The sequence below is a fragment of the Lactuca virosa genome, chromosome 2, assembly GCF_052849685.1.
Source record: "Lactuca virosa cultivar CGN04683 chromosome 2, Lactuca_virosa_CGN04683_v6, whole genome shotgun sequence".
Classification (NCBI taxonomy): Eukaryota; Viridiplantae; Streptophyta; class Magnoliopsida; order Asterales; family Asteraceae; genus Lactuca; species Lactuca virosa.
In genome coordinates, this window is record NC_136427.1 from 118,442,410 (window position 1) to 118,514,498 (window position 72,089).

At 37.0% G+C, this 72,089-nt stretch overlaps 3 protein-coding genes and 1 non-coding gene across 8 annotated transcripts; 2 read left to right on the forward strand and 2 right to left on the reverse strand.

The window, feature by feature from the left end:
* The first annotated feature begins 16,011 nt into the window (after nt 1-16,011).
* EMB3111 (Tetratricopeptide repeat (TPR)-like superfamily protein) lies at nt 16,012-18,211 on the forward strand. 2 transcript variants are annotated; one of them, XM_079078379.1, is made up of 3 exons: nt 16,012-16,135; nt 16,418-17,060; nt 17,178-18,211. In XM_079078379.1, exons 2-3 carry the CDS (start codon nt 16,508-16,510, stop codon nt 18,170-18,172), a joined length of 1,548 nt encoding a protein of 515 aa, XP_078934505.1. In that variant the 5' UTR covers nt 16,012-16,135; nt 16,418-16,507; the 3' UTR covers nt 18,173-18,211. The 2 variants fall into 2 exon arrangements, with proteins under 2 accessions (XP_078934505.1, XP_078934504.1); XM_079078378.1 differs by having other exon boundaries at nt 16,018-17,060.
* A 939-nt stretch (nt 18,212-19,150) lies between these two features.
* Nucleotides 19,151-23,880, forward strand: LOC145159404 (U3 containing 90S pre-ribosomal complex subunit). 4 transcript variants are annotated; one of them, XM_079078384.1, is made up of 7 exons: nt 19,151-19,500; nt 19,768-19,957; nt 20,715-20,787; nt 20,874-20,923; nt 21,163-21,276; nt 21,708-21,865; nt 23,732-23,880. In XM_079078384.1, exons 1-6 carry the CDS (start codon nt 19,221-19,223, stop codon nt 21,859-21,861), a joined length of 861 nt encoding a protein of 286 aa, XP_078934510.1. In that variant the 5' UTR covers nt 19,151-19,220; the 3' UTR covers nt 21,862-21,865; nt 23,732-23,880. The 4 variants fall into 4 exon arrangements, with proteins under 4 accessions (XP_078934510.1, XP_078934507.1, XP_078934509.1 ...); XM_079078381.1 differs by lacking the exon at nt 23,732-23,880 and adding an exon at nt 22,011-22,294; XM_079078383.1 differs by lacking the exon at nt 23,732-23,880 and adding an exon at nt 22,022-22,294.
* On the reverse strand, nt 22,717-30,858 carry LOC145159403 (cold-responsive protein kinase 1-like). The gene is made up of 8 exons (XM_079078380.1): nt 30,479-30,858; nt 24,851-25,266; nt 24,402-24,518; nt 24,196-24,311; nt 23,876-24,086; nt 23,574-23,805; nt 23,332-23,485; nt 22,717-23,164 (listed from the first exon to the last, which is right to left on the reverse strand). Exons 1-8 carry the CDS (start codon nt 30,856-30,858, stop codon nt 22,895-22,897), a joined length of 1,896 nt encoding a protein of 631 aa, XP_078934506.1. The 3' UTR covers nt 22,717-22,894.
* A 19,267-nt stretch (nt 30,859-50,125) lies between these two features.
* Nucleotides 50,126-50,232, reverse strand: LOC145162000 (small nucleolar RNA R71). Its single transcript, XR_013738854.1, has one exon. It is a non-coding gene; the product is annotated as a small nucleolar RNA R71 (small nucleolar RNA).
* Nucleotides 50,233-72,089: the final 21,857 nt, after the last annotated feature.

Sequence of the window (72,089 nt, forward strand, 5' to 3'; positions counted from 1 at the left end):
TAGGCCCCTTCCTACTGAATGTACTAGACTCGATTGTTTTATTTGTCGCTTGTAAGTTTTCCCTAGTTTATAACTATATTAACTCGAAAATAGTTTGCATTACCTTTCAAGTGAGAATATCACAATATGAAAGTAATGGGAAAATGTAAGTACACAGTTGCCTTTTAGATTGACACACTGAAGTACTAATTACCTTAAAACTAGATTGTTTTATTAAGGTCATAATGTGATGAGTAGTACCCATACTATACGCTCTCCCTGCAAGAGATTCTGGTTACCAAATGCGACTTCAGCAAACGAATTGCTAAGCCGTGTAAATATCACATTAAAGTTATATGATCATGTATAACCAATTTATTATCACCTTTTGTTTAGAACAATGAGTTAGTGATCATTGGTATAATTCGATCCTGGATTGTTCTTCTGTTATAGTATCTTAGTATGTTCTTTCTGTTATCGTGTATTGCATCTTCCTCCCTGTTTCTCTTTATAGTATGTTCTCTATGTTATCGTGTATTGTATCTACGTCCCTGTTTCTCTTTATAGTATGTGTTAGTATGAACTGAACCCCTAAACTATACCTATTATAGTTTACTAGTATCTTTACTTGAACTGTTACTGACTTGAAGAAAAGACTCATTTTATCTACTAAGTTATGATTGTAATTTAAAAACGGAGTTTTGTAAACTATAAAGTAACATAACTTTAAAAGAGTTTTTGAAATGTTTTGATCACTTATATAAATACATAAGCAATCCTTTAAAAGATGTTTATAGCAAAACATTTACACAATTATCTTTGTGTTCAACTTGTATCCCCCCTAAAAGCATTTAAAACAGTTAAAAGATTGATTATAGGGGTATGAACTCACCTTATGTGGGTGATTCAATCGAATATGCGCGTAAGGATGAGAAGTTCCACGAATGAATTCCCGAGACACAAATGAGTCCTAATGACATATAATGGCATATATTGGCATGAATTTAGTGTTTAAAGCAACTAACATGCAAGGAAACACCCTTAGGGACTAAGAAACACTTGGACCAAGTGTTAGAATCACATGTGATTCATCAAAGGGGTAAACAAAATTTGGTTAACAACCACAAAATTAAATATAATGAATAAATATAATAAATATGTTTAACAAAAAAAATCACTTGTAATATATGGTCTAGGATGTGTATTATCAGAACAATTATTATAATATGAAACTATTTTAAGTTTGTAAAATCAGTTTATTTAAATTTCAGTTTATTGTAGCAGGTTGTAGACATTAAAAAACAAACATACTTGTTATTATAGGTTGCAGCCGTTTGGTCCACCTCTTTTGCAACATAGGCTTGCAGATGTGGTCCACAGACTTCAGACGTTTTCATTTCGAAAAAACAAACAACACCTAAGTCATTTTCACTAAACTCAAATATAAAATGAAGGGTAAAAAACATTTTAATAAAACCTAGAAAATTCAGATTAATGGTGCTAAGCCGTAGAAAAAAAATTAAATTACAGTCTTGGTTCCTGTTGTTTACATGAAATAACAGTTTTGGTCCTGTTTTTGGAAAAGTAACGCCACGGGTCCTTATGAAGGGTTTTAGTAACACCGGTGGTCCTCCCCTCTAACAGCCCTAACAGAGGGGCTGTTAAACATTTCAAAATGATGAAAATTCCCTTCTACCATTTCTTCCACCACCACCACCACCCACCTGTCACCATCAACTCCACCACCGCCAATCACCATCAACAACACCACAATCACCTGCATCACCAATAACCATCATCTCTAACCAACACACCACAACACCACAATTGTTGTCACCACCCTCACAACCACCATGCCAATCATAACTCTCAAACACAAATACATATTTAAAACATACCAGTTGTGCTGAAAATCAAACATGAAGGCACATTGAAAGAACAATCAAGCACTAAAATACACAACAAGAATGAAAAATATAAGTAATTAATTTCAAATTGATAGATAGAACTAGTAATTAGAGACACCAACAATCTCCCAATGAAACAAGTTCCAAAATGACAAAATATATACTATGACCAAACGTTTCCACTAATATATATATATATATATATATATATATATATATATATCAAAACTAACAAAATTTATAATAAACTAGTTAATTACCCCTCTCACTCACTGATGGAAATATTTTGTTGTTGTGACCTTCTTGCCCTTCTCGTGTTTTGTCTTTTATGCCCTTTGTTGTGTACATGAACTTGAGTGGAGGTTTAGCAATTTGCAGCTAGCAGGACTCCATTGTGACAACCCGATATTCCAAGTCAATGTATTGTTCAAAAAGTCAAATGTTATAATCTATTTTGGAATCAATAAAAATAGCATAAAAAATAAAGTGTTCTAAAGTCTCAATTGGGATACATAAAATGTTAGATATTGTGTCAAGGTTTTCAGAAATATAAACAACACTCAAATCCGAGTTATAACGAAGAAGTTATGACCAATCGAAAATCCGCGACACAACCGGTAAAACACTGTTAAGCGTAAAAAGTGAAATTTCAATAAAATAATTTTTAGCCTTAAGTATCTAAACGAAAGTCGTAGATAATAACAAACCGTGAGCGTACATAAAAAGAACGTCCAAATCCGACTTCGTATGAGGAAGATGATTTTTCTAAGTTTCAGAACAACAGTAGACAGCTAAAAATTCGAAATAAAGATCGAACGATTTTTAGCCGACGCAACCTAAACGAGAATTGAAGATCTCGACAATAGTAGTACAACGGTAAAAAGACAGACGAAAACGGACATCGGATAAAGAAGTTATGAATTTTTAACGGATTTATCCTGTCCCGACCTATTAAATATTATATAATTAAAAATAAAGTCAAAATTTTCCGATGAAGTCTAAACGAGAGTTGTAGAGTATATTCTCACCTACGCGTGGATATAAAGAACGTCGAAAGCGGAGCTTGTATGCGAAAGTTACGGATTTTCAAAGATTTGGGCACACACTTCGAAGCTTATCCGAAGGGTTACCCCCCCCCCCCCCCCCGCGTACTTCGGAGTACGCCCAGCGTACCCAATGCACGGCCTCGGAACGGCCACATCGCCCCTATACCCTCTACTCCCGTCCCATCCGAAGACCGGCGATCGGTGACGTCATCGCTGACGTACGCCCCGCGTACGAGGGTATGCCCAGCGTACGAGGTACGCCCCGCGTACTTCGGAGTACGCCCAGCGTACGAGGCCAGCTTCCACCCCTATAAATAGGATGTGAGGGTTCCGACTTTTAGTTGCAAATTTACCACCCTCTCTCCCAAATTTCATACTTCTACCCCCTCGAGACTCCCCCGACGCCCCGCATCCGTATCCAAGTCCCGACGAAGGTCCGAAGCCCCGAGATTCCCGAGGAATATACCACTTTCCGGTCGAAGTACTGCCTGAGAAAATCTCGTTTTCTTCAAATCACCACACTTTCCAGGTGAGTTCATACCCCTACATTTTCACGTCTTTTTCATGTTTTAGGGGGGGAAATATAAGTGAAACACGAGAAAAACTTATGTTTAAATACGCATCGTTACATATGGTTTCAAATACTTTCCCTACATTTTGTTTATAAATGTTAAACAACATTACTACCAATGTTACACTTTACATGCAAAGTTGGTATTACACCGAATTTTATCACCAAACGGAACACACTTTCGAAAAACTATAATGGGTATAGTTTACAAGTTATTCATGACATCTTTACGTAAACATTCTAAAAAGGAAATACTTTCATTTACAAGAAATGTGGACTTTTCATTTCGTAAATCTATTGATACTGAGTTTTGTGAGACATCCGGCTTCACCGTACTCTCAAGTACGCATTTCAAGTCCCGTATTATAAACCAAAATCTCTTGTAGGGAGAGCGTGATACTTGTGTATAGATATATACGGGATTGACAATCTCGCACCTAAACTGTTAGCTACAGTTAGACCGGCAGGTCTGGGGTGACAAACGTCATAACACTGCAACGCCTGAAGAACATTGTTACAGGCAGTCTGGGTCAATAACATGGTTATAAAACTCACATGGAGTATCGAAATATCTTGATTTACGAGACTATTAAATGCGTTCAGTAATTACATTATATATGTCTAAATCCACTTACACCATTTTTAGCATGAAAGATACTATTGCATTTCAGTCTTTGGAACTTTTTCAAACTACTACACATACATGGAAAATATTGGATTTTCTGGAAACATGTTCAGTTATTTTTACCGAAAGACATACAAATTTTAGTACAACAACGCTTATGAACTCACCAACTTAATAGTTGACACTTTTTCAAAACTACTTGTATTTCTTAGGGAATCAGTAATACAGGTAAAACATCAACTTTTGGAGAAGGGACGCTAAGGCGTCAGTTTTCAAAACTTATTTAATCATCATATTTGTAATATTCTTTTGGAGACATGTATCACATGAAACAATCTAACTTTTGATTTATATTTATGATGGTTGTGTTTACTTTCTTTACAAATATTCAACTGTTATGATAATACGTGAAGTCATCCACCCCCGAATGTTTCCTCCATTCTGGTTTGGGGGTGTGACAGATTGGTATCAGAGCATTGTTTATAGTGAGCTAATTATATCGAACCACATAAGATATACAAAATATAAATGCAAAGGGACTAAAACCCTCTGACAAAACGTTTTCACAAACTCTACTTTTAATAAATTAAAATGATATATATTTTTATTTTTTTTATAAAAGTATAAGTACATGCATGCATCGGTCTAGTATCATAGTCAAAACTATACAAAAGTATTAAGGCAAGTTGCGACACTACGATTAGGCCTCGGGGTATGTAATCAGATCGAGAATAAATATAGTCTGATCAACTATATTTATCCTAGATGTGACCAACGTATGTCGAGGAATGGTCGTAGTGAGCAACAAGTCAAAAACTTACCAAAGAAAATGCTAGAATCAAATTTACAAATTTGATATCATATAGGAGTATTTTATAAAACTATAAGAACTATAATAATCGTGCGAACCTCGATATTTAGTTAAAATTAGGAATCGTCAAATAAATAATTTACTTATCAAAAATTACCTTTTTACTCCCAAGTTTTATATATAATTCTCTTACCTCTATTCTCGACCAGACGAAATGGCAGGATTTCACATTCCCGGGGATCCCTACTACCCTAACCAGGGTAATGGAGGCTGGATTGAGGAGGACCCAGAGGAAGATCCCGAGGAAGAGCCAGAAGAGGATTCCGAAGAGGATCCCGAGGAAGACTCAGATGAAGATTCAGAAGAGGAAGGAGATGGTGGGAGCACTGACTCGGAACCTGAGATCTACAATCCTCCTCGAGAAGCAGCAATTCTCCGACGAAACTTTCAGGGCTCGGCGCCCCGCTGGGCTATGGACCTGAAACGATGGAGCAAGGAACAAGGACAACGACCACCTTACGGCATGGGACGAGGCTTTTATAACCTCAACAACGGGGGTTCGGCTGACAGGGCACTCCCTGTCATGGTTCATCGCATTGCCAACCAAGGCGAGCAAGCAAGAGTGAATGCCAGCCAACTCTTGGACATTGGGGCCACCGCTGTTGTCACTGCGGTACGTCTTCGTCGTCTGGACGAAGAACATGAGCGAACAATAGAGCACACCTTTTCCCTTCAGAAGGACATTACTGCTGCTAGAGCCGAAGTGAGGGAGTTCCGTAAAAGCCAAGCCGCATTGGAAAGACGCGTCATCGAGGCTGAACGTCAAGTAGCCCGAGCTCAGACTTCCACAACCACATACCATGGTCCGTAGCATGCCACCCGCTCGGACTAGAGCGCGTACTTCTGGCGCTATGTATATACTTATCGACTAAGCATTGGTGTTACTCTTTCTTTTTAAATGTAAACCCGACGGATTGTGAGTGCACAATTCGGGGGTCCGAATGCTGTCAAAATTTTCCCGCTTTCATTGATGTACTCTAGACCTATGTAAGGTCAAATTTTCCTGATCGTTGTATCAAATATTAATATCAATGAGATTGACACGCATTTATTATTTCTTTGAGTATTCCATTAAGTTATTAAAATACTAAGGAAATCATACACTTATTATTGAAAGTTTCCATTAACTTACAAATTCGGTAATGTTCGGAACGCAAAACATATAATACTAAGACTTTCCATAATCATTTATGAAGACTTATCAAGAATTCGTCTCTTAACTTATGGCAGAATCATGCCGCCAAGAAGGAATCCTCGACGCTTCAATACTACAGGAGCACTAACACCACCTCCACCACCACCTCCATCGATGGATGCTGCCACCTTTCAGGCTGCTGTAACGGCTACCGTAACCGCAACAATGGCACAAATGAGTAACAACGGATCAGGAGGAGGAATAAATAGCTCTACTAATGGCCAAAACCAGGGTCGTTCCGGGGAATGTACTTACAAGGACTTCTCCAACAGCAAACCCATCCCCTTTAATGGAACCGGGGGAGTAATGGCTCTATCCCAATGGATAGAGAAAATAGAAGCCGTATTCGAAATCTGCTCATGCCCCGAATAGAGCAAAGTAAAGTTTGCTGCATGTACTTTCTCCGAACGAGCCCTAACATGGTGGAATGGCCACGTCAAGTCACTAACTCTGGTGGTGGCAAACTACATGGGTTGGGAGAACCTGAAGCAAATGCTACTGCGAGAGTACTGCCCAAGGGGCGAGATTCAGAAGCTTGAACAGGAGCTTTGGGGCCTTTCTATGGTGGGCTCGGACATCACAACCTATACGATAGGTTCAGTGACTTGACAATACTTTGCCCAGGGATGATGGCCCTAGAAAGCAAGAAGGTGGAAAGGTATATCTGGGGGCTGTCGCCCCAGCTTCGAGGAAGTGTACTAGCTTCCAAACCCACGACGTTCGACAGCGCCAAATAGCTGGCACAGTCCCTCGTTGATCATGGGGTCTGCCAAGATGTCACGACCGTCGTCCCAGAACCAACCAAAGGAAGCAACAACAATAACAACAATGCCAACAACAACAACAAGAAGAAGTTTTGGAACAAGAGGAAAGGTCAAACTTCGCAAGAACCTTCAAAGAAACAAATAGTGGCGGTCCATGCCGCTACTGCCCCCACTGCTGTCCCTGTTACCCCTACGCCAGTGAAACAATATGCTGGGAACCTACCAAAGTGCAACAAATGCAATTACCATCACAACGGGAATTGCCGGGAGATGCACTGTAAAAACTGCGACAGGAAAGGGCACACTGCCCGTTTCTGTAAGGCACCGGTGCGACCAATCACCCAAGTTCCTGGTGCTGGAGTGAGCCATGCATGTTATGGGTGTGGGGAAACTGGGCACTACAAGAGGGATTGCCCTAAGGCAAAGAATGTTGGCGGCGTAGGAAGAGTGCTGGCAATAGGGCAGAACGAGGCAATAGCCGATCCCACAGTGGTTACGGGTACGTTTCTCCTCAACGATATTTATGCATGCATACTCTTTGACTGTGGTGCGGAGAGAAGTTTCGTGAGTCATAAATTCAAACACTTACTTAATCAAAAACCCCAAGCACTCAAAAAGATATTTACAGTAGAAATGGCAAACGGTAAAACAGAAAGCACAAACGATTTGTATATAGGCTGCACACTAGCTCTAAATGAACACTTTTTCCGAATCGATCTAATTCCGATCACTATAAGAAGCTTTGATGTCATCATCGATATGGATTGGTTAAGCCTTCACCATGCCGATATACTGTGTCACGAAAGGGCCGTTCGCCTTAATCTGCCAAGTGGCGAAACTCTTGTCATTTATGGTGACAAACCCGATACCAATTTACAAATCATCTCTTGCGTCAAAGCCCGAAAATACCTGCGCAAAGAATATCATGCCTTCCTAGCCCACGTGGTAGACAAGAAACGAGAAGTGAAAGACATTAAAGACATTCCGGAAGTCTGCAATTTCCCCGACATTTTCCCTGAAGATCTTCCAGGAGTCCCACCAGAACGTCAAGTCGAGTTCAGAATCGACTTGATTCCCGGAGCTACCCCTGTAGCAAAATCGCCGTACCGTCTAGCACCGGCAGAAATGCAGGAATTATCCAGCCAGTTGAACGAGCTTCTAAGCAAAGGATTTATCAGACTGAGCTTCTCACCTTGGGGAGCATCGGTTCTGTTCGTAAAGAAAAAGTATGGATCTTTTTGCATGTGCATCGATTACCGGGAACTAAACAAACTCACGATCAAGAATCGATATCCCTTACCCCGCATAGACGATCTGTTCGAACAACTACAAGGAGCGAGCTACTTCTCAAAGATCGATTTAAGATCTGGGTATCACCAGATGCGAGTCCTGGAAGGAGACGTTCCCAAAACGGCATTCCGAACTCGCTATGGTCACTACGAGTTTGTAGTAATGCCCTTCGGATTGACAAATGCACCGGCGGTGTTCATGGACTTGATGAACCGAGTATGTCGTCCTTTCCTGGACAAATTTGTGATCGTGTTCATTGATGATATACTCATTTATTCAAGGAGTAAAGAGGAGCATAACCAACACCTCCGACAGGTCTTGGAAACATTAAGGACAGAGAAGCTATACGCGAAATTCTCAAAGTGCGAATTTTGGATACGGAAAGTAGATTTCCTAGGTCACGTGGTCAGCAAGGAAGGGATACACGTGGACCCTTCCAAAATCAAGGCAATCGAGAACTGGACAACTCCAAGGACTCCAACGGAAATCCGACAATTCTTGGGCCTCGCTGGGTATTACCGGAGGTTCATACAAAACTTCTCGAAGATTGCTAAGCCACTTACCACCCTGACTTAGAAGGGTGTAACCTTCAGCTGGGGAGAAAAACAAGACGTTGCATTCCAAACACTAAAGCGAGCCCTATGCAGCACACCTATATTATCTTTGCCAGAAGGAACAGAAGACTTTGTGGTCTACTGTGATGCGTCAAACCATGGACTTGGATGTGTCCTAATGCAACGAGGGAAGGTCATCGCATACGCCTCGAGACAGCTCAAGACGCACGAGGTCAATTATACCACACACGATCTCGAACTAGGAGCAGTCATCTTCGCTCTAAAGATCTGGAGAAACTATCTCTACGGCACGAAATGTACAATCTTCACCGACCATAAGAGCCTCCAGCACATCCTCAATCAAAAGGAACTCAACATGAGGCAAAGACGATGGGTAGAACTACTAAACGATTACGAATGTAAAATATGTTATCATCCTGGAAAAGCTAATGTAGTAGCTGATGCCCTCAGCCGAAAGGAATACTCGGGCCGCCGAGTGAAATCCTTAACCATGACGATCCATTCACACCTGTCCACACAAATCAAGGAAGCTCAAATAGAAGCCTTGAAATCCGAAAATGTGGCGAGTGAAGCCTTAAGAGGAATGGATAAGAATCTTGAAGTCAAGGATGACGGAGTTCGTTACTTCATGAATCGGATCTGGACGCCGAAGTTTGGCGGATTCAGAGATGTTGTCATGAATGAAGCCCATAAGACTCGATACTCTGTATATCCCGGTTCAGACAAGATGTATCTGGATCTCAAGAAACTGTATTGGTGGCCAAACATGAAAGCGGAAATCGCTACCTATGTAGACAAATGTCTGACTTGCGCCAAAGTCAAGGTAGAGTACCAAAAGCCCTCGGGATTGTTGCAACAACCGGAAATACCCGAGTGGAAGTGGGAGCGGATAACCATGGATTTCATAACCAAGTTACCCAAGACAGCAAGCGGACTTGACACCATCTGGGTGATCGTCGACAGGCTAACCAAATCCGCGCACTTCCTACCAATAAAGGAAACAGATAAGCTGGAGAAACTAACTAGAACATACATCAGGGAGATTGTACGACTGCATGGTGTACCAATATCCATTATCTTGGACCGAGATAGTAAATTCACCTCGAGGTTCTGGCAGTCACTACAAAAATCTCTAGGAACGAGGCTAGACATGAGTACCGCCTACCACCCACAAACCGACGGTCAGAGTGAGAGAACCATTCAAACTTTGGAAGATATGCTAAGAGCTTGTGTGATCGATTTTGGTAAGGCTTGGGATACCCATTTACCATTGGTTGAGTTCTCGTACAACAATAACTATCACACTAGCATCAAGGTTGCTCCATTCGAAGCCCTCTACGGCCGTAAGTGCAGATCACCTCTGTGTTGGGCTGAAGTGGGTGACACGCAACTAGCTAGAGGTCAAGTACCGGACAACACTCTCACTGGCCCAAAAATCATAAGGGAAACTACCTAGAAGATTGTCTAAATCCGAGAACGATTAAAAGCTTCAAGAGACAGACAAAAGAGTTATGCGGACAAAAGATGGAAACCCTTGGAATTTCAGATTGGGGACCGGGTACTATTGAAAGTCTCACCCTGGAAGGGATTAATACGTTTCGGAAAGCGTGGGAAACTAAACCCAAGGTATATCGGACCATTCGAGATCCTTGCTAGGATCGGCCCGGTAGCATACAAACTACGACTACCGCAGGAACTCAATAACGTACACCCTACCTTTCACGTGTCGAACCTAAAGAAATGCCTGTCCGATGAGACTCTCGTCATCCCTCTGGACGAAATTAAAATCAACGAGAGTCTCCACTTCGTGGAAGAGCCTGTAGAAATCATGGATCGGGAAATTAAAAGAACAAAACAAAGTCGCATACCCATTGTGAAGGTCCGTTGGAATGCCAAGCGAGGACCTGAATACACCTGGGAGCGCGAAGATCAAATGAGACAAAAGTACTCGCATCTTTTTCCTAGTCCATGAACTCTATCTTAGATTAAATTTCGGGACGAAATTCCCTCTAACGGGGGGATGATGTGACAACCCGATATTCCAAGTCAATGTATTGTTCAAAAAGTCAAATGTTATAATCTATTTTGGAATCAATAAAAATAGCATAAAAATAAAGTGTTCTAAAGTCTCAATTGGGATACATAAAATGTTAGATATTGTGTCAAGGTTTTCAGAAATATAAACAACACTCAAATCCGAGTTATAACGAAGAAGTTATGACCAATCGAAAATCCGCGACACAACCGGTAAAACACTGTTAAGCGTAAAAAGTGCAATTTCAATAAAATAATTTTTAGCCTTAAGTATCTAAACGAAAGTCGTAGATAATAACAAACCGTGAGCGTACATAAAAAGAACGTCCAAATCCGACTTCGTATGAGGAAGTTATGATTTTTCTAAGTTTCAGAACAACAGTAGACAGCTAAAAATTCGAAATAAAGATCGAACGATTTTTAGCCGACGCAACCTAAACGAGAATTGAAGATCTCGACAATAGTAGTACAACGGTAAAAAGACAGACGAAAGCGGACATCGGATGAAGAAGTTATGAATTTTTAACGGATTTATCCTGTCCCGACCTATTAAATATTATATAATTAAAAATAAAGTCAAAATTTGCCGATGAAGTCTAAACGAGAGTTGTAGAGTATATTCTCACCTACGCGTGGATATAAAGAACGTCGAAAGCGGAGCTCGTATGCGAAAGTTACGGATTTTCAAAGATTTGGGCACACACTTCGAAGCTTATCCGAAGGGTTACCCCCCCCCCCCCCGCGTACTTCGGAGTACGCCCAGCGTACCCAATGCACGGCCTCGGATCGGCCACATCGCCCATATACCCTCTACTCCCGTCCCATCCAAAGACCGGCGATCGGTGACGTCATCGCTGACGTACGCCCCGCGTACGAGGGTACGCCCAGCGTACGAGGCCAGCTTCCACCCCTATAAATAGGATGCGAGGGTTCCGACTTTTAGTGGCAAATTTACCACCCTCTCTCTCAAATTTCATACTTCTACCCCCTCGAGACTCCCCCGACGCCCCGGTTCCATATCCAAGTCCCGTCGAAGGTCCGAAGCCCCGAGATTCCTGAGGAATATACCACTTTCCGGTCGAAGTACTGCCTGAGAAAATCTCGTTTTCTTCAAATCACCACACTTTCCAGGTGAGTTCATACCCCTACATTTTCACGTCTTTTTCATGTTTTAGGGGGGGAAATATAAGTGAAACACGAGAAAAACTTATGTTTAAATACGCATCGTTACATATGGTTTCAAATACTTTCCCTACATTTTGTTTATAAATGTTAAACAACATTACTACCAATGTTACACTTTACATGCAAAGTTGGTATTACACCGAATTTTATCACCAAACGGAACACACTTTCGAAAAACTATAATGGGTATAGTTTACAAGTTATTCATGACATCTTTACGTAAACATTCTAAAAAGGAAATACTTTCATTTACAAGAAATGTGGACTTTTCATTTCGTAAATCTATTGATACTGAGTTTTGTGAGACATCCGGCTTCACCGTACTCTCAAGTACGCATTTCAAGTCCCGTATTATAAACCAAAATCTCTTGTAGGGAGAGCGTGATACTTGTGTATAGATATATACGGGATTGACAATCTCGCACCTAAACTGTTAGCTACAGTTAGACCGGCAGGTCTGGGGTGACAAACGTCATAACACTGCAACGCCTGAAGAACATTGTTACAGGCAGTCTGGGTCAATAACATGGTTATAAAACTCACATGGAGTATCGAAATATCTTGATTTACGAGACTATTAAATGCGTTCAGTAATTACATTATATATGTATAAATCCACTTACACCATTTTTAGCATGAAAGATACTATTGCATTTCAGTCTTTGGAACTTTTTCAAACTACTACACATACATGGAAAATATTGGATTTTCTGGAAACATGTTCAATTATTTTTACCGAAAGACATACACATTTTAGTACAAAAACGCTTATGAACGCACCAACTTAATTGTTGACACTTTTTCAAAACTACTTGTATTTCTCAGGAAATCAGTAATACAGGTAAAACATCAGCTTTTGGAGAAGGGACGCTAAGGCTTCAGTTTTCAAAACTTATTTAATCATCATATTTGTAATATTCTTTTGGAGACATGTATCACATGCAACAATCTAACTTTTGATTTATATTTATGATGGTTGTGTTTACTTTCTTTACAAATATTCAACTGTTATGATACTACGTGAAGTCATCCACCCCCGAATGTTTCCGCCATTCTGGTTTGGGGGTGTGACATCCATCACCTCTAGGATGGTCTTCTGTAAATGGTGTTACATCATAAACCCAATGCAGTTTAGTCTCATCGTTTCGAGCCAATCAATCAAGTGATTAATTGATTAACCATGCCACATGGAAATCAAATATCAATTGATCGTATTCAACGCCAAATCCCATCGTATTGGTAGTAACTAGAAACACATCAAAAGTTCATTCCAAATAAACTATGAAACGAAAATCATTCGATTAGAAATAAATTTATCTACCTGGGACTTCAATAGATACATACATATATAGAAGGTAACATCTTCTTGGGCCTTTAACAATTAAACATGAGGTGGAGAACGAGATGGCAACGGAGGAGTACATTAGGTTAATCACCACCACCAATCGCGAAAAGGGTTAATGATGTCACAATGAGAGCGACAATTGAAGCTTGTTCCGTGAGTTTGCAAAACAAAAAACTCATTAGAGTTGCCAAGAAGGGAGATGACAATGGGATGTGGATTTCCTAGTAGCATAGATGGCGATAAGGTGTGTGTGCAATAATGACAAGAGGTGGTCATCGGAAGACATGGTGGAATGCTCTTTGCGACGACACCAATGACTGCACCGATGGTGAACAATTTCCATTTATTATAGGCAGAGAGATCAGGATGGTGGTGTGTGAGCAGCAGTGAAGAGGGAAGAGGCGAAAATGTTGTCTACTAGTAAAGAGAAAAGAGGCATGTGAAGCATTTTTAGGTTCAAAAACAAAGTAGTGGTATTTTTGTTATTTCACATAGGTCACTTTTGTCTTTTCAACATGGGTATTAACTGTTGTTAACAAGGGTTAACAATCCCAAGGAGCAAGTTTGTTACCAAAACCCTCTAGTGTTACTTTTTCAAAAGTTGGACCAAAACTGTTATTTCATATAAACCACAGGGACCAATATTGTAATTTACTAAAAAAAACATAAGCATAGTTTAGGGACTAGCGTGTGACGGAACCGGTACCGATGAATACCGTTCCCGATTTCCCAAAAACCGAATTTAATAAAAAAATCAATCCCGAATACCGAACCAAATTAACATTACCGGTATTGGTACCGATTTTCGGTACTAGTACCGATATGGACGGTACCGAATCCTGAATTTCATAATTTCGAAGTACCAAGAATCGTCTCATATTTTTAAATTCCGTACCGGATCAGGATTTGGTAGAAACTGCTAATTCGTGTCATAGTTTACCTATAACGTATGTAATCGTAATCTCAAGTAAGGGTGTGTTTGGCTAAGCTTTTTTACTTCAAAAGTCCTTTTCAGAAAAAAGCCTTATTGACTTGTTACTTTTGTCAAAAGATGTTTTTAAAATGTGTTTGGAATAGCTTTTAGCTTTTTACCTTTTAAAAACCTAAAAGTTATCAAAAGAGAGCATTTTGTGACTTTTAAAAAGGGTATGTTTTCTTCTTACCGATTCCCAAACATCTTATTAAGGGGGTGTTTGGTATTGCTTTTCAAGGTGAAAAGTTTTTTTTAAAAGAACTTTTTGATTTTAACTTTTAAGGGAGTAAAAAGTCAAAAGTTAGTTTTAAAAAAGTGTTTGCCAAATATTTTTTGACTTTTAAAGGTAATTTACCTTGTAAGAAGGCAAAAGTGACAAAAAGTCATGATTTCTTGTCTTTTGAAAAACCACAAATACCTTCTTGTCAAAAAGTTATTTCCAAAAGTTCTTTTGCAAATACCCAAGGGAAAATGACTTAAAAAGGTAATGAAGTTTCAAAAATATACAAAAAATACCATTGTTCTTTTTTTAGTACACAAAATACATTTAAAATATATTTTTTATACACAAAATACCAATGAAATACACATGTGTTCAAATAAAACCTTGTGGGTAACCGGTTACCGCAGGTAATGGAAAAATGTCTTAAAAAGGTAATAAAATTTCAAAAATGTTCAAAATATACCATTATTGTTTTAGTATAAAAAATACCATTGAAATTTCCAAAATGTTCAAAAAAAACCATTGTTGTTTTTTCAAAGCACCTTTTGTTAACTTCGTTGTTTCCGGATTATATAGAACATAGTCATTGGAGATTAGTCACCGTCGTACCAATTCACACCAGTTGTGTACTATCTTTCATTCCATCACTCGATCAGTTTGTATCTAAATCCATATTTAGGAATTCTCATGACATAACGTCACACTCGTTTCTCCTTTGTGTCTCTCTTGTGCCGCAACACTAATGAACGACTAATCTTGATGTATAATATGTGCATCTATATAATATGTTTTAGGTTTGAGACATATAATGTGATCGGGAAGCAAGAATGTTTAACTAATGTTACTACCCACTTACTTCTCCTGTTACCATAAGAACGATCGAGTGAAAGAATGAAAGAGATTTGCAAAATTGTTGTGAACTGATATGACGGTTCGTGATCTTCGGTGATTGTGTTCTACATAATCCGACAACAACACAATTAACAAAAAGTGTGGTATGTTTTAAACATTTTGGAAACTTCATTACACTTTTAAGTCATTTTTCCATTTACCTGAAGTACCTGGTTACCACAATTTTTTAGTTGAACACATGTGTACTTCGTTGGTATTCTGTGTACGAATAGTAACATTAATGATATTTTTTGTACTAAAAAAACAACAATGATATTTTTTGAACATTTGGAAACCAGGTAACCTACAATAGCCGGTAAAATTGTATTTTGTGTACTAAAAAAACAATGATCTTTTTTGTACATTTTTAAAACTTCGTTACCTTTTAAAGTCATTTTCCCAATACCAAACATCTTTTAAAATTTTTGGCTATTTATAAAAACCAAAAATCACACTTTTTAAGCGATCCCAAACACCCCTAAACTTTTAACTTTTTCAAAAAGAAAAAGACAAAAATTCTTTTGAAAAGTAAAGCCAAACACTCTCTAAAAACTGGAACGCCACTTGACTATGCTTTCCTCTGCTCGCCGCCGGCCACACGAGAATTTAATCATCGCCGCTGGTTCTATACTTCACTCTATCCGGTCCTCTTTAATTCCAGGTACTCCTTTTCCCCCACATCCTAAAACCTTTCCTCCTTGTACTATTGTACTAGTACCCAGAAGATTTCCCTCTGATATTTAGGTGTCGTGACTCTAACTTGACAAAACCTTAGGAAAATTCTAGTTGTTTGTCTGTGCTTCGTATATTCATGGTTGCTTCTTATTTTTCCTTTCGGTTTCTCAGAAACCACAAACCCCTTTTGCGTTTTCGTGTTGATCGGTTTTCTTGCTATGCAAACACCAGCGCTAATTGTTTTCATTCACAACCCCAATTGAAACAGAACAAACCCATTAAGAAAATCGCCAGAAAGTTCAAGAAAACTATCAAACCAAACATCAAAAAAGAGAATGTAGTAAATCCAAGAGTGTACATGAAAGATACAATCAGAACCATATCAAACATACTTAGGTATTCGACTTGGGATTCTGCTCAAAAACAGTTGGAAACCCTTGGCATTAAATGGGATTCTTACACAATCAATCAAGTTCTCAAAACCCACCCTCCAATGGAAAAAGCTTGGCTGTTCTTCAATTGGGCATCTGGATTGAAAAATTTCAAGCATGATCAGTTTACGTACACTACTATGATGGATATATTTGGGGAAGCAAGGAGAATATCGTCAATGAGGTTTGTTTTCCAGCAAATGGAGGAGAAAGGGATTAAAATTGATGTGGTTACTTATACTTCGATGTTGCATTGGCTATCGAATGATGGGGATATTGATGGGTCTGTGAAGTTATGGGAAGAGATGAAAGAAAAGGGCTTTTATCCAACTGTTGTTTCTTACACTGCTTATATGAAGGTTCTTTTTCATCATGGTAGAGTCAAAGAGGCCACTAAAATTTACAGGGAGATGATTCAGTCTGGTTGCCCTCCAAATTGTTTTACTTACACCGTCTTAATGGAGCATCTTGCTGGTTGTGGTATGTGTTATTTAATCTATATGTTTGTATCATGATCTCATCATTTTTTTCTTTTTTTGTTTTTTGTAATCATATCCTCGTCTTACATCAATTATAGTACACTGAAATCAATTGCAGGAAAATTCAACGAGGTCTTAGATATCTTTATTAAGATGCAAGAAGCAGGAGTGCAACCCGATAAAGCTACATGCAACATTCTAGTTGAAAATTGTTGCAAAGCTGGTGAAACATCGGTTATGATGAAGATTCTTCTTTATATGAAAGAAAACTCACTTGTACTTCGCCAACCCGTGTATGCAAAAGCTCTTGAAACTTTAACAAGTGCAGGGAAAAGTGATGTTCTTCTCAAGGAATCAAATCGCCATTTATCAATTCAGCACACTAAAGTGGAACCTTTAGAAAGTACAATTTCAGACACAAGCTCCATAGATGAACACCTTGTGTTAAATCTTTTGACCAGAAAACACTTCGTTGGGGTTGACTTTTTACTAAAAGATATGATGGAGAAGACCGTTTCGTTGACTTCCGGGATTCTTTCATCGGTTATCGAAGCATACGTTGCTCATGATAGACCTCATGGTGCGGTTTTGGCCTATGAATTTGGTAAGAAAATGGGGATAAAATTTGAGAAAATTTTGTATCTTTCTTTGGTGGGTTTGTTTATTAGGACGAATTCTTTCCCGAAAATTGTGGATATTGTTGAAGAAATGGTTAAAAACGGAATCTTTCTTGGAATTAATCAAAGTGCCTTGTTGATATACAAGCTTGGGTGTGCTAAAAAGCATGTTTCGGCTTCAAAAGTGTTTGATTTGTTGCCTGATTATGAGAAGAACACGACAACTTACACTGCTTTAATGGCAGCTTACTTTGCTTCAAGAAACACATCTAAAGGACTCCAGACGTTTAAAAATATGAAGGAGGCAGGGATTCCAGTTGTTCTTGGAACTTATAATGTGTTGCTGGCTGGTCTTGAAAAAAGTGGTAGAGTTGTTGAGTTTGAGGTTTATAGAAAGGAGAAAAAACAGATGGAAAAATGTAGATTTTCTGAAAATCAAGAATCTATAGAAGAAATGACTTGTAACTTCTTGTTTGCTAGGGATTATGTATCTTGAAACTTGAATCTATTTTTAGTTAAAAGTTTTTTTTGGTTATCTTAAACATGTTGAGTCACTTTTATGAGCTCCACTACTACATGATTACATGTCGTTTTATGCATCCCTTGTGGCATGATTGGTTTAGGGGTGTTATCTTTCACATTTTTATCAAAGATTTGGATGATGGATGATGAAGGGGGATTAAGATCGATTGTATATGGGGATTACATATGTCTTTTAAAACTTTGTTCTTTAATAATTTTGGGTTGTAAGTATGGTTTAATGTTGCAGAATAACAACATACTTTTTTTCATTTGTCTTATCTTGAACATCAAACTTTCTTTTTTTACATTTTAAGTCATTATACTCATAAAAAACTCTTTTCCATTACCTGATTTCCGATGACTCAACATTTTTCCATGATTGTTATTTTTCACCAACTTATTTATACCTAACATTGATTGTTGGAACTTGTAACAATAAGTTTAAATGGGACAACTCGTTTCATAAAAAATAGGAAATTTTATCATTTTTTTTTAAACGGCAAATCTACTCTACTCCTAAACTACTTCTAATTCCACATATGTCTCCGATGAGACTTGAACCCTCAACCTCTATGAGGAAGGGCAACACCCGCTACCTGCTGGCTAGAAGCCCTTTGTAACACTTAATGCAACTTCGGGTGATATTTACATGTTAGCTATTTGTAATTTATAATAGAAATCTAAGACAAGAAAATAAGAAGGGAAACCAATACATGTGTGAAAATTTGAAGATTGTTTTTCTTACACATTATATCCTTTTAAATTCGTTTTGCTATATCTTGTTATTTAATTTTGATTATTCCAAAATATACATGATCCATTTCGAATTCTAATCCCAATCACCCCTAAAACATCCCATTAGAATTAAAAAAAAAAAAAAAAAAGTAAAATACAAAACATATGAAATGACTATATTAGCCCTAGATATAAAAAGGAACATTTGGTCTGTCGTTCCCTCCTACGTGATTGTAAACCTAGTCGCCAGCCAGCCAACGGCATTGACAGGGTGAGCAGAAGAAGGCATGGCAAAACCACAGAAAAATTCAAAACCCCATGGATCTTCAAAGCGACCAGGAAAACATGGCAGTAATAATCTCAAACCGAAGACCAAATCGTCAAAAAAAGTTAAAAAAACCAAGCCCAAAGCACCGACGCAGCCTCAGCCGCAGAAGTCGCAGCCACAGCCACCTCCGCCACCTGAATTGTTGACAACAGCTTCGCAGCAGCTGGATTTTTTCATCCAGCAGTATCAATCAGCAAATGGCATACAACTTTCGTCTCTCGAACTTGAATCATTTACAGGTATGCTTTCTGATATGTAGTTTCCAGTATATACTATTAATCTTTAGGGTTTAATTGTCGAACGTTTATTTTTACAACATTGTATGTTAAAATAACCTGTTTGCTTGTTGTGGCTATTACAAATCCACCCTCTCTTTGTATTCCCCCCCAAATTATTTCTTTCTTATTGCTTCTTATATGCACAATTGTAATAACTTTCTAACTGAAAACACATATTTCATTTATTTTCTCTTAATAACATGCTTGTTGGTTTTGATGATGCTGCAGATGCGTGTATTGTGAAACTATCTGAAAGTCTACCTCAGGATGTCAGTAATTTAAGTGAACATATGAAGGCTTCCTTTGGACCATCTTGGAAAGAAGTCTTATGTAAAAAAGAGCTCAAACATTCTGAACCTGGGAGTCCTGCACTACTTACAATTAGTTTATCTGCCTTAAGATCACTGGAACTACTCAGGTAATTAGTTCATGTCATAAAGTATATCTCCCTTTTGATACTCTCCATGTTTCTGTTGCACTAAAAGATATGATTCTTGTACTTTGTAAAAAGAAGTTTGATTAAGGCCCTATTTCTTTCTTTTTCTTCATCAAGTGCTCACTAGATAAATGATGTCCGACTCAGGAGTAAGTGTTGTATGAACAAATGTTGTTTTGGGGTTGAATGAACAATTTGAATCAGCCAATATGAGTAAATGACCAATCAGTTAAAAATTCTTCATATAAATAACGAATTAACGATATAGATTGTTAAATATTTGATATAAGTAATAATATAGATTCATAAATATTTGATATGAATAATAGATTGACTTGGCAAATTCTAAGTTTTGAATACTACCCTGATAAAATTATCAATACATTAAGTCAAGTTAATTAATAGGAATAATGGACTATATAAGACTATTGTGACATTTAGCAAATCAAAAAGAAACATCCATATATAGCTAATTTGGATTATGTTATTTCTGTATTAAGACCCTTGAGTCAGAAAGAAACAGCACTTGCTTATTGTTGCTACCTATTTGATGTTATGACTTATGTGATTTAAAACAATGTATAATTTGTTTAAATTGGTTAAAAATTGTATATTAATATTGTAATTATTTGAAAAGATCAAGTGTAAACATTCCAGAAGCATGACCAAAACTGTATCCAAAAATTTCTCAAGTTATCTAAGCATTTACACATTAATTATTTTTGTCACAAACCTTCAGGAGTTTGAAGCCTTTTACTAAAGATTGCCATGCTGCAAAACTTTTTGCAAAGCATTTGAAGATTGAAGAACAGGTAATATTGCTTTCTTCACACATGATTATTTTGTTTGTTTTGATATTTATCATGGGCTTCATACATTTGTTCTTTCTCGCCTCCAGGCTTCCTGTTTAAAGAATCATGTCAATGTTGGTTGTGGCACACCAAGCAGGTAGGCTCCACTACACATGATTATCAATCCATCTACTTAGGAATTGGAATTCTAGATTCCATTCCATCGTGTGTTTGGTTGTCAATATTACGTTGGAATGTGAAGAATTGATAATTGATTTGGGGGTTGGATGGAATGTGAAGATACGCATAAACAATACATTCATTAAAATCATAAATTTTTATAAGGTTTTTATTTCTTATATATTGATTAACAAATCAATGCATAATTTTTTTCAGGATCAAAAAGTTAATTGACATGGAAGCATTGGGTCTATCACGGCTATCAGTTGTTGTGCTTGATATGCAGACAGATGTCAAGGGATATTCTCTTTTTAGCATCCCCCAGATCAGGTTAAACTTGTCAACTACTTTAATTCAATGTTACTTATTTACTACTATTTATTGTTCTTTCTTACAAATTACAATTAAAATAAAAATGGGTGATATTTGAAGCTATAATGTTGAACAAGAAAAGCTCTTATTTTTTATATCATAAAAAGAAAAACAATCTAATAATTTTGATAGAGATACAAAGTTAGTATAATTGGTTAAAATGTTTAAAGTAATAAGAATTATTTTTGGAAGTATGGTGTTGTAATAAAAAAGAAATCGAAGTAGGATTCTTTAAAAAGCACATGAGTGAAAGTTTGTTGCTATTTCTTGCATTTAGCCCCATTTGGAGTAGATAATCATTTTAATCATGTGTACAATTTGCCAAGAAATCCTATTTGAATTCCATGGATTCTGAAGAATTGATGGAATTATATATTTGTTTTCAACAGGGATGAGTTTTGGGAATTGTACACAACACACTTTCACCAGAGACTCCTAGATGGCAGTCTCAGAATCTGTCTTTATGGTACCGTTGATGCTAACAACTTCAAAAAAAAGAAGGGAACAACAACAGAGATACCAATGAGTGAGAAATCGTCTTAATCTGGTAAGCTATATATGGTTGTTTCTTTTCATGTTAAGTCATAATTTTTTTTAAAAAAAATTGCCCTTATTTATTTATTTATTTATTTTCTTCCCGCTTCCAAGTATGCCATCGTTTTCTTAGATATTTTTTAAACATCATTTTTTAGTGGATTTTTAGAGGTGAGGATTGATGATCATGAATGTTACAAGGAATGCGAGGAAGAAATTATACAAAGAGGTTCGATGTAGATCAAAAGTCTTGAAAATAGAGGCCAAATCCGAAAACTAAAAAAGAAGTTGAAGGGCATTTCTATTAGGTTATGCAATTAGTTACCCTAATATATGGTTTGTAATGTGTCGTATTCACTACCAACCCTCGATTAAAATTGTGATAATTTTTTTATTCCATGGTATCCTATAAACACTAGTGGACTATTTCCTTATATTATTATTTTTTTCTTTTAGCTAAAATGGTCTACGTTTTGTTATCCATACAAATAATCAATTGTGTTATCCTTTACAAACGAAACCGGCTTAAAAGAAAACCAGATTTAGCTTGGGTAAAGAAGTTCTCCATTTGAATTGTGCTCGTTTTTATACACTTAAATTCCTATTGATACCATTTTTATTTTCATATATCATTTGTGTTGTTATAGATCCTGCATAGTTTTTTTCCAGAAATGTGTTGTTAAATTGAAACGAATAAAATCAATTCATCACTGGCTGATTTGGTTGAAGTTGAACCAAGAAAGGTTAAAATAGGAGGATGTTCAGTTGGACTTTTTTGTTTATTTGTATTAATTTATAAAAATAATTAGAACACCAAATAGTTTATATGTGACATTAAATATCAAAATATTTTATAAAACTTAATTTCTAAATATCATATTTAACATATTTAGCATTCGTAAACTTTAAAATAAAAATCATATTTGTTCTTTACAGATTTCCAATAAGTCAATTAGAGTCAATCATATTTGTTCTAGAAACTTGGTAACCCTGTTTCAGTCGTGGCTTAATATAATTGATAAATATATATGTACAAAAAACTTTACATCTTCTGTAATCCTTTAGCATCTACATGAATCCTCCTATTATGATGAATGACAGTAGGCCTGGTCATCTGTAATCGTCTAAATGATCCCCCACTGGACAACATTAAAACAACTTCTGACATGATTGGTCTTAGATTAGCAGGTGACTGAGTGCACAATAAAGCAATCTCTATCATATTCATCATATCCTCTTCTTCATACTCATTTGGATCTAATGCCTTATCAACCAGCTCAATATGCATCCCACTCTCATACAGCTCCCATGCCTGTTCCCCAAGTTATAATTATTGCAAACTCAAAACTTACAACTTATGATTGACTAGTCCAATATGTGCAAAAGCCATAACAAGTGCACATATGTAAAATATGATTTTTAATTAAAACTATTAATCAAGTGTGAGCTGGAAAGGAGTTAGGAAGTTTGTATATTTACATGTTCAAGGAGGTAATTATTTCCATGTGGATCTAAGTTGACAGCAGTCCCCCTCCGACCACTGATGATTTCAAGGGCCACAATGCCAAAGCTGTAAGTGTCAACTTTCTCTGATAACTGTCCGTGGGTTGCATACTCTGGTGCAGTATAGCCTCTATAATGCATTTTGTTATTTAATCTTAAAAAAATATCCAAATCTAGAAAAATTAAGAATGGAGCTATATGTAATGAACAATACTTACAGTGTCCCAGCAAACAGGGTGCTAACGTGACTTTGATCCTCGGGTTGATCCCTAGCCAACCCGAAATCTGCAATTTTTGGTTGAAAATTATCATCAAGGAGAATGTTGTTTGACTTTATATCTCTATGAATGATTTTAACATGAATTTCTTCGTGTAGATGCACAAGACCCCTAGCAATTCCAACCATAATGTCAAAGCGTTGTCTCCAATTCAGAGTTCCTCTCTTTTCACCTGTCCATGGATAATTTGTAATTAAGAATATTTCAAGACGAGTTCTTGTAATGTGATTTTAAAATCTTACCCCATAAGAATTTGTCAAGGCTGCCTTGTGGCATGTATTCTAGGACAAGAAGTACTTGGGGTCCATCACTAGACCATCCAAGTAATTGCATAAGATTTCGGTGACGTATGTTGCTTATAAGCTTAACTTCATTGTTGAATTCCAATTTTGATTTACCATACCCATCATGGAGCTTCTTCACTGCCACTACATTCTCATTGTCTAGAACAGCCTGTTAATGGATAAACTCTTATTTATTATTATTATTATTTTTTAAGATAGAATTCAGGGTCTAACTATATTTGACAATAAAATATAAAAGCATTTATTTAAATGACTACCTTGAATACTTCACCGTATCCTCCTTTTCCTATTTTATATTCTTCCTTGAAATTATGAGTTGCCGACCGCAAATCTGTATATTTGTAAGCTTTTACCCTTTCCAACTCATGCTTACCTAAGGTGTATCAGATAATAAACATACATACAATACATGACATGGAAAAAGAAATTAATGTAACTTTTTAAATATCACATGTATTATCACCTTCATCAATTTTTGGCTTCTTCCGTAGTTTATACCACAAGGACGAAGCAATGATAAGCAAAATGATACCTACACCAACACTTGCTCCAATTATCATACCTAATTTTCTTGAACTCCCTGTCACAAAAAAAAAGGAACTTTTTACATAAATTTTTTGGAAAAGCTATATATAGAATAATATATGTAATTTTGCTTTAATGATCAGCTAAGCTTTTCCAAGTAGTGGGAGTTCCTTTTGGATAACTTTAAGATCTATCAAAAGGTTTCTCTATATATCAATATACAAAAAAATATAACATTTGACTTATCATATAGTTCGGTAAAAGTTTTTCATTAATATTCTGTAGTGGTTGCTAACGAGGAAATATACAAATAAAGATAAAAAGTTTTTGCATATTTTGGATTGGGGGGAGAAAGATAAGAGGAAGAAAGAGAAAAAGAGGCCTAACCTTTACTTAGGAAATGTACGATGTTGGTTGTCTGGTTATCTTGAAAAAATGGAGTCTGAGAATACCTCAGAAAGCACCCAAAGTCAAGCGTCCTTCCTTCTTTACTTGGTGGACAACTGTTGAGATTGTTATATGATATATTCATGCATTGTTCGCAAATGGGCTGAGTCACGCTTTCAACACACTGTGCAATTGCATATATTGTTGTATTGCCACTTGGGAGTCGCTTTGTGGATGCTACATAGAAATTTGAGGTTCTCGGAGTAGCAACCTGAATGTCTGACAACAGCTCTCCCACTATTTGGTTAAAAATTGTTGTCTGAGATGCTAATTGATTGCCACATATCAGGGTTGGAGCTATCTTAACATCCATCTTTGCTTGGGGATCTTCGTAAAATTCAGGATAGTTTTCGAACCTTAACCGAAAAGATGCATGCATTTTAGTATGAACATGCACACATATTCCATATCAATCAAGGTAACTCAAAATGATAAAATCCAAATTTGGCTTCAACTTGATATAAGATTGAAATACATCTTGAGGTCAATATCATTGCAGATTGTGTATATCACAAGTTAGTGAGAGTAAATGTATCTTCATGGCATTATAGGTTGATGATATATTATAGGTATTCTTATTTTTAGAGATAGCTTTCAAGGTTTACTTGGGTTGTCTAAAAAGAACTTTTATATCAATAAATCTTTGAGTTGATTAAGAATTAACCTTTGTACAACCACATGCGATACTCCATAGCCGCAAGAGATAAATTTAGTCTCAAAAGGTGCTCTAAGAATGATTTTAAAATAAATAAAATGAAAATGATTCCCTATCTTTTATAGTGGGAGTTTTAGGCTAGTGGTGGAGCTTCGATCTTTCATTTGGGGCCGAAAATATAATTTGTATAAAATTGGTAAATAAGGGGGGTCATGGTCAAAATTTTATATTTTTAGGTCTAATATATATAAAATTAAAATGTAGAGACTACTTCTGTCAAAAAAATCAGGGGGGGGGGTCATAACCCCCCTAGCCCTATATAAGATCCGCCCTTGTTAGGCGGATACTTGATTAATTCACTTGAAGACAACAAATAACACATGCATTGTTTATAGAGAAAAAAGATGCGCCAAGGTATCATTAACATCAAGCTTATAGTTAAAGAAAGAGTTCATGATAAACATATTTTCATAGAACATGTAGATGCGCCAAGGTATCATTAAAAGATGCGCTCAACCCCTAAAGTTTATCATGATACACTTGTCATATGGGCAATATTTATGATGTTACACTGGTTTAGTAGGACCATTGTGTATCATTCATTTTACATGTTTGATGTTGAACTTTTTACTTTTTGTACGAGAAAGTTGATAACTTTTGATTCTATTTCTAAATTCACTTATTATGTTCTATGAGTAATGTGTATACTGTATAAAGACTGAATTTTTTTTACAATCAAGGTGGCTTAGTAAAGATTACTTAAATATTATTCGAATCAAACAAGTTCCAATCTTATGTTGGCTTAAAGAACACTATATAAGCTATGAATTTACTTCATTTGAGAATTAAAGTCTGACAATCTAGATTATAATGGTTTAGTTAGGCTAAAAATCAAAATCGAGGAATTGAACTATGAAACCAAAACCAAAATCATAAGCGGGCTTCCGAAACGATAATCATGTTGGTGAATAGTTTTACTAATTGTATTTAAGTGTAATGGATTAACTCGTTGACCGAAATCAATCTTAATGAATATTAAACAAGTAAGGAAGGTGCGAAGTATACACGTGTTTAAGTTTATTCAAGATTCAAAATAGACAATCATTTATGGACGAAACCCTGAACGAACGGGGGTCCGGGGGCAACCCCCTTGGGAGCGGGGTCCAAGGGGCAGAGCCCTTGGCTAGGGTTGAGCTTGAAATTACATCAGAAATCTGAATTTTGGAAAATTGATCCGTTTTGACTTTCATGTTGACTCTTGTCTATTTGTGACAGTTTGAAATTGCTTTGTGACAGTTTAATGTTGGTTTTCAAACATAAAACAATTTGGTGACAATTTTCTATCTAAGAGAGATTAACCGAATTTTGGTCAAAATTCTAGGACTCGCCAAATTTCATAACATTCATCTTCTCTATTCTAGATTTCTCATTTTCCGAGTCTTATCTGATTGAAGATTAGGAAGTATCAACCAAATACTTCAATATGAAAGTGATTACTCGATTATCAGAATTCCTAGTCCTTTTAATCCCTGAGTTTCTAACAAATCAATCACTGGAGCACACTGATTTCAGAAACGATTTCTAGAACACGACTTCACAAACTTCATCGATTTATCGAAAACACGGATTTCATAAATCGATTTCAAACCTTAGGAACCGAACTCTAGTTAATTTTACTTACATGTTCACTTACATCATATGCATAAGTGCTCTCTAATGCAGTTACTTTTATTTTTTATAAATATATATTATTATTTTATAAACAAAAAAGTTTGACATTATTTTAGAATGTTATTTACTTTTATGTTGAATGTTGTAATTTGTTATTAAGATTATATTTATTTTGGACATCTAATAGACTCACATATCTGAATAACTTGTAACTTAAAATATATATAAGTAATATTTTTTAGGGAAAATGACAAATATGCCCTACGAACTTTCTAGGGTTTACCCGTTAAGTCCCTAAAGTTTTTGTTGGGCTTTATAGGTCCCTAAACTAGGATATGACATGTTCTTTTAGTCCCTGTCAACATATAATAGCCGGTTCAGTGACCTTTTAGACCAAAAAAACTCACATTGTGCCCCTATAAAGCAAAAATAATAAGTTCGATGACCTTTTAGACCAAAAAAACTCAATTCGTACCCTCCCAAAAATAGATCGTTACTCTTCTTTACGTCTTCACCCTCGATCGTCACACGTACTCACCGCATATCACAACCCCCTTCCCCTTCTAATTGATTCTCGATCACAACCCCCTTCCACTATTTTCTTTGATTCAATTTCAGCTCTTCAAGGAATTGACCCCCTCATTCCTTCTCTATTCAAAATCGCACAACTACCTCTCATTCTCCCTCCGAGTTGCAAGTTTGATGGATGCGATGTTGAGAAGGATGTGTGGGTTTGATGAGGTTCACGTAGAAAATGAGTTTTAATCTCTTTTTTCTTCGAATTGAGTGTGAATCTGTTTTAGAAGAAATGGAGAGTTTTTTTTGGTACGAATTGATCCTTGAACTTATTTTTTTTGGCTTTATATGGGCATAATGTGAGTTTTTTTTTTGTCTAAAAGGTCACTGAACCGGCTATTACAGGTTGATAAGGACTAAAATAGCAGGTCATATCATAGTTTAGGGATTCATAAAGCCCGAAAAAAACTTTAGGGACTCAACGGATAAACCCTAGAAAGTTCGTAGGGCATTTTTATCATTTTCCCTATTTTTTTAAACATAAGACCATCCTAGCATTAAAACGTGGGTCATCCGAACACGAATTAACTATATTTTAAAGTGCTTAATTTTCAAATGATTACCCTTAAGCTATTTTGCTGGTGGTAAAAAGAAATAAATATTGTTATCTGGGGTTATTGGTTATTTCGTATATTGTCATTTGTAGTAAGAAATTTGCTAATTTAGTGCTTTAGTTTCGTTGCCGGCCAAAGCTCCTAGCCGACGACCGGCTACCCCTTTCGAGCTCAACTGGCCCCTTCTTGCTACCTTGACCATCTTCCGAAGTTCTAAATAATCTACTGATCAAAGGCTGTAAGGGCGGGCTGCTCTACATTCAGCCACATCACAGTGACCCCCGAAGCGATCTTATTCTAGTTGCGGGACGAAATCCGACAACCAATTGCTGGCTCTGAATAACCAGCCCAGCAAGAAGCTCAATTCTTCTATAACATAACGGGGCGGGGTTGCGCGCGAGCCGAGTGACGTACCTTTGATCCGTTGAGCGAGAGCCCTTCCACACGGGACTCCCGGATCACTATGGCCGACTTTCGTCTCTGTTCGACCAGTCGGTCTCACAGTCTTGTTAATTATTTTGCTCAAAATAGCTAAAAAAAAACAAAGCAAAATAGCCATTAGAATATGGCTAGATCCCATCTATGATTTCGGCATTCCATCTACTATTTGGTGTGGTCAACTATTTGTCGAAGGTTATAAAAAGATTATTTTTTCAAAAACCATTCCACCATGTTCTATCTGTGATATGCTCTCATCCCATCTGCGATTTTACGTTGATCTTTTTTTTTAAATACTTAGGTTTAACTACAAATTTAGTAAGATTGACTATGAAATCTAATATTGTTGAATTCATACAAATGGATTGATTTTATATAAAAATTAGAAAAAAAAACTTAGATTATTATTTATTTCTTTAGAAATCTTGTTTAGTTTAAACAGAGAATTTGAGAGAACTTTTCTAGTTGGAAGATGAAAAAATGAAGATTTTCCAAAAAAAATGTATTTATACATGGGAGAGAAAAATCACAGATGAACTTGGTCAAAATCGCAGATGGACGAATGTACAAGTTTTTGATGCACATGCCGTGCATTAATGACTTGTATATTTGCAGATAAACTTCCGATTTCATAGATGATCCTAATTATTTGCGATTTTAATGATTATTTTGCGTAATTTGCTAATTTTTGGTTATTTTTTGTAGAATAATTAGTAAATTTGGCTATATTTATAAATTTCTCTTTATTTATTATACAAGTACTTATTTTTTTAATTAATAATATATAAAAAATTTATTTTATGTTTGTTGGAAGACATATATAATGATTATTTATCTTTATTAAGTAACATGCCAATTTTTTTTTTATAACAAAAGAGAGATATTTGTTATTCTGTATCTTGTTGTTTAAGTCTAAAAATCATTAAAAAAATTTAAACTTTCTAAAAGATCTGTTTAGGATAAAATCGTTAATGTTGTGAATATTCTTGATTCTAACTCCACCCAAGTTAGATTTTACGTCTAATCATACAAAAAAGTGTTAGCTTTGTATGAATCTAATCGTACAATTAATAATATATAATAAAGTAAAAATCTGTTTATATCTCGGAATAATGAATATATAATTTGTAAACTGAAATAAATTCTCACAATATACTTTACACTTCTTTAAATCATAATAATTATAAAATATAATAAAAATCAAATCAAATTAATATGTAACTATAAATGACATTATATAACTATAATAAACACACCAATTATATTTATTTGTATTTTAATATAACAATAATATAGATAAAAACTATATAAAATTTAATAATCGAAAATGGAATCAATTCCGATCAATTTATAATATAGTATTGATTTGAAAATAATGATTTATAAGAAAAACAACCGAAATGGAATCAGTTCCAATATATTAAAGGGGGGTCATCTACATATAATATATTCGTGTAAGTTTTTCAGCCAAGAAAATGCATAAACTCATGTAAGGTGAGTCTTGAATCCAAGACAAATGGTCAAGAACTAGATAACAAGTATACCTGCATATAGCTTTTAAAAAAATCCGAATATAGCCAAATATAGTTGTATATTTTCTTTTTGGCATACACCACAAGTTTCAACTTCAACGGAATAAAATCATATATAATAAACGATAAGGTGAAAACTCACCTGAGAAAGCAGTTGTCGAGAAAAACGTAAGCACCAGTAACAGAAGAGCAGGTTTTGATTGCAGATACTGCGGCATCAAAGCAAGCAACACACTGGGCTGCGGAAAGGTAGTTCCTACACTGGGCTAATCCATACACCAAGTCCAGGCTCCTCAGATCATGTGCTCGAGCAAAATATACATCTTTATTCCACAATTGGCTTCTGAGCTCAGTAATCGTAGAATCAAGGCTACTGAAAATACTTGATGAAGACGTCACAGGGTTAATACCGCAGGATAATCTAATGGGTGTGTTTGTAGTATTCGTACTGTTGTTGTTCGACTGTGAAGTTCCAAGATTAGACATGATTAAGAGGATCACAAGAACCACCAATTCTGTCATCGTCCGCAAGCTAGGGAACTGGCCACCTCCTTGTTCTAATTGATGAAAGTCGATCTATTGATCATAAATAATACAAAAGGAGAAGGAAAGTTTGACCAAAAGTCCTCCACAAAGCCTCACTATGGTCCAAACTCCAAACCCATTCAACCTTATAGAAGGTCCCACATAGAACGGTAGAAGAGAAAATTATTACAAAAAGAGAAAGGTTTGTTTGACTTAGACGGTTTGGTAATGATTAGACTCCAAGTCAAATTTTCAAGTCCCACCTATTAAAGAAACTTGAATTATTATTTTTATTTAGGGAAAATGCACAAAACTTTGAAGTCTATGTAGGAAAAAACCCTTATATTTTATTTTTGTTCAAATAAACCCTTAAGTTATGTATTACCATTTAAATAAATTCAAATAACAGGTTTCACCCCAATTTGACCGGATGATAATGTGACACGGCATATATTTACTTAAAATACAAATACATGGATATTATTGGGCTGAAATCGATTTTTCTTTTTAAGTCTTATGGAGGAGGAAGGATCGACTCAGACATAATCGGGTAAAGAAAGACAACAATCAACTTGGGGTTATTGGCAAACAATCGATCAAATGGAGTGAAATCACTTGTAGGGTTCGTTTTCTTCTATGGAGCCTAACAGCCCTACCATTCTGGTTCGACATTTCACAAAACCAGGTGACTTTTTTTTTTCTTTCTTTTCATTCAAGCCTTTGAGTAATGGAAGGCGATGTGTATAAGAAACAAAGAAAAACATGGACTGATGGACTGGATTTATTTGTACAATTTGGCTATGTGTATAAGAAACAAAAAAAAAACATGGACTGATGGACTGGATTTATTGGTACAATTTGGCTATGTGAAGACTGATATTCATGCTTTTTCAGTGGAGGCTTTGGTGATGTTCTCTACTCAGGTTTTGTTGGTAAATTGAGGTTGTTTTCAGGTATGGTTGGGTGGGATCGTTTGTACTTAAATAATTTCTTGGCATGTCTGACATGAGTTTTTATACTTTGGCATGGGGTGTGTTGGGCGTGTTTGGAATGAGTTTTATCTTTGGCATTTTTTGGTTAGTTTATACAATAGGATTGTTATGATAGTTTTGGTAATTCATTTCTTCATTGGGTTGTGTTTTTCTTTCGTGTTCAAAAGTAATAGTAGGTGTGTTTTATTTTCTTTTGGGGTTACATCAAATACTTTTTAGGCATGATGGTTCTTATTTAGATAGGTATTAGACATGCTTGTACTTTTATAGAGAAGCTGGTTCTCTTTGGTGTTTCTAGAGTTGAAACATTGGTTGTGATTCCAACAATTATGGATTCCTTGAGCAAAATACAGTTGCTGATATAAGAGATATGGGGTGCTGCCTGCGACTTACTTAACCTGCTTTCTGTTGTCATGGTCAATTTGTTAGATTTTGTCAGTTAAGCCCAAGGGCAATTTTGTCTTTTTTTATACAAAGTTTGCTAGAATGTTAGCTAGAAGAAATTTATTTATCTTTGCTTCGTTACCATGTATAAATGTAATCTGTGTGCTCATTTTTGACCTAATGAAGAATGATTTCATCGTTTTCTTCAAGTTTTTTTCATTTCGCTTTAATGGTGGAAGTTAACATAATTGTTGGCATGTTGTTCATGTATTTGTTCGAACTTTGTACTATCGTTCAACTTCATGCCGGCTTTAGTTTATTTATTTTATTATTTTCTTCATTCAAAAAAAATATGTATTGGTTTTTTGGTTTTTCTATTATTTTTAGGTAACTTCTTTATTTTTGTATACGTTTGACCATTTAACTTGTTATATGTATTCACATATAACAATTTAAATGGTTAAATGTATATACAAAAAAAAGAAAGTTGCCTAAATGTGAACAAGACGAATAGTTAATTACTCTCATAAGTCATTTTCCTCACTCTTAATTGCAGTTTTATTTTTCATATTTGTTTGTATTATTTTTTTCAAACGCTATTTTTAAAATATCTTCAATTTCCTAAATATTAATTAAATATTAATCAATTCTAAGCTTTACTTTTTAATTAATAAATATGTTTTTGTTTTGCGAAATATTTTATATAACCTTTTATAATTTTTTTGTTTTTATGCATATACAATATTTTTAAAGTAAATAGTATCTAGCCATAAAATTAAATAAATTAAATATGTACCAATAAGTATGGAGTCTTTTAAAAAAAATAAAAAGAAATCATTACTTAGCAAATAAAAAAATCTATATAATGTAAATGTTTTAAAATTATTACAACTTTTTAATACCTTTTAATTAGAAGTTTATAAACTTTTAACTTTTTTAATACAACGTTTTAAACTAGTATATTTAATGAAAATATTTTAAAATGTTATAAAAAAATATTAAATTGTCATACAAAATCTGTGAAACACTTTAAAAATGTTGTAAAAGAAAGTTTAGAAATGATTGCATGGAAGTTATACAAAAATTGTATGAAAATGTAAAAAAAAAAGTTAAAAACTTGTAAGAAAATTTTAAACATTTATAAAATATTTGGTTTAAAAGTACTTGTACTAAAAATATATGAAAGTATAAAAAAAAGTTTTTAAAAAAAATTACAAAGTTTAAAACATTGTATTAGAAAAACTTATAGTAAAAAAACATCATAAAAAATTATAAAAAGTCTTAAGAAATTTATAAAAACATATTATTCACATTTAGACAACTTTCTTTTTTTGTATACATGGTAATATTATTCACATTTAGACAACTTTCTTTAACTTTAGCTATAACAGGTTGCAATGGTAATATGTGAACATATTTAACAAGTTAAATAGTTAAATATATACAAAAAAATGAAGTTGCCTAAACGTGAATAAGACGAAAAGGTAATTACCCCCACAAATCATTTTCCCTATTACAAAATCTGAATTTAATAGTTGTTTCGGTTAAGAAAATGATTGTTAAAAAAATCTTATGACATGCATTTTGATACACTTCAAAAAAACACTTTTATGCATTTTTTACACTAAAAAAGTGCACTAGCACATAAAAACTGTATATTTCTGCACTTTAAAACAACATATTTTATCCCTTAAAAACTGCATTTTTATGCATTAGAAAACTACACTTAGATGCAACACATTCTAGAATCAAAAAAATGCACTTTTATTCACTTGAAAACTACACTTTTAGCACTTGATAACCACTCTTATGCACTTAAAAACTACACTTTTATGCACTTAAAAGCTATATTTTTTCCCTTCACTTATAAACTAAAAGTCAACAAAAAAATGTTGCATTAGAGTAATAAAAAAATGCAATTGTTCAGGTGCAAGTCATGCCAAAAAACATGAAAACAAAGCACATTGTTATTTTGTTGGGTAAAGTTAAAGTAACTTGTTATTTAGTTGGGTATAGTTAAAGTACATTGTTATTTAGTTGAGTGTAATTAAAGAACGTTTGTTATTTTGAAACAAAAAAATAACCAAGGAAACAAACTTTTACAAAAAAAAAAGAAAAAAAAAATCAAATACCTTCATAAGTAAAGTCATTACAACAATTCGTACTTGATAAGTTTATTTTATGAATGTATTAAATTGTATTAAATATGTTGAATTGATGTGTAATTACCCAAGAATGGGCACTACTTTGATGGAATGTTGAATATTATATGCAGGTCAATATATCGTACTAAAAGTGAGCGGAACCTGCAAGTAAAAACGAATTGCTAAAGGAATGAAGAAATGGTGTTGGGAAAGCTGACCACTCTTCAATGTTTTGGTCATATCTCGAGTTTTGGAGCTCCGATTGACATGAATGAAGATGTTTCAGAAACTAGAGAAGATTTCCTACAACTTTCATGTTTTGAGTTTCTGCTAATTCTGTCGTTTTGACCACCAAATCTTGCACGGAAGATGAAGGACGCCTCTAGGCGTCTAAGACGTCCCTTAGGACGTCCGAGTCAAACGGTCAACGTCTGGGCGAATTTCAGAGTAGGAAAAAAGGAAAGACCCCCGTCGGCGTCTTACAATGCGTCTAAGACGTCTTGGCATTTTAGGGGCGTCCCGTGTTGGGACGGTGTGTTTCGGAAAGCATTTGAATCAATGAAGAACGTCCTAGGACGCATCTAAGACGTCTAGCGTTTTTGGCTAATTTTTAGTGTATTTCAAGGACGTCAGAAGGCATGCAAAAATGTACAAAGAATGCCTTGGCGTTATACACGACGTCTAAGACGTCTCCTAGGACGTCTAACATCCCACATCGGCCGAATTCACTATTTTTTGCCAGATATTATAAATAGGGACCTAGGCATTCGTTTTTAGGGTTCCACCCCTCCGATTTTCAGAGCTTTTCCTTCGTTTTTGAGGCTTCTAAAACCCTTGGAAACATTTGGAAACACAAATCTATTCCATTTCAATCCGGATTCAAGGCAATATTCGATTCAATTCATTATCAATTAACATTTGAAGATCATTCAACTGCTGATTCTCATCAATTCTATGAATTTTCAGAAATGATTACTTCTTCCCCAAGGTTTATTTGTTTCGTATTTTGATAATCATTAGGCTCCAGTTGTTGGATGATTTCAAGTTTGTTTATGAATTTTATTATGCATTTTATTTATTTCATTCAAGTTAGTGTTTTTATAAATTCAATGGAAGGCTAAATTGTTAGGTTACTTCCGGGGATGTTTATGACTTTTGGATGAACACACTTGATTATTACTTGATTCTAGTTAATTTCAATTGTTATTTATGCCTCATGTGATGATCTTTGGTAATGATAATTGAAATTGGATTATATGAATTTGTTTGATGTCATAATTTAGATATTCTATTGTCAATTCATCATTTGTTCCAAGTCCAATTAGTTTAGGAACAAAAACAAGTGATTGAATCAACATATATTAATCCAAATTATGATATTGAATCTTAATGCGGTAATAGGTAGTTGTAAGACATTTTATTGCTAGTTTACTAATTGTTCATAATCCATTTAGACATAAGGAGTAAGACAACTAGTTGAATGAACATATCGTGTGCCCAAAGCACTAGTACAAAAATGACCTACAGACATACCATAAAAGTGTGACCATATGCATATAGTGACATTTTATTTTTTCACTGAAAGTGTGACGGAAGGTGACGCCATCGTATGGGTCTTATGGTCACTTTAAAATATTGTGTCCGTATGGTATGAAAAAATGTGGCCATATTATAAAAGTTTGGCTATAGGGAATTTTGTTGCTAAAATCAATCAGTTTATCCAATATTGTGGCGTTAAACCGTCAGCAGACACATTTTTTAGCAATTGTAGTGATTGTTTATCACCAACCGACGACATACATTTTGTTTCAATGTGACGTTTTGCTAATAAACTGTGACACAATTCAAAGTTTATTAACACTATTGGGTATCTTTTGCAGACATGCAATTACGGTGAACATGACCTTGTTCACAAAATGGCCACAAATAATTAATTTCATAAGTGGCGATATGTTGATAATTAGTCACAAAAACAATATTTGATTGTATCTATTGCTCACTGCCACGTGAGTTTATTGTTAGTGTGGTCGTACCTATTATTTAGTCACTTGAAAGATTGTTTATTGAGTTTTTAGTCAGCTCAATTTACGAAAAATATGGTAAATGTGTTGTTGTAATCAAGCATTTTGTCCAAAAATTGTAACTATAAACTCTTTATAGACACACATACATTTTTTTATAGTGACTACTGTTCATCTAACAACCACGTGAATTTATTATTACTGAGATACTTTCAATTATTTGGTCACACATAATAAATTAAACCATGACATAACAATACTCATATTCACAATAAATTTTACTCGTAGTCACATATAGTATAATTAAATTATCACTATTAAGTGCTTATAATCATTGTTTTTTTCTTTTATCAATACTATTATTATTTTTAGTCACACGCTTATATTTTAAAATGAAAATATACAATACAATGTAAACAAAAAACAATTTATTATTAATAATAATTCAAAATTCTTACAACAAAACAAAACCAAAATTATAAAATAAAAAACTAAAAAAATATGCACAAATATTAAACCTAAAAATAAAACTTCTATATTATTTTCTTAATAACATTGATCCTTAGCTTGCTTTATCTTATGAATATTTGTTGCATTCGTCATTTCATTAAAAACTCAATCCACAAATGCAAACCTTCTATTGCCAAAGCTAATTCACCCAAGATTTGGTGTGTCATTTCCTGACATGACCACCATGCCAGATTCCATAATTAATTTCAAAAACTCTACACAATTCCTTTCACCAACAATGTCATAACTGCATAGACAAACTTAATATAATATCACTTATTAGACTTTTATCACCTTGGAATGAAGATTAACATATAAAATAAAATCATGGGTACTCACTTTTCACAAAAGAGAACCTTAAAGATATAGCATAACAATCATGATCATGGCTAAAAGTGGTTTGAAACATTTATTCATGAGAACCGAAACTACTTAAAGCGGTGGGCATAAATATTAGGAAAAAATTGGCAACAAAATTCAAGACATAAACCAAAAGAATGATGGTTTCAGAAAACGGTCAATCAACATCTTCCAATTCAGTAAAATAAAGTCAATTATAGAGCTTGAAGCTCTAATACAATATCGACACAAAACTATATGTATTCTTATTCTCAAAAGATGTCATCAAATTAACATCATATCAATGATTGATGCTTAATTAGGAAAAAGAAATATCATTTATCTCATGTGTCAGAAATGCATACTACAAGGGTTTTTCAAGAGAAAGCAAACAATGGTCACATGACTAGACACCCATAAAGAGAAATCAAAGATCAAGAAAAAGAATGCAATATCCACAACCATAGGGAAGGGGTGACCAGTTTATTCAGAATATGGAGCTCACAGTATGATGTAAGTTAACAGCTAAGTGAACTGCAATTCTTCTCCACAACATCAAGCCGTTATCTCTATTAATTCCAAATGAAGCAATTTAATGTAGTTTGAAAGAGTATGATATCAAGTGGTAAGTTATTAACCTTTAAATTTCTAACTTGATGGGAAACCAGCAGGTATAAAGACAACAACTCCAAGCTTTTGAACAAAACTCCATTCTTCAACTCCTAATGGGAACAAAAAGTAAGCACAATCAGAACTTTTGTATTAGTAACAGTTGATACACACCTTGCAAATGCTTACCGACCAAACTCTTCCTTTAGATTCCTTTTATGCTCCATGATCAAGGAGAATGTTTGGTTGAATTAGATGAATAACCTGGAACAAAAAATTAGAATGGAAAATTTTAAAATGTTACTATTTAGGATTGTGATGCTATACATATAAGATCTTCTGATAGAAAACTATGTTTTCACATGAAATTAATTAGCATTGTCAACCAACTGCACAACTTTAATAATTTATAACAAGTCAATTGAAATCAGTTGAAGTTAGTGAAAATGATAGTGATAATATTCTGTCAAATGAATGCATTCAGCAAAATAGTTTTTTTTTAAAACCTAGCCAATATATTGGACCGCTTCAGAAACTTTGGTAGATCTAAAAAAGTAAAAGGAAAATAATACTTTCAACAACAATCAACGAAGATAGAGAAACTTTGGTAGATCTAAAAAAGTAAAAGGAAAAGAATACTTTCAACAACAATCAACCGAAGATAAAGAAAACCTCATCAGCATAAACTTTAATTCAATAACTAAGTTAACAGTGTAAAAACTCTAATATAGAAACCTTTAATAGGTATAAATCCAACTAATTAAGTTGAAATTCGACAAGGAAACATACATCACTAATGCCACTATTCTCCTGCTTATTGATAGGATCATCATTGAGATCAAGTTCGATATCTGTCACATTAAATCGATGCTTGAAGGTTTGATGACGGTCTAAAGATTACTGTATGTACATAGATAGGGAGTGAATGTGACGGTTCGTGTGTAGGTAGCTGATATGTGCATATTTAGTCATATATTTTGTATAAGAATATTAATACTTTTTGACTATTTTAATGCAATTATGGAACAAAAGATGCTTAATTACATTTAAATTATATTTTCAGTTCATAAGACATGCTCGGATGGAAAAGGAAGCGGAACTAGCGATTGGAGGCTTGGATCTTGGATTTTGAAGAAAGAAGGATGTTGCTGGATCGCTTGACCCCTCGTCAGTGTTTTGGCCATATCTCATGAACCGTAACTCCGATTGACGAGATTCAAAATGTTTTGAAAACTAGACACAATTTCGGACGACTTTCGTGTTTTGAGAAAGTACTGATTCCAAACGGACTCGACGAGTTGGGCCTCAACTCGACGAGTCATGTCGAACTTTCGCAATTCTGGACGCTGACTTGCCGTACACGGGATTTTAAGTGATTGACTCGCCGAGTCGGTCACTGGACTCGACGAGTCACCTCTATTTTGTGAAAATCTATATAAAGGGCATTCCTGCCCGATACCCTAGCATATAGAAGAAACCCTTGGAGGAAAAGCTGCGATTAGAAGACCTGCTAAGGTGCTGGAAGCCAGAGAATCAACCATAGGATCAAATGAGTCAAACCTAAACAGAAGTCTCCTTTACCATTGAATTTAGTTGATTTTTACTCTCTATCTGTTATTTGTTTTGTTTGAGTTTTAGTTAGACATTTAAGTTTTCTAGTCTTGCAAAACTAGAGAAATCCCTTCCTTTTATTATTTGCTTTTTAGATAATTCTAATAGTTAGTTTAATTTGCCGTTCCCTGTGTTCGATACCCTGCTTGCTTAATTATACCACCAATTGACTGGTACACTGCCTTTTGTGTATTAAATTTATATTTAAAAAGTAGGATTAAAACTAGTTGGTTTTACACACATCGGTAGCGTATGGTGGTAACCAGTGTGTATAGGTGGCATACAGAATCATGATTTCTCGTGGGTGGTGGTGTCGAGGTCGCCGATGGTGAGTGGCTAGCGGATCTCGATTGTTTGAGATGTGAGGCCGTCATCGTCGTGATTGGCCCGACGATGGGTATAGCCGATGTTTGACTGTAGGTTAGAAAGAAAAGAGGGATGATTGGATTATGTATGTTTGAAAACGTAATTAGGTTTAAAAAGGGGGAAATTGAAACTTTGAAAGTGGGAAATTAAAATAAGATTAGGATCGTGAAATTTAGAATTAATTTTGAAAATTTTGTATAAGTATTAAAACTCTAATGTTTATGATTGAAATGTATTATTAAATAATTTTTTAATAGATCAATTATAATAAACAATAAGTTATTTCAAAAAAGTAAATACATAAATCATAAGGAGGGTATTATAATTATTTCATTTAGATAGGCACAAAAATCATAAGGTTCGGATTGTAAAATACAAAAGAAAAATGAAATGCATAAGTTAGACCAAACCATGTATATTATTTGTGTAACCTATATGGAATAAGCCATAATCGCTAAGCTTAAACATTAAATCGTAATATTTGCGAATCTAGAACATAAAAATCATGTGGTTCTCAAATTAAGTGAAACCGATAAAAAAAATCGACAACACTTGTGGGGGTTGGGTCGGATCGGGTTGTAACCTTAAAAGAAACCGGACAGTTTAGCCGGTTAAAACCGATCAGGCACCACCAATTAAAAATTTTAAAAAACCGACTGAATTTTAACTAGGAAAAAAAACCATATGGCTTAATGAAAAATTAGTTGATTATTAGTCCATTGGTAAAGCAGCGAACGGAGAGTGCGAGTCTTTAGTTGTGTCAGACGTCAATTCTAAAGTGGCAAACGAATGCGAAAAAGGCACGATTGGGGTTTTTTATTTTTCACTTTTAATTTTTTTATTTATATTTTTGGATTTGTAAAAGTTAAAGAATCAGGAAGAGTTGATGCATGTGGAATTCTTTTTATTAGTGCAATTTATTTATCTATTGATATTTTGAACGTGTCAGATTAAGAGTGGTTAACTTTTTGTTATTAATCATATGATTTAAAATAACAAATTGCCCCCGGTAACTTACTCTTCTCCTTTTAAAATGGTTTTTAAGACACTTAAAAAACAAACAAACAAACAAACAAACTCAAGATAGGTCCTCAACTTTTTCTAATATAGTTCCTAATTTTTCTGTTATATATATTCTAAATGAATTTGAAAATTTAGGTAGGTCCTATGACCTACCTTTAGCCTTAGTAGATACGCCCAAGAGCCATAAGCCCCAAGTGAGAAGCTTTGAACCATAAGCCTTTAATCATACGTACTAAGCCAAAAGATATAGGTTATAAGAACTAAGCTCTAAGTTATAAGCCATAAACCATGATCTTTAATCCATATGCCCTCAACCATACACCACAAGCCATCAGCTTCGATCCATATGTTATATGACTTAAGAACTAAGCCAAAAGTCATATGCCTTAAGAAGTATGTCATAAGTCATAATCCCTAAGTTATAAGTCATAATCCATAAGCAATAAGCCTTATGCCATAAGCATTTACACCACAAACTTGCTACTAGTACCTAACCTTGAAGGTTTATCGTTTATGGCTTAAGGCTTAGGGCTTATGACTTTTGGTTTATGGCTTAAGCCTTAAGCAATACGCCTTAAGCCATAAGCCATAATCCATGAGACGTAAGCCTTAAACCATGAGCAATAAGGCTTATGGCTTATGGTTCAAGGCTTATGGATTATGGCTTATGACTTATAGTTTAGTGCTTAATAATTATGACTTTTGGCTTATGACTTATAGCTTATGAAATAAGTCATAATCCCTAAGCCATAAACCCTAATTATTAAGTCATAAGCCATCAACATATGTGTCCTAAGATACGTCATATGTCATATGCCTTAAGCCCTAAGCCCTAAGTTATATGTCATAATCGATAAGCCTTAAGACCTTACCCATTAACCAATAACCTTACGCTTAAGACCAAAGCATAAGCAATATGTCATAATCCTTAAGCCTTAAACCATAATTCGTTAGCCATAAGTCTCCTATTCATACCTACAAACAAACATGTACACCCTACCATATCTCAGATCCCTATCTCCACCCAGCCGTACCCAAAACCACCTTTACATACATGTATACTCATACACACATGCACCACTACATCATCTTCACAAACCCATCCAAGCACCCCTACCTACACCTACACCTACACCCAACACCCACGCCTAAATGCTAAGTGCCACCACAACCAAACACCCCAACCCACAAACCTACACCAACACCTACCCCACCCTACCCTATCCCAAATCCACATATATATTCATCCACCTCACCCTCACCCCCACTCACACATATAATCATATCCCCACCAACACCCCCTAAATCCACTCCGACTAACCCATACCTATACTTACATCTCCATACTCCACCTATACCCCTATATGCATCCACACGCAGACTCACACCTTTCATTAATATTTTTATTTATTAGTTGCAAACTGTTAGAAATATAGTGTTAAATTTATAAATTATATTCGGAAAATAGTATAGTTTTTGTTATTTGTTTTATAATAACATATTTATATCACCATAACTTGAGTCTTCCTCCACTGTGCTATTTTTGTTTAAAATCACAAAACATCGCCAGCTCACAAGAGTTCTTGCTAATTTGATTTTTTTCTTATTTTCGTTTTCTCGGGCACAAACGTCGTTTTTTCCGCTTCATTTTTTTCACTTACACATACACTTATACATTCACATACACATATTCATACACACATACACATTTACACACATATACAACATAATAAAAATACAAATAATAATAATAATAATAATAATAATAATAATAATAATAATAATAATAATAATAATAATAATAAAATTTTGATATTTATTTTTAATTCCGTTGGATATTTCCAACATACCGCGCTCCCCCAAAAGTTTGGCTATGGTTTACATTTCAAAATTCCCCCAAAAATGTGACCAATCTCTTACCACCAGCCAATCAATCTCAGATCCCGCTCACACCAAACCTCAATGGATGCTCCACATCTTCTATGTTGCATTTCTCAGTCATCTGCAGCCTTCTCCGTCGTTCTATGCACCACCACCGGTCTAATGCCCCACCACCGGTCTAATGCCCCACCACCGCTCAACCAAAGCTTCGCCTTGCTGTAAACCTTCACCGATCCACCGAGCCTCTGTTATCATCGATTGAGGAAGGCATCAACGGCACATTCAATCCAAAAAATAAGGAAAAAATTGGATTTGAATACCTACATCAAAATCAGTTAGACCCAAATCCATTTTATTTTCATTTTAGTGTTTTTTGTGGTTATAGTTGAAGCTTTATTGGGTTTCTGTTTCCAGATTTGCAAATTGGAATCCGTTGATCCAAACAAATTAATTACATCTGGTGGTCAATTGATACTCAGGGTAAGAACTTATATTTACCATATAAATGACACTTTTTGGTGATCAATCCACACTGATGACAAAGCTTCTCGTCAGTGTATTTATCCAAAATTTGATGTACACTTTGAATTGTAGTCATAGGCTGGTACATCGCATAGTTACACGGAAACGGGATCGTTCCGGTACGTGGAACGAAAACGGGACCGAGGATCGGTAATCTATAAAATTCGGTACGAGGGGGGGGGGGTAGTCTTCTCCGGAACGCTATTTCGGTACCTGGAACGGTGTACCATGTAATGTAGTACGATGTAGGATCGATAATCTATAGAAAGTGTTGAGGAACTTCAAAACTTTCTGCATAGCGTAGAATTCCATCTTCATTATAAAATTCGGTACGAGGGGGGGTAGTCTTCTCCAGAACGCTATTTCGGTACCTGGAACGGTGTACCATGTAATGTAGTACGATGTAGGATCGATAATCTATAGAAAGTGTTGAGGAACTTCAAAACTTTCTGCATAGCGTAGAATTCCATCTTCATTATCAGAATCAGTCAAGGTAACATCAACTCTCTCTAGAACATGATTATTTTTACCAAATGCCATCTTTCGCAAAAAGAAACTAATAAGAATAAAGAACTTAAGGAATGGAGGAGTAGAGGACTGAATGTTTGAAGATGTAGAATAGGATTGTGAATATGAAATAGGGTGATAGAAATTAATGGGTCGACGGGATTATTCTCACCTGCCGATGTTTTTACTTTGTTTAATATGCAATTTTGTCATCGCGCTCCAGAAATTGATGGGTTGTCGTTCCAGAAATTGATGGGTCGACGAATTTAGTAGATTGAAATCGCTTTCCATCCTGTAGTAGGATCGACATTTCAAGCAATTCGGGGTCGGTGGATTTTGCGATTGGGTCGCGATTGGATCGCAATTGGTCCCGTTTCTGGATTGTCCGATCCGGAACGGAAAACGTAGGGGGGGAAGCGATCCTAGTAACTATGGTACAGCGGTGCTGTTTCACAAATTAAGAATGGCACAAATTCCCTATTGGGTGCTAATATGTATAAGTCTTTCCGAATGCTCCTATTATTCCTGGTTGCTTATACTAATATTAGATCTAGTGGTTTCTTCAAGCTTGACCTACTAATCTTGCATATGATTCACTTTTAAGAGTATAATTCATATGCATAAACACTCTACACAACTTGGTTGGTGCTGTTGGATTTGGCTTTTTCATTGTATTCTTAGTATTGGAAATAATCATTGCTTCTGTTGGTTCAAATATGATTGACTTTGGAGAATTCTTTGAAGTGAACTACTTGGACAAAAAGTATCGAGTTTCAAATTTTCATTGACGATCTATTGGTGTCGAATTATTTGTTGGTTATCTCTATTCCACTGTAATCCTAATTGTTGGTGTTGTACAAGTGTAATAGCAGTGTACTTTCACTTACATATCCAAAATTAGTGTCCTTTTCCCTTGCTCTCTCTCTCTCTCTCTCTCTCTCTCTCTCTCTCTCCCCCCACCAAATTAGTTATTGAGTCTTTATCAGTTCCTCCATGCTCCTTTGTCCTCTCCATAGTGTAAATCCCTACTTATCATTTTTAAGGTAGCGTTTGGTACGTATGACAGGACATAAGAGAACATATAAAATTCTTTGGAAGCGTTTGGCATGACTGGAACCGGAACAAAGACAGAACTTGACAAAGTCAAATGAAACTGTTTTATTAAAATTTAGTCTCACCTAGATGAGTGGAATCCCTGGGACATTTTACTTTTGACAACAATACCCTCTTCCTCTAACCTCACCTGCTTGTTTATCTTTTATACGACCTCGCCTATTCCTATTCATCATGTCTGAGGACTTCTCCTTTCTCCTCCTTCATCATCACCATTTTCTCCATTCTTTTTCACCATCATTCGGGCTTCATGCTAAAAAGGGATCTATAATTAGGGCTTTTATTGCATAAACGAATGACAAAAAAGTGATTTCAATCGATTATGAAGGGCTAGAAGAGACAAATTTTGAACTGTAGAAAAAAACTTTTCGCAGGTTTGATATTAGATGTCAGTTTTCCATTTCTAATTGATCAAGCTTGTGTATTTTTTCCATTGGTGCTCAACAATAGAGGTATGATAATCTTGTGGGATAGAAATGGTGCAGCATTGGAGTAAACAATGGCGGTGGTTGATGAGTTACAGGGGCACACCTTGAAGACATGAAAGAACTTTTTATTTTTGACAAAACTTCAAAAATAGTCCTTGTGGTTTCCGAAAATCTGAAGTTTAGTCCCTAATTTATAAAACATCATAGATTGTCTCTGTGGTTTCAAAACTTTTAACAAATGGTCCTTTTTGCTAACTCCGTTAGCTTTTGGCAGTTAAGTGAAGGGCATTTCCGTTATTTCACAAAAGAGGGACCATTTATGAAGTTTTTTGTTATTTAAAAAAATAAAAAATATATAATTATTTAATAAAGGGTCCCACTCTCTCTCTCTCTCTCTCATATATATATATATATATATATATATATATATATATATATATATATATATATATATATATATATATAGTGAAACACTAGAACCTACCCTCCTCCCCCCATTTTCACCCTCTTTCGATAACGATAAGGGATGGAGTCGGTTATACGCACACATTTCCACCACGATCGAATGTACCTTCGCAAAAATCTGCAGTGGCTTTCCCAATTTAAGGTTCATTTGATATGCATATATTCATCGATTTTCGAATTCATCTCTTTACACAACATTGCAATTGCAAGCCCTAAGTCAAGATTTGTAAAAGAAAACCCAATTGGTTTTTTCTCGATTTAGTAAAAAGTGCAAAACACAAATTATCCTGCAAATCCTCGAACAAGCGTATTACATGGATCTAGCAACGATAAACGAAGGTCTGCGTTTCTCCAGGAAAAGAAATAAACGGATTCTTCTCATAGCAGCAGTAGGGTTTTCAACTTACGGTGCTTATAAGGTTTGTAAATCGCCTTCTGTCATCCAGAAGAGGGATAGGGTGATGAAGGTTTTAGGCGCCTTAGCTTCCATTACCGAATCTCTTGGTGATTCCGCTGAGGCAATAGGAGTGATTTCCAAGGATCTGAAAGAGTTTATATAATCCGATTCCGATCAAAGCCTTAGCAGTTTGAAGCAAGTTTTCAAAATTACCAAGTCTGATGAGTTCTCGGAGTCAATTGTTAAGGTTACAAGATCATTCACCGTGGGGCTTCTACAAGGGTATCGAGTTGACGCTGGAAAACGTGATTCAGGTCCAAGTTTTCCCGATCGAGCTTTGGATAAGCTGTTAACTCCGGCAGGTTCTGGTTTTGCTTCCGTCATTGCTGGGAGAGAGAGAGAGAGGGAGAGAGAGAGAGAGGGTGGGACCCTTTAATATTAAATAATTATATTTTTTTTTTTTTTTTTTTAAATAAGGCAAATCTTCATAAATGGTCCCTATGGCTGTGAAATGACATAAATATCATTCACTTAACGGCCAAAAGCTAACGGAGTTAACGAAAAGGACCATTTGTTAAAAGTTTTGAAACCACATGGACCATCTGTGAGGTTTTTAAAGATTAGGGACTAAACTTCAGATTTTCGGAAACCACAGGGACCATTTGTGAAGTTTTGTCTTTATTTTTTTAATATATAAATTATGTGTATGTATCAAATTTTTAATCCAAATAGTTTTTGGATGAAGGTTTAAATATCAAATGGAATTTCTCAAAAGTAATTACTATAAAAAGTAATAGTAACAATTTACAGTGAAAAAAAACTAGTAAACAATTAAGGACAATTTGGTAATTTAAATATTTTGTTGTGTGTTGTTCTAGTATCACCAAACGTTATATTAATTATTTTTCCGGTTTTGTCCTTTCCAGCTCACTATAGTTTCGTTTAGTATTGTACAGTCTCATACATCAAACACTACCTGAAAGAAATAACAATGTACATATAGTCTTAAACATAAATAGCAATGTACTTGTCATTTATAACAAAGGTAGAAAGATATCTTCTCATTTATGGCATATCATTTTTTTTGTAGAGATATCCACATACTAATCATTTTAATAGAAATAGCAATGTACTTATCAATGACAAAAAAGTAATTATGGTCACATGTTTTTTTTATTATTATAACGCATTATTCACTCTTAGATACACTATAAAGTAGAACATGACGGTACAATACTTATATGCACAAGTTTTAATTTCTTTTATCATGAAAATTCTTCATTTTTGACACGCATAAAAATTAAACTGTGACCATGAAATACTAATAGTCATACATTTCTTCTTTTTCCACGACGATTGTTTACTTTTAATCGCACATAAAAATTTAAACCATAACCATAAAGCACTCGTAGTTCAAGGTTTTTTTTATTACACTGTAACCATATATACTTATAGTCATTGTTTTTTCCTTAAAATGTCGCCATAGAATACTAAAGGTCACATGTATTATTATTATTATTATTATTATTATTATTATTATTATTATTTACTTATAATAAGACCTATAAAATGAATAAATTTCCAAAAAATAATAACAATCATATCATTTTTCTTTTATCATGACTATTGTTTACTATTAAACACACATAAAAATTAAATCATGACCATTGTTCTTAAAAGTGGCAACAAAATACTAAGAGTTACATGTTTTATATTTAATCATATTTTTTTTTGCTTGTACATATTTAATAATTTAATCAGTGACCATTAAATTCTTACAATCATATTTTTTTTTCTTTTATGATTACTATGTTTTACTTTTAGACATACACCAAATCGTATAAAACAACAACAAATTACTTATAGTCACAAGTATTTTCTTTTTTTATGAATTTGATTTACCTTTTAGCCACACATAACAAGTTTAACTATGACTATAACATACTTATACTTATACATTTTCTCTTTTATCAATGACAAATATTCAATTTTAGACACACATAAGAAATGAAATATGACCATAAAATACTTATAGTTACTTGTTATGTTGCTCTTAATCAATGTGTAATAAATGTTATTGTATGGACACCCAAAAAATTAATGTGGCCATATATGACCTTTTAGCTACATTACATTCAAATGTCAATATCTGCTCCAAGATATACATACATAAATATTTGCTTCATGTGACTATATATTAATCAATCGTCTTTTATAAAAACCATCACAATTTTTTTTCATATATCTGACAAACCTATGGCAAATGGTGACATTTGACCACGTTGTCCGAGTGTGGCTAATAATTGTCACATTTTTTATGTTTAAGTGTGTCTAAAGGTTTCAACTATATTACCAATCGTCACGAAATTCAACTTAAAATGTCGCTAAAACAATGACAATATTTTAGGAAGAACCTTTAGACACAATTTTAGAAAAAAATGTGGTTGGGCGGTTTTGACAAAAGTGTGACCATTGGTCATTTTTGTACTAGTGAAGCTATGTGTTACTAGTTAATAAATCTCAATTGCATCTAAGTAATTGAATTAGGATTCTAGGGAAGAAAGTGTGTGAATCTAAACTGTCCATAACTAAACCGAGAGTACTCTAGTTTTCTCATTGAGATTTTCATTTTAAATTAATAAATTTTCAAGCTTTTGTTTGGTCTTTGCTTTAATCTTTTTTGTGACAATTGCTAGTAATAATTTTCTTTTTATTGATTACTTTGACACAAAGTTTAACCACGAACTGCTCGTGGATTCGACCCGAGTTACCCTATCTACTTAGGTTAGTTGGTTTATTTTTGATTGATACAACGACATTGATCAAAAATTGGCGCCGTTTTCAGGGAGATTGTGCGCTTGAACTATTGTGTTTAAGTAGTTATAGTCTTTATTTTCAATTTTATTTCTTGTTTGCAGTTCACGTTTTGTTTTATTTGTGTTGTGTAGGAACACCGGTACATGCATACAAGATATAGCAGACGCTCGTCACCGTTTGCATTTGATTCGGAAATCGAACGAACGGCTCGCTCAAATCGGGTCACCAGAAGGAACATCAACACTATGAATGCAAATAATGTGGTCGTAGAAGATGTGGTCGAGGGGCGTGAGGATGCAGTCAACAATCCTCCACCACAAGTTCCACTAGTAGCTCCTCAATTCCCAAACGACAACAACAATGGGAATAACAGGAACAACAACAATGTCGGTGCACCAATCATCCATCCAGTACAACCACAACCGAACAGAAACAACCGTGGCCAAAACGATGGAAACGGAGGAAATTGGGCACAGAATATGGGAGGCAATGGAGGAAACCACAATGGTGGTAATGGTAGAAATCAGAACCAAAATCCTAGAAATGTTGGTAATAGACAGAATCAAGGCAATCGGGGTGGAAACGGGAAATACAACAACAACCGGAACAACTAGAATTTCCACAACGGTGGCAACAACGATTACAACGACGGATTCGGGAATCAAGGCTTTGGGAATCAATACCGAAGGAATCCAAATGGTGGATTTAACAATGCGAATGGAGGATACTACAAAGAAGGTAACCAATTCCCTCATCTTTACTTTCCGCAACCTAATAGACAATCTGTGGCGTCCCATTTTCAGCCGGGAGAGTATGATGATGCATCACCTATACTCTTCGCGGAAGGAAATGAGCATCATGTGGAAGTAAGACCACAACTAATTAGTATCTTACCTATCTTTAGGGGCCATAAAACTGATGATCCATACAATCATGTCTATGAGTTCCTTGCAATTGCTAACGCGAATACTCCGCGAGGAACTAATAGAGATTCCTTAAGACTTCACTTATTTCCGTTCACTTTAAAAGAAAAAGCTAAGTATTGGTTCACTTCTCTTGCCCCCATAGTATTACTACTTGGGAGCAATTAAAAACTAAATTTGTACAAGAGTTTTACCCTGCTAGTAAAACAACGAAAATAAAAAAATAGATACAAGATTTTGCACAAAAACCCAATGAAGAATTTCATGATGCATTTGAACGCCTCAAGGAATTGTTGCGTTCATGCCCTCGTCATGAATTTCCCCGTTGACAACTGGTCCGTTTCTTTTATGATGGAGTCGACACTGCAAATCAAACTATGATAAATACCTCGTCCGACGGCACTATTATGATGCAAAATAGTGAAGACGCTTGGCGATTCTTGGAGCAGTTGAGTCATGGTTCAAAAACCAATTACTCAGCTAAGAAACGGGACACCCTAGTTTCATCTGCTGCTTCAGTTGGACTAGACAAAAACTGGAAAAATGAAGTCAAATCTGATATTAATTCTTTAAATAAAAAATTTGACTTACTACTCTCTAGTCTAGGCAAAGAGAAAGGTGTGTTTTTTTCGCAGGGACAGAAGATATGTGTAAGCTGTAGAGATTCATGACACATTGCAGATGAGTGCATGAGAAGTCAAGAGGAAATCAATCAAGTGCATGGTTCTGGTCAATTCCAAAACAGTTTGCGACCATTCAATCGGAACAACAACCAAGGCGGGAACTACAACAACAATGGAAACTACAATAACCGTCAAGGAAATTACCAAAACCAAAATCAGTCAAAGCAGTTCCAGCAATCCAACTTCAACCAAGGTGGAACATCAAGGAAGGAGGAAACTGATGACAATAAGTTAGATAAAATCATGGAGTTCATAACTCAAACATACCAAAAAACTGACACCAACTCCAAGTCTATAACTGCTATCAAGAAGCAAATTGCTCAACTGGCTGAGCAAATTGGGAAAAGAGAAGATGGCAAGTTTCCAAGTACCACAACAGTCAACCCGTCTCACAACCAAAGACCGGGAAAAGAGCATCAAGTGAACGAGGTAATCACCTTGCGTAGTGGGAAAAAGATTGACAACAAGGTAAGTGCTACTACCTTAGATAATGACAGTGACACTGAAGTCATCTTTGATGAAAAAGAAGAGTTTGAGAAAGGTTTCAAATCTGAAAAACAAAAAGTAGCTAAGGGTAAATATAACTCTAAAGTTGGGGAGCATGGTGTGGAGGTTAATACCACACCATACCCTTCGGCTTTAGAAAAACCGACATCCTTCCCTTTTGGGAAGCGAGGGCCGAAAATGGAAGACATGTGGGATCTATTTAGTCAAGTTAAAATAAATATCCCATTAGTCAAACTTATTAAGGAGGTGCCTTCATATGCACAAATTTTGAAGGATTTGTGTGTTCAAAAACGCAAACTCCAAGCACATCTCCTTAAAAAGATTGATTTAACCGAGCATGCGAGTTCCATAATATCAAATAAACTTCCACCCAAGCTTAAGGATCCCAGGGCACCTTTAATTTCTGTTACCTTAGGTAACATTAATATCAAAAAGGCGCTCCTTGATCTTGGATCCAGTGTTAATATAATCCCGGGAAATCTTTTTGATCAACATGACTTAGGCACTTTGCAACAAACTGGTATTATTTTACGATTGGCCGATAAGTCAACAAAAATTCCTCAGTGTAATGCCCTGACTCTCAGGTATTAATTTTATGGATTTAATTTTCATAAATGGCAAGGTCTACTCGACGAGTTGGATGCCCTGACTCGTCGCGTAGAAACGGGTTTGGCCACGTGTTAAGTGACCGACTCGCCGAGTCCAAGATAGGACTCGACGAGTAGGAGCTGGGGGATGAAACCCTAATTTCTGGGGTTTTGCACCCTATTTAAAGGATCATTAGCCTCCTTTATCCCCTTACAGCCTCTTGAGAGTCCAGCAAACCCCAATCCATGTGTGTGCTCCATTTTTGTGTATTTTAAGCTTTGGAAGGTGGATCTTAGTGAGAAAAGCTTGGAGAAACAAGTGGCAAGAAGCAAGGAGCGTGTGGGGATCTGAAATCTACCTCAGTTAGCATCTTCTGAAGGTATCAAGTCGTTACCTTGACTTCATTTCCTTCTAGATCTCATTTGGCTAAGATTAGGGCTTTTCTAGCATATTAGGAAGCTATTCTTGGGTATGAGCTAAGATCTGAAGTTGCAACTTAAGATCTGAACTCTATTTGGTCTCTAAGTCCATAAAGCTTCCACCTTTAGCAAGTATGAACCTCTACTTAGGTGTAAAACTCCATTACAAGCTTGGTTTTGACATTATAAGTCTTTAGAGCCTTGCATGCACGTAAAGTTTGCAACTTTACGTGATAAACATGCCTTGGGAAGCTGGATCTGCAATATGGAACCTTAAAATGGCTTAAAAAGCATCTGAATAGATAATGGACTGAAGGGACTCGGCGAGTTGCATGGCCAACTCGGCGAGTCCGATGAAGATTGTCGTGCAAGGACTTCTGCATGGACTCGGCGAGTCAGTGGGGTGACTCGGCGAGTCAACTAGGGTTTTCCCGACATTTGGACACGCATGAACTCGACAAGTTGCAGGGAAACTCGACGAGTCAACCAAGGATTTCACAACTTCTCGAGTTCAGGAAGGAATCGACGAGTCGGTGAACTACAATCGACGAGTCGGGTCAACATGGACCGTTGACCTTGACTGTTGACTTTGACTTTGACCAAGGGTTGACCAGTTTGACCTCTGGGGGTATTTTGGTAATTTGGAAATTTATGGAAATGGTTTTATGGTAACTATAGGTGGTGGAGTTCGTGTCGGTGATTCGAGAGTTGAGCTTATCGCTTCAGTGCGACATTTGTGAGGTGAGTTACCTCACTATACTAAGGGGTCTAAGGCACCAAGGCCGACCCATTGGATATGATATCCTAGCAGTGGTAGTATGTTGAGTATGAGTTAGTGTTGCATGCTAGTTGCTATGCCAGCTAGGTAGATCTGTTGGACTACCTGTAGTATTATGTGATCATCTGTATGTGTATTAGTTGTGTTATATGTCGATATATTATGTGGGATGGGTTGAGGTGATACTGCTTCGTGCGGTAACCAACAAACCCGGGAGCATTCCAGATACGAGCTGAGGGCCAGGTGGGGCATGCCAGACTCGTACTGTGGGCTCGGGAGCATTCCAGATACGAGTTGAGGGAGACTCGTACTGTGGGCTCGGTGGCAATCCAGATGTGAGCTGTGGGCCCGGAAGGCAATCCAGACTCACACTGTGGGCCCAGGGGTAATCCAGACTATAAAGTTGTGGACCCAGTACATGCTGTTATTTGTATATGCGTTATGTGCAGTGTATCAGTATTTTGGGGGAACTCACTAAGCCTCGGGCTTACAGTTTCAGTTTATTGTTTCAGGTACTTCAGGGGATCGCGACAAGGCAAAGGCGTGATCGTACAACTCCTCATATTTATGTTTATGTTTTTGGGATACTCTGATATTATACATTTTGAAAACAAGTTTTGTAATGATTAATGGTTTTGAAATGTTTTAAAAGTTTAAATTTGGCACGATTTTTATGGGTGTTACAAGTTGGTATCAGAGCCTTGTTTTTAATGAATTGGAGGAACACTTGTGTAAATCCTGTCTCAAACCAAGGAAAAGATTTTCAAAATGGTTTTAAAAAAAAGGGTTTTCAAAATATCAAAGGAAGATGCAGGGTGTACGATCAGCCGGAGTCAGTAAGTAGATCCCAAAATACCATACAATTATTTGATATTATGATATGTTAGAACAACATGCTAGTACTAGGCTAGGGATCTTCAGGAATTGCATGATAGAATTGCATGATTACATGATGCCTGCTAGCCTAGGGTTTTATCTATATGAAATTGATATCATTACTATAGTTGCTTAGTGTATGCATCATGGTCGTACACAACTAAGATCTTATAGCCTGAGAATGTTTGGTTTGGCCTTATTCCATGTTCTTTTTTGATGAAGGGCTTAGGGTAGGATCAGGTATTCTAAAGTCTATAGGGTCCAGCGTTATGTATGACTAGCATACACTAGTGCTGCAGGGTTGGTGGAAGTTTCATGGATGGGTAGGTCGTGCGAGGCCGGGAGGCCAGTTATGAGATATTTAGCATTCCTCTAGGAGTGAGGATTGAGTGCTCGCTATGTTTATATATATATAGTTAGGGTGTTGTGGTGATACTTGAGACAAATATGGGTAGGTGTGGAAAGTAGTATGGGCCCGTACTACTGAAAGCACAGGACCCATACGCGTAGCATGGAAGTCACAACCCCTAGGGTTTAATTGGAAGTTGGTCCCCTGTTATTATGTGGCTTATCTTATATCTTCTTGGTATGTTTTCAGAATGGTGGTTACGAGACACTTTGTGACTAGATCCGGGTCAGGATCAGGATCAGGATCAGGAGGCCAGGAGGGGCCAACAACACCCGAGACTGTGGTGCAGATGGGGACAGAGGAGTTAGATGCCAGGATTTGAGAGATCGTGCATGATGAGGTTGCCGCTATGTTTTGGGCACATCTACCGGAGATGTTTGGGTCTATTAAGACCGCCATGGTCGAGTATTTTGACGAGCGTTACGCAGCCCTTGTAGAGACGTCTTCCGCTGCAGCTACATCGGTTGTAACAACGGAAGGGGGGGGGGGAGGAGCCAATCGGGCTTTCCAGTACAGGGACTTCGATAACACGAAGCCCCCTACTTTTGATGGGAATCAGGACCCCATCAAATCCATGAGGTGGATTTCGGATGTGTAGGGGTGTTTCTTTACTTGCTCGTGTCCTATTCACCAGAGGGTCAGATGTGCCCTGAACCTGCTGAGGCTCGGGGCCAAGGACTGGTGGAGATTGACGACAGGGTCGTACACTGATGATCAGAGAGCTGCTGTTACTTGGGAGCAGTTCAGGGATATGTTCTGCGCTCGATACATTCCACGGGTTGAGCGGGAATGGTTGGCTCAGGAGTTTTTGAGTTTGAGACAGGATGGAGAGTCGGTGACGGAGATCACCCGCTTGTTCACTGAGAGGGCGATGTTATGCCTGGAGTTTGATTCTGAGCAGGCCCAGATGACACGTTATCTGAGCATGCTCAAGACTGACATTCGTCAATTCGTTGCCACACATCGATGTGATACTCTACTGGATTTACAGGAGGCCGCTAGGCGGCGTGAGTTGGAGATTGAGCTGTGTTGAATCGTGTAAGTGACCCTCTTGAACTAAGTCTACCGCAGCATACCAAGATCCGCAGTCAACCCTGATCAGCCCCCCATCCGAAGTCATCATCATCCGCAGTTCACTATCTTGTTTTTTCTAGTTTAGCTCTTTATCTGCTTTTATTAGAATACTCTCTTTTGTCCAGTATGCCTTGCATGGCTACTCATAGATAGTTGAACAAGTGTAATTTTTGAGTCTCTATATATAGAGCTCAATCTTTCTTATTCAACACATCTCAGATAACACTTCGCATCTTGACTCTCATATCCTGTGTTATTATTCTCATCTCCTTCTTACTCTCAAAGTTCACTAAAATATAACTGATTATTATCTCCCTACGGAGCAAGTCATTCTTGACTTAATCACTAAGTTAGATCTCACTTACTAACTTGGTCTGAATGCATTCCTTGTTAAGAATCAACTTATGTGTATACTTGATATAATATCTGCTGTCATTTATATTTCCTTACATTTCCGCAACTAACTCTCTAATTATCTAACTCTAACTTATTATTATTGTTGAGCTTTTAGATCCTTTGAGATAAACTATTCCGCAGCTATACTTGTTGTAACGTTTGTTCAAGTGTGTCTCAAGTTTTTCTCTCAACAATTGGTATCAGAGCCATAGTGGTTGCCTATTGAAGCAAAACTCTGTGTTTCAAAAAAGCCTTCTATACCACTGAAGCTCATTTAAAAAAAAAACAATAAAAAACTTTTCAAAAAAAGGAAATATGGCACATAAATTATCTCTTAATGTATCAAACAGTGTTGGTGGTTCGAATAGAGCACCAATACTTGTGGCAAATGAATATCATCATTGGTCTCAAAGAATGGAAAGATATTTGAGGAGACTCGGAAGAGACGTATGGAGAGCTGTTGAAGAAGGGCCTCATGTTCCCGTTCTAACTCCGGTACAAACCGATGGAGCCACAGCCAGACTAGGAGGAGGTCAACCAGCGATGAATCGTCCCACCAAAGACGATCTTGACAAAATTGAAAATGATGCTATTGCCTTTTATGAGATCTCGTGTGGAGTTGCGCCTGACAACTTCGACATAATCATAAATTGCAAATCCGCAAAGGAGATATGGGATGTTCTTAAAAACCTGTATGAAGGAACTGAACAAGCTCAAGACAAAAAGCTTACTACTGCACTCAATGAGTTTAATAACTTTAAAGCTCATGCGGGTGAAAGTTTGGAAGATTCCTTTAAGAGATTCAAACTGATAGTCACAAAGCTATCCAATGCTGGCATGGTCTGAAGCAACCATGAAACAAATCTTCAGTTTCTAAATGGCTTAGGAAGACATTGGACGACTGCCAAAATGATTGTTCAAGGGGATAGAAAAATTCATTCTCTGTCTCTATATAAGCTCTACGGTGAACTGCAAGCTCAAGAGTCTACGGTACTCAAAGACTGTGCAAACTTCAATGGTCCACTTGCTCTCATAGCACAATCTCCTCACTCTCAATCATACCCCACCGCATATGACAATCCTCCGCAGTCATATGAAGCAGACTCAGAGTATGATGATGTAGAAGAATTTCATAATGCAATTGCTCTTGCCAGTCAACAATTTAACCGATTACCACCTTCATTCCGAAAGAATCAGCAGTATAACAAGCCACCTTTCAACCGCAATCTTAACTCTCAAAACAATCACTCTCGTTTCACTAAAAAACCTTACCCACCATTGCAGTCTCAAAATACTCAACCCAAGGAGGCACCGCAGTCCATCCAAACCACAGACTCCGGTACTCCCTCAGAAGATAAAAGTGATATTGTGATATGTCACAAGTGCAACAAAGAGAATCAGTTTGCCAAAGACTGCAAGGAAAATGTAGTAAAAGATAGAGCATTCTATCTTAGAATGGCTCAAGAAATGGAGGAAAAAGAAAAAGGAAGAGCGTATGTTGCTCAAGTGAAAAGAGACCATCAAGTTTGGTCCTCCGGGGATGAAGATGAGGACATCAACAACATCAAAGGAAAGGGAAAGATCTGTATGATAGCGACTGCTGATGAGGATGGTTCTACAAAGATGGACAAGAATTATTTCTACATGGCAAAAGATGGGACACTCAACATTGTTTAACAGGTAAAACTTATGATTCAAACTCTAAATTATAACATGCATGATTGTCAGCCCTTCATAGACAACCTTAATGACATTTGTGCTGCCGTCCTTACAGACTATAACAAAGCTTTAGATGAGAAGAACATTGCGTCCCATCAGATGTTTCACGTAAGAGGACGTTTGGACAACAAAAGACTCAAAATGGCTATGTTAGAAAAGGACTTAATATTAGAAAAAGATGCAAGAATGTTGAGTGAAACACAGTTAGAAATAGCTTTGAACCAGAGAGATTTAGCTCAGAGTGAAATTGTACGTTTAAATCTTTTAATAGAAGAACTGTTTAATGAAAGTGAACCCATCGAGAATCTTGTTAACAATGGGACTACTGACAATACTTACAATTGGGGTTGGTCCAATGGGTACTCTACCGCAACGGACTCATCACCCCGATTCAACAAGGACCGTCCCTCCGGACCGTGAATTTTTGTTTCCGGTCAATGACAAAACATTTCCTGAAGATATCAAAACTCACTTTGGTAGACTTCACGATCTGAGTAACAATTGTGTTATTGAAGAAATTCTCCCTGAATTTTCTAGTCCTATAGATAGCACAACTCTTCCTTGTTCTCAGACTTCATCAATTGCTGATGAGGAAATTGTTCTGGAAGGTCCTGAAGTCTCAATGGACTTCCCTTCACTGCCTTCAGACTGCAGTATCCCTTACTGTAGTCATGAATCGCAGTCTGTTCATCTACCTTCCATCAATTGTCCCATCAATTGGCTCTGGCACCGCAAGCTTGCTCATCTCAACTTCCGATATATCAACAATCTGGTCACAGGGGAACTTGTCAGAGGTCTCCCTATTATTAAGTATCATAATGACACTCTCTGTCCTACATGTGAGTGTGGCAAACAGGCCAATGCAAGTCACCCAATGGTGATTGATTCTTCAATTTCTGAACCACTGGAACTCCCGCACATTGATCTCCGCGGTCCATCCACCGTATCCAGTATTCACCACAAGAAATACACACTGGTTATAGTAGATGACTTCACACGTTTCACTTGAGTTTTCTTTCTTAGACTCAAGTCAGAAACACCGCAGGCACTCATCAATTTTATCAAGGAGATAGAACTTCAAATCAAACTACCAGTGCGTCGCATCCGCAGGGACAATGGAACCGAGTTCACTAATCATCATCCAAATAGTTTCTTGGTTTCCAAGGGCATTAGTCACAATTTCTCAGCTCCATACACACCTCAGCAGAATGGAGTAGTCGAGCAAAGGAACCGCACTCTGGTAGAAGCAGCCAGATCTATGCTCAAATTTTCCAACCTTCCTCTCTACTTCTGGGCCGAAGCAGTGGCCACAACATGCTTTGTGCATAACCGAAGCATTGTGTGCAAACGTCTCAGCAAAACACCATATGAGGGCCTTAACAACAGAAAGCCTAATGTCCGATTCTTCCATATATTTGGGTGCAGATGTTTTGTGATCAACAACAAGGATCATCTCAACAAGTTTGCACCAAAATATGATGAAGGCATCTTCCTTGGTTACTCAACGAACAAGGTAGCCTACAGGGTTCTCATAAGACGTACGAGGCTAATAGTCGAAAGCTTTGATGTAAAATTCGATGATTATTACATCCGCAACACTGCTCCATCCACCGAAACCAAAGCAATCCTGGAATGTGATGTTCCTGACTCTTCGGGTCCATTAAACATAGTTGAAGCGAACTATGATGATCTCTTCGACCCAATAGAGACTGCTAAACTATCTGAGGTTCTTGTGTCTCCTGAAGCCCAAATACAACATGCTGAAGTATCTGGTCCTACGTTATTCGATGATGTATCACTGAATACTTCCACCTTGCCGGTTGAGGGGGAAAACTCAACTCCGGATCATATGACAACCATCGAGGTTCCAATACTAGAAGAAGCAGCTCCAGTCCCTCTCCGTAGAGGTGTTCAACCATCAAATGTTTCTTCGGACTCGGATGATGAAAACATGGAGAATATCGACACCAGATCTGACCCAAGAATTCTCTCCATTCCAATAATCCAGGGGGAACCTTCTCAAGCTCGAAAGGAACCTCCATCAGCAATCCAGGGGGGAACCTCTTCCAAGTGCTCAAGAAAATGTTAATCTCGCTCCAACAGTCCAAGATAATTCTTCAGGCTGTTCTCAAGTCCAGGGGGCACTGCCGTCTCCAACCGCAGATTCTTCCGATATTGAAGACATTCCTTCTACCACAACTGCTGATCATCTGCAACCCCGTCTACATGTATGGACGAAGGATCATCCACCGGGTCAAATCATCGGCAACCCATCCGCAGGTATCCAGACTCGATCTTCCAAGGATTTATCTGATCAGTGTCACTACGCATCATTTATGTCCTCGGTCGAGCCTCGAACGATCAAAGAAGCATTACTAGAGCCAGACTGGATATCCGCCATGCAAGAAGAACTAGAAGAATTCAAAAGAAACAAAGTGTGGCAACTCGTTCCGAAGCCGCAAGGTCACACTATTTTTGGTACTAGATGGGTGTATAAGAACAAGTTGCATGAATCCGGTGCGGTCGTCAGAAACAAGGCAAGGCTAGTTACCAAGGGATATAGTCAACTTGAAGGCATTGACTATGATGAAACATACGCTCCGGTGGCACGAATGGAAGCCATCCGAATCTTCTTAGCATACGCAGCTCACAAGAATATCAAAGTACATCAAATGGATGTGAAAAGTGTTTTTCTCAACGGTGAATTAAAAGAGGAGGTTTATCTTCAGCAACCTCCGGGTTTTGAAAGTCTTGAATTCGCAGACTACTGTTACAAGCTTGAAAAAGCAGTCTACGGTCTAAAGCAAGCCCCAAGAGCGTGGTATGAGACTCTCTCTGAATTTCTTGTCTCATCCGGATACAAAAGAGGAGTGATTAATCCCACTTTATTTAGAAAGGCAAACAGTAATCACCTTATGCTTGTACAAATATATGTGGATGATATCATCTTCGGATCAACTGATCAGGGAATGGTGGATGAATTTGCTAAGTTCATGACCAACAAGTTTCAAATGAACATGAATAGAGAGAGATTAACTTATTTCTAGGACTTCAAGTGAAACAAGTCCCTCAAGGGATATTCATCCATCAGAAGAAATACACCACTGAACTACTAAAGAAATACTCAATGGAAAACTGTTCTTCGGCTAAGGTCCCCATAGCCTTCGGATATAAGATATCTGCTGATCCCTCCGGCGAATCAGTGGATCACAAGACTTATAGAGGTATAATTGGCTCATTGATGTACCTCACCGCAAGCCGACCAGACATTGTCTTTGCAACAGGTGTATGCGCAAGGTACCAGGCTGATCAAAAAATGTCACACATTTACGCAGCCAAGCAGATTCTAAGATACTTAAAGGGTAGCAAGACTCTTGGTTTATGGTACCCCGCAGGAAATGACTTCAGCCTACAAGCATTCACTGATGCGGATCATGCCGGATGCAGACTAGATCGAAAAAGCACCTCTGGTGGATGTCAATTTCTGAGTGGAAGACTCGTCAGCTGGTCATCAAGAAAACAAAGTTGTGTATCACTGTCTACCGCAGAAGATGAATATGTGGCCGCAGCCAGCTGGTGTTCACAAGTCTTGTGGATGAAAACACAACTTATGGACTACGGATACAGAATGCTGCGGATACCAATTTACTGTGACTCTGAGAGTGCTATAGCGATCTCCCACAATCCTATTCAACACTCTAAGACAAAGCATATTGAACTACGGTATCACTTCATCAAAGACCACATTCTGAAAGGTAACATTGAACTGATTTTTGTCCATACTCATGAAGAAATTGCTGATTTATTCACAAAAGCACTTGACTCTACAAAACTCAACAGTTTCTTACAAATGTTAGGAATGATGAATCCGGAACCACAATTCTTTTTGAATTAATAGGTACCGCAGACCATCCTTGGTCTCTGTTGCGGTTCTAATTGAATTTACTTATGATAGATAGTTTTGGTATGTTCAATGTACCGCAGTACACTCTATGTACCACAATATCCCACATGTACCGCAACTATATATCATATCTATCTTTCAATAGTCCTTATTGTTTGTTGTTACTAATTTTTGTTCAAGTTCTCTCCTCAGTTCTTCTACTGCAATTATCTAACCACCCATCCACAACGATAAAAGATCCATCCGCAATGAAGTCTCAATCCGCAATCACATTGATGAATTTCTCAACTGCTTCATAAATGTCTTGAAATGTTGTGTGCTATTTAATGATGCTTCATTAAATAAGAAAAACATCTTCAAAAATAATATAAAACAAAAAAAAACATTCTTTGTGCAGCATATCACCGTCTCAGTTCTACATTTCAAATAAACTTTGTGTCAGGCCTATTTTAGGTATGATGATAAAAAGAACAGTTTTCCATAATTAAAACGTCAAATCCGTTACATCTTCCTCCTTTGCACAACGAATTAATCCCTCACCACACGTTCGTCAGACGTGAGGCTATAGGGACTGATATTTCATTAAATGCAATCGCTTTTGGAAAATTCAAAAAAAATAAAGAAAATCCTTTAATTAAATTATCTATGGCTAGGATTATTTCTCCTAATCCAGATAAAAACCCAAACGTTTTTTTTATTTTATCCGATTCTACCTAGGGTAAAATCATTAAAGTTTTTTTTTAATCTGCCACTATAAAACCCTCTTTCTCTTCCCCAAGAATGCTTTATGCTTTCTGAATGCTCTCAAGACGAACTTCATCTCCTTCATCTTCTTGCACTCTATTTTTCTGCAAGTTCTTCAAATCCCTTTTCAAAATGGTGAAATCGAGCATCTCAAAGAAACACTCCAAGGCATCTGCATCTGGACACCGAACTGGTTCAGACTCTGCTTCAAGAAACCCAATGTCAATGATTGCTTCAAGCAATTTTAGGGCAGTGTTCGACGAGCATTCTTCTTACAATGCTCCGATCAAGTTGATGATCAAGTTCCTGTCAAATCACCCACTGTTCGGTCCTTTTGATGCTTTCACTGATGTGGTACCGCTATCAACGCTCTTCAAATGTGCTTTATCTGCATATCGCCCTCTCAACAACCTTCAAGTGGTGCATCTGAATCTGGTGAATGATTCTTTGGTTATTCTGACCAAAGAAAAATTTCTCAATGCAATCAATCTGTTAGTTCATCCTTCAACAAAGTTCTTTACCCCAAGCGTCATCGACATTCAATCTGCACTCTATCAGATGGGTTATCAAAAGAAGTTGAAAGGCATAGGCGAATTCAAGAATAATCAGTTGCCTGCGGTATAGCAGTTCGTTTGCCATTTCGTGATCCGCAGTCTGTCTGGAAGGACCGGAGGCACTGATAACATAGGCCTCAAGCTGTTAGAGCTGGTATGGAGTATATTTACTGTCCACGATGTCAACTACGGTCAGATCCTGTGGGATGACTTCTTGCAGTACATCCCCAAGGAGAGCCCAAAACAAAATCCTATCGAGATCACATTTGCAAGATTCTGGTCTCTATGCATCTCAGACCTTCATGCTGATGCGGGCCTGAGCATGGGCAACGATGTCAACCTCTTCATCACCAGAGATCTAAAAAGGTACAACCCTTCTACAGATCAATCTATTTTTGGACCCATTAGAAGGCTACCAGTCCATATTTTGTCTACACTTGGACTTGAAACCGCAGATGTCACAAATCATATAGAGGCTACGAAAGGTATTGACCTATACCTTCCTACCCCGCCTCCACCTAGTCAGATCACACAAGTCTCAACCGCACCCATCAATCCTGATAGTACCGCAACCCCATCTTCCACCACTCTCTCAAAAAGACTCAAGAAGGTAGCATCAGCCAACCAAGGCCCCCACAACATAACTAAAAAACATGGAACCCCAACGAAGAAAGTTGCTCCCAAAAACACTGAACCCTCCAAGAAAAGAAAACTCAAACAAATTGTACCCTCAAATGACGAATCAGATGACAATCAATCTCACTCTCCCTCCATGCAACTTCTAAGTGATTCTGATGATGAAGCACAACGCATTGCTATCCTTAAGAAAAGAAAAACCAAATCCACTGACCAAATGCGTGACCGGACTGATACCTCAGCCTCTCAAAAGGCTCCGGTAGTCCTTGGGGTGACCGCAGACCCATTCAATACAACCATCCATTTCTACCCAGACACAGACTCTGCTTCAAGAAACCAATGTCAAAGATTGAATCTCATATCCTGTGTTATTATTCGCATCTTGAGATTCAAGATGCAAAGTGTTATCTGAGATTCAAGATGCGAAGTGTTATCACGATTGGGTGAAATAGACACACTTTCTGTGTCTGGGTAGAAATGGATGGTTGTATTGAATGGGTCTGCGGCCACCCCAAGGACTACCGGAGCCTTTTGAGAGGCTGAGGTATCAGTCCGGTCAAGCATTTGGTCAGTGGATTTGGTTTTCTTTTCTTAAGGATAGCAATGGGTTGTGCGTCATCATCAGAATCACTTAGAAGTTGCATGGAGGGAGTGTGAGATTGATTGTCATCTGATTCGTCATTTGAGGGCACAATTTGTTTGAGTTTTCTTTTCTTGGAGGGTTCAGTGTTTTTGGAAGCAGCTTTCTTCGTTGGGGTTCCAAGTTTTTTAGTTATGTTGCGGGGGCCTTGGTTGGCTGATGCTACCTTCTTGAGTCTTTTTGAGAGAGTGGTGGAAGATGGGGCAGCGGTACTATCAGGATTGATGGGTGCGGTTGAGGCTTGTGTGATCTGACTAGGTGGAGGCAGGGTAGGAAGGTATGGGTCAATACCTTCCGTAAAATTGCTTGAAGCAATCGTTGACATTGGTTTCTTGAAGCAGAGTCTGAAACAGTTCGGTGTCCAGATGCAGATGCCTTAGAGTGTTTCTTTGAGATGCTCGATTTCACCATTTTGAAAAAGGATTTGAAGAACTTGCAGAAAAAAAGAGTGCAAGAAAATGAAGGAGATGAAGTTCGTCTTGAGAGTATTCAAAAAGCGTAAAGCGTTCTTGGGGAAGAGAAAGAGGGTTTTATAGTGGCAGATTAAAAAAAACTTTAATGATTTTACCCTAGGTAGAATCGGATAAAATAAAAAAAACGTTTGGGTTTTTATTTGGATTAGGAGAAATAATCCTAGCCACAGATAATTTAATTAAAGGATTTTCTATATTTTTTTTTGAATTTTCCAAAAGCGGTTGCATTTAATGAAATATCAGTCCCTATATCCTCACGTCTGACGAACGTGTGGTGAGGGATTAATTCGTTGTGTAAAGGAGGAAGATGTAACGGATTTGACGTTTTGATTATGGAAAACTGTTCTTTTTGTCATCATACCTAAAATAGGCCTGACACAAAGTTTATTTAAAAAGTAGAACTGAGACGGTGATATGCTGCACAAAGAATGTTTTTTTTGTTTTATATTATTTTTGAAGATGTTTTTCTTATTTAATGAAGGATCATTAACTAGCACACAACGTTTCAAGACATTTATGAAGCAGTTGAGAAATTCATCAATGTGATTGCGGATTGAGACTTCATTGTGGATGGATCTTTTATCGTTGCGGATGGGTGGTTAGCTAATTGCAGTAGAAGAACTGAGGAGAGCACTTGAACAAAAATTAGTAACAACAAACAATAAGGACTATTGAAAGATAGATATGATATATAGTTGCGGTACATGTGTGATACTGCGGTACATAGAGTGTACTGCGGTACATTGAACACACCAAAACTATCTATCATCAGTAAATTCAATTAGAACCGCAACAGAGACCAAGGATGGTCTACGGTACCTATTAATTCAAAAAGAATTGTGGGTCCGGATTCATCATTCCTAACATTTGTAAGAAACTGTTGAGTTTTGTAGAGTCAAGTGCTTTTGAGAATAAATCAGCAATTTCTTCATGAGTATGGACAAAAATCAGTTCAATGTTACCTTTCAGAATGTGGTCTTTGATGAAGTGATACCGTAGTTCAATATGCTTTGTCTTAGAGTGATGAACAGGATTGTGGGAGATCGCTATAGCACTCTCAGAGTCACAGTAAATTGGTATCCGCAACATTCTGTATCCGTAGTCCATAAGTTGTGTTTTCATCCACAAGACTTGTGAGCAACAGCTGGCTGCGGCCACATATTCATCTTCTGCGGTAGACAGTGATACACAACTTTGTTTTCTTGATGACCAGCTGACGAGTCTTCCACTCAGAAATTGACATCCACCAGAGGTGCTTTTTCGATCTAGTCTGCATCCGGCATGATCCGCATCAGTGAATGCTTGTAGGCTGAAGTCATTTCCTGCGGGGTACCATAAACCAAGAGTCTTGCTGCCCTTTAAGTATCTTAGAATCTGCTTGGCTGCGTAAATGTGTGACATTTTTGGATCAGCCTGGTACCTTGCGCATACACCTGTTGCAAAGACAATGTCTGGTCGGCTTGCGGTGAGGTACATCAATGAGCCAATTATACCTCTATAAGTCTTCTGATCCACTGATTCGCCGGAGGGATCAGCAGATATCTTATATCCGAAGGCTATGGGGACCTTAGCCGAAGAACAGTTGTCCATTGAGTATTTCTTTAGTAGTTCAGTGGTGTATTTCTTCTGATGGATGAATATCCCTTGAGGGACTTGTTTCACTTGAAGTCCTAGAAAGAAGTTAATCTCTCTCTATTCATGTTCATTTGAAACTTGTTGGTCATGAACTTAGCAAATTCATCCACCATTCCCTGATCAGTTGATCCGAAGATGATATCATCCACATATATTTGTACAAGCATAAGGTGATTACTGTTTGCCTTTCTAAATAAAGTGGGATTAATCACTCCTCTTTTGTATCCGGATGAGACAAGAAATTCAGAGAGAGTCTCATACCACGCTCTTGGGGCTTGCTTTAGACCGTAGACTGCTTTTTCAAGCTTGTAACAGTAGTCTGCGAATTCAAGACTTTCAAAGCCCGGAGGTTGCTGAAGATAAACCTCCTCTTTTAATTCACCGTTGAGAAAAACACTTTTCACATCCATTTGATGTACTTTGATATTCTTGTGAGCTGCGTATGCTAAGAAGATTCGGATGGCTTCCATTCGTGCCACCGGAGCGTACGTTTCATCATAGTCAATGCCTTCAAGTTGACTATATCCCTTGGCAACTAGCCTTGCCTTGTTTCTGACGACCGCACCGGATTCATGCAACTTGTTCTTATACACCCATCTAGTACCAACAATAGTGTGACCTTGCGGCTTCGGAACGAGTTGCCACACTTTGTTTCTTTTGAATTCTTCTAGTTCTTCTTGCATTGCGGATATCCAGTCTGGTTCTAGTAATGCTTCTTTGATCGTTCGAGGCTCGACCGAGGACATAAATGATGCGTAGTGATAGTGATCAGATAAATCCTTGGAAGATCGAGTCTGGCTACCTGCGGATGGGTTGCCGATGATTTGACCCGGTGGATGGTCCTTCGTCCATACGTGTAGACGGGGTTGCAGATGATCAGCAGTTGTGGTAGAAGGAATGTCTTCAATATCGGAAGAATTTGCGGTTGGAGACGGCAGTTCCCCCTGGACTTGAGAACAGCCTGCAGAATTATCTTGGACTGTTGGAGCGAGATTAACATTTTCTTGAGCACTTGGAAGAGGTTCCCCCTGGATTGCTGATGGAGGTTCCTTTCGAGCTTGAGAAGGTTCCCCCTGGATTATTGGAATGGAGAGAATTCTTGGGCCAGATCTGGTGTCGATATTCTCCATGTTTTCATCATCCGAGTCCATTTAATGGTTGAACACCTCTGCGGAGAGGGACTGGAGCTGCTTCTTCTAGTACTGGAACCTCGATGGTTGTCATATGATCCGGAGTTGAGTTTTCCCCCTCAACCGGCGAGGTGGAAGTATTCAGTGATACATCATCGGATAACGTAGGACCAGATACTTCAGCATGTTGTATTTGGGCTTCAGGAGACACAAGAACCTCAGCTAGTTTAGCAGTCTCTATTGGGTCGAAGAGATCATCATAGTTCGCTTCAACTATGTTTAATGGACCCGAAGAGTCAGGAACATCACATTCCAGGATTGCTTTGGTTTTGGTGGATGGAGCAGTGTTGCGGATGTAATAATCATCGAATTTTACATCAAAGCTTTCGACTATTAGCCTCGTACGTCTTATGAGAACCCTGTAGGCTACCTTGTTCATTGAGTAACCAAGGAAGATGCCTTCATCATATTTTGGTGCAAACTTGTTGAGATGATCCTTGTTGTTGATCACAAAACATCTGCACCCAAATATATGGAAGAATCGGACATTATGCTTTCTGTTGTTAAGGCCCTCATATGGTGTTTTGCTGAGACGTTTGCACATAATGCTTCGGTTCTGCACAAAGCATGCTGTGGCCACTGCTTCGGCCCAGAAGTAGAGAGGAAGGTTGGCAAAATTGAGCATAGATTTGGCTGCTTCTACCAGAGTGCGGTTCCTTCGCTCGACTACTCCATTCTGCTGAGGTGTGTATGGAGCTGAGAAATTGTGACTAATGCCCTTGGAAACCAAGAAACTATTTAGATGATGATTAGTGAACTCGGTTCCATTGTCACTGCGGATGCGACGCACTGGTAGTTTGATTTGAAGTTCTATCTCCTTGATAAAATTGATGAGTGCCTGCGGTGTTTCTGACTTGAGTCTAAGAAAGAAAACCCAAGTGAAACGTGTGAAGTCATCTACTATAACCAGTATGTATTTCTTGTGGTGAATACTGGATACGATGGATGGACCGCAGAGATCAATGTGCGGGAGTTCCAGTGGTTCAGAAATTGAAGAATCAATCACCATTGGGTGACTTGCATTGGCCTGTTTGCCACACTCACATGCAGGACAAAGAGTGTCATTATGATACTTAAGAATAGGGAGACCTCTGACAAGTTCCCCTGTGACCAGATTGTTGATATACCAGAAGTTGAGATGAGCAAGCTTGCGGTGCCAGAGCCAGCTAACTTCGGATACATCTTTTGATAGGAAACATAGCTGCGGTTTGCCTATGATCAGAGAAACATCCAGAGGATACATAGTACCTTCGAATCTAGATTTGATTAGGAAAGTGCTCCTATCGCTTGTCATTATGTAGCAGAATTGGTCATCAAATTCAACCCGATGGCCCGCCTTACGTAGTTGGCCAACACTAATGAGATTGTGTTTAAGACCTTCCACATAGGCGACCTTTTGGATAGAAAAGTTTCCAGTAGTAAGAAAACCGTAACCTCGGATGATACCATTCGCATTGTTGCCGAATGTGACGTTGCCCCCATTGCAAACTGGCCTGAAATCCCGAAGGTACTCCAACCTTCCGGTCATGTGCAAGGAGCAGGCACTGTCGATTAACCATTCTTCTTCATGGTCCTCCTTGCACAAATCATGATAATTACACGGTTAATTTAGGCATCCAAACTAGTTTGGAGCCTGGGGTAAAAGTTGAGTTTCTGAATGATGCATGAACCGAGGTTGCAGGGACAGGTTTTATGTTGACTTTTAAGCCTAGTCCTGGGTGTTTGTGAATTTTTGGAGTGTTGCGAGATTTAGAAAAGTTACGAGGTTTTTTATAAGAATCATATTTGACATGTGATGGACCTTTTTGACAAGCACACTGACATACAAAAGTTTTGTCCTTTACCCTGACATTTTGCTTGGTCAGCGGTCTAAATGACGAGGTAGACCTGGGACTGGTCCGAGAGTGGTGAGATCTGACATTGGTGCTGTTGGATTTTGAAAAGGTTTGTTTCGAAGAAGATTTAGCACGTGTAGATCTTTTGGACCTTTTTGTTGGGTTTGGTAAAATACCCTTCCACTTGTTAAAATTTTGATATGATTTCAAAAGTGTTGGAGTGGGTAAGATACCCTTCCATTTCGGATCATCTGAGGAATAGATTTGAAAACCATTGTTATGAAAAGACTTTGCTTGTTTTTGGGTTGTGTCAGATGAATTTGGAATGGATTTAGAAATAGTACATTCCTTTTTCTTTGTTTTCTTGACTTAGGAATTTTGACAAATTTCCTTTGTTTTGAAAGATTTTCCCGCTTTTTGCCACGGGATCGAATTTCTTCTTTGAAAGCCTTTTTTGCTTCGGTTTTAGGAGAACCGCAGTCAGGGACATTCAATTGTGGTTTCCTTGAAACACTGGGTATCTTTGAAAAACGAGGACTTGATTCATCCGAACTGGAGAATTCAGGATTCAGGGAACATTGACCAACTTCAAAGTTTTCGATTGGTAATTCATGATGAATTGGTTGGATGGTCACGGTAGTTTTGACTTTGGTCTGCGGTTCGGAGCTTTGAACAACCGTAGAATAGGTCTGAGTGGGTATATTGGTGGGACAATTGATGGAAGGTAGATAAACAGACTGCGGTTCATGACTACAGTAAGGGATACTGTAGTCTGAAGGCAGTGAAGGGAAGTCCATTAAGACTTCCGAACCTTCCAGAACAACTTCCTCATCAACAATTGATGAAGTCTGAGAACAAGGAAGAGTTGTGCTATCTATAGGACTAGAAAATTCAGGGAAAATTTCTTCGATAACACAATTGTTACTCAGATCATGAAGTCTACCAAAGTGAGTTTTGATATCTTCAGGAAATGTTTTGTCATTGACCGGAAACAAAAATTCACGGTCCAGAGGGACGTAGAGACGGTCCTTGTTGAATCGGGGTGATGAGTCCGTTGCGGTAGAGTACCCATTGGACCAACCCCAATTGTAAGTATTGTCAGTAGTCCCATTGTTAACAAGATTCTCGATGGCTTCACTTTCATTAAACAGTTCTTCTATTAAAAGATTTAAACGTAAAATTTCACTCTGAGCTAAATCTCTCTGGTTCAAAGCTATTTCTAACTGTGTTTCACACAACATTCTTGCATCTTTTTCTAATATTAAGTCCTTTTCTAACATAGCCATTTTGAGTCTTTTGTTGTCCAAACGTCCTCTTACGTGAAACATCTCCTGGGACACAATGTTCTTCTCATCTAACGCTTTGTTATTGTCTGTAAGGACGGCAACACAAGTGTCATTAAGGTTGTCTATGAAGGGCTGACAATCATGCATGTTATAATTTAGAGTTTGAATCATAAGTTTTACCTTTTCGACAATGCTGAGTGTCCCATCTTTCGCCATGTAGCAATAATTCTTTTCCATCTTTGTAGAGCCATCCTCATCAGCAGTCGCTATCATACAGATCTTTCCCTTTCCTTTGATGCTGCTGATGTCCTCATCTTCATCCCCGGAGGACCAAACTTGATGGTCACTTTTCACTTGAGCAACATACGCTCTTCCTTTTTCTTTTTCCTCCATTTCTTGAGCCATTCTGAGATAGAATGCTCTATCTTTTACTACATTTGCCTTGCAGTCTTTGGCAAAATGATTCTCTTTGTTGCACTTGTGACATATCACAATATCACTTTTATCTTCTGAGGGAGTACCGGAGTCTGTGGTTTGGATGGACTGCGGTGCCTCCTTGGGTTGAGTATTTTGAGACTGCGGTGGTGGGTAAGGTTTTTTAGTGAAACGAGAGTGATTATTTTGAGAGTTAAAATTGCGGTTGAAAGGTGGCTTGTTATACTGCTGATTCTTTCGGAATGAAGGTGGTAATCGGTTGAATTGTTGACTGACAAGAGCAATTGCATTCTGAAATTCTTCTTCATCGTCATACTATGAGTCTGCTTCATACGACTGTGGAGGGTTGTCATATGCGGTGGGGTATGATTGAGAGTGAGGAGATTGTGCTATGAGAGCAAGTGGACCACCGAAGTCTGCACAGTCTTTGAGTACCGTAGACTCTTGAGCTTGCAGTTCATCGTAGAGCTTATAAAGAGACAGAGAATGAATTTTTCTATCCCCTTGAACAATCATTTTGGCAGTCGTCCAGTGTCTTCCTAAGCCGTTTAGAAACTGAAGATTTGTTTCATGCTTGCTTCGGACCGTGCCAGCATTGGATAGCTTTGTGACTATTATATTGAATCTCTTAAAGGAATCTTCCAAACTTTCACCCGCATGAGCTTTAAAGTTATTAAACTCATTGAGTGCAGTAGTAAGCTTATTATCTTGAGCTTGTTCAGTTCCTTCCTACAGATTTTTAAGAACATCCCAGATCTCCTTTGCGGATTTGCAGTTTATGATTATGTCGAAGTTGTCAGGCGCAACTCCACACGAGATCTCATAAAAGGCAATAACGTCATTTTCAATTTTGTCAAGATCGTCTTTGGTGGGACGATTCATCGCTGGTTGACCTCCTCATAGTCTGGCTGTGGCTCCATCGGTTTGTACTGGAGTTAGAACATGAACATGAGGCCCTTCTTCAACAGATCTCCATACGTCTCTTCCGAGTCTCATCAAATATCTTTCCATTCTTTGAGACCAATGATGATATTCATTTGCCACAAGTATTGGTGATCTATTCGAACCACCAACACTGTTTGATACATTAAGAGATAATGCTTGTGCCATATTTCCTTGTTTTGAAAAGTTTTTTTTTGTTTTTTTTTTTAAAAAAAATTAGCTTCAGTGGTATAGAAGGCTTTTTTGAAACACAAAGTTTTGCTTCAATAGGCAACCACTATGGCTCTGATACCAATTGTTGAGAGAAAAACTTGAGACACACTTGAACAAACGTTAGAACAAGTATAGTTGCGGAATAGTTTATCTCAAAGGATCTAAAAGCTCAACAATAATAATAAGTTAGAGTTAGATAATTAGAGAGTTAGTTGCGGAAATTTAAGGAAATATAAATGA

Excerpts from the sequence above, each read along its gene's own strand:
- LOC145159403 (XM_079078380.1), bottom strand. The coding sequence starts at position 30,858 with ATGACAGAATTGGTGGTTCTTGTGATCCTCTTAATCATGTCTAATCTT. Across the intron at positions 25,267-30,478 it reads CTCGACAACTGCTTTCTCAG|GTTCGAAAACTATCCTGAAT; the intron begins GTGAGTTTTCAC and ends TTTTCGGTTAAG. Across the intron at positions 24,312-24,401 it reads GAAGCCAAAAATTGATGAAG|GTAAGCATGAGTTGGAAAGG; the intron begins GTGATAATACAT and ends GATACACCTTAG.
- LOC145159404 (XM_079078384.1), top strand. The coding sequence starts at position 19,221 with ATGGCAAAACCACAGAAAAATTCAAAACCCCATGGATCTTCAAAGCGA. Across the intron at positions 19,958-20,714 it reads AGATCACTGGAACTACTCAG|GAGTTTGAAGCCTTTTACTA; the intron begins GTAATTAGTTCA and ends ACAAACCTTCAG. Across the intron at positions 21,277-21,707 it reads TTTAGCATCCCCCAGATCAG|GGATGAGTTTTGGGAATTGT; the intron begins GTTAAACTTGTC and ends TGTTTTCAACAG.
- EMB3111 (XM_079078378.1), top strand. The coding sequence starts at position 16,286 with ATGGTTGCTTCTTATTTTTCCTTTCGGTTTCTCAGAAACCACAAACCC. Across the intron at positions 17,061-17,177 it reads GGAGCATCTTGCTGGTTGTG|GAAAATTCAACGAGGTCTTA; the intron begins GTATGTGTTATT and ends AATCAATTGCAG.